At 38.0% G+C, this 72,089-nt stretch overlaps 3 protein-coding genes and 1 long non-coding RNA gene across 4 annotated transcripts; 3 read left to right on the plus strand and 1 right to left on the minus strand.

Moving 5' to 3' along the window:
* The first annotated feature begins 21,846 nt into the window (after positions 1–21,846).
* On the plus strand, positions 21,847–23,565 carry LOC133801418 (transcription initiation factor TFIID subunit 8). The gene has a single exon (XM_062239623.1). It carries the CDS (start codon positions 22,116–22,118, stop codon positions 22,965–22,967), a length of 852 nt encoding a protein of 283 aa, XP_062095607.1. The 5' UTR covers positions 21,847–22,115; the 3' UTR covers positions 22,968–23,565.
* An 821-nt stretch (positions 23,566–24,386) lies between these two features.
* On the minus strand, positions 24,387–28,957 carry LOC133802114 (vesicle-associated membrane protein 721-like). The gene is made up of 5 exons (XM_062240362.1): positions 28,570–28,957; positions 26,900–27,041; positions 26,699–26,819; positions 25,275–25,337; positions 24,387–24,829 (listed from the first exon to the last, which is right to left on the minus strand). Exons 1-5 carry the CDS (start codon positions 28,757–28,759, stop codon positions 24,680–24,682), a joined length of 666 nt encoding a protein of 221 aa, XP_062096346.1. The 5' UTR covers positions 28,760–28,957; the 3' UTR covers positions 24,387–24,679.
* Positions 28,958–30,990: 2,033 nt separating this feature from the next.
* Positions 30,991–33,732, plus strand: LOC133799714 (probable plastid-lipid-associated protein 9, chloroplastic). Its single transcript, XM_062237717.1, has 5 exons — positions 30,991–31,029; positions 31,243–31,459; positions 32,411–32,463; positions 33,379–33,495; positions 33,661–33,732. Exons 1-5 carry the CDS (start codon positions 30,991–30,993, stop codon positions 33,730–33,732), a joined length of 498 nt encoding a protein of 165 aa, XP_062093701.1.
* A 277-nt stretch (positions 33,733–34,009) lies between these two features.
* On the plus strand, positions 34,010–34,760 carry LOC133800945 (uncharacterized). The gene is made up of 3 exons (XR_009876663.1): positions 34,010–34,169; positions 34,338–34,422; positions 34,679–34,760. It is a non-coding gene; the product is annotated as an uncharacterized LOC133800945 (long non-coding RNA).
* The last annotated feature ends 37,329 nt before the right edge of the window (positions 34,761–72,089 follow it).

Below are 72,089 nucleotides of genomic sequence, written 5' to 3' on the forward strand. Positions count from 1 at the left end.
ATACACATAGTCATGCATCACAGATATTCAAATAATCATATAACATGTGTTTCATCATTAAATCACATATAATCCAATTATGCCCTCCCGGCACACTAATCAAGGCCCTTAAGCCTTATTAGTAAATTTGGGTCGTTACAACTATCCCCTCCTAATGAGAATTTTGTCCTCGAAATTTACCTGAACAACTTGGGATACTGATCCCGCATCCCTATCTCAAGCTCCCAGGTCGCCTCTTCGACCCTACTATTCCTCCACAATACTTTAACAAGAGGAATCGTCTTATTCCGTAGCACCTTGTCCTTCCGATCCAAGATCTGAACCGGTTGCTCTTCATAGGCTAAATCTGTCTTCAATTCCAAGTCTTCATACCTTAACACATGAGTCGCCTCTGAGATGTACTTCCAGAGCATAGAAATGTGGAATACGTCATGGACTCCTGACAGCAATGGTGGGAAGGCTAACTTGTAAGCCACCTGACCGATCCTCTCCAGGATCTCAAAAGGCCCGATGAACCTAGGGCTTAACTTGCCCTTCTTTCCAAATCTCCTCACCCCTCGCAAAGGTGAAACTCGAAGAAACATGTGGTCCCTAACCTGGAACTCCACGTCTCTACGCTGGGATCAACGTAGCTTTTCTGTCTGCTCTGTGAGGCGAGCATCCTAGCTTGGATCTTCTCTATTGCTTCACTTGTCCTCTGAACCATATCTGGCCCCAAATACTTTCTCTCACCCATCTCATCCCAATGAATGGGTGATTTATACTTCCTCCCGTATAACATATCGTTGATTGGTAACTATTGTTACACAAAAATTCAATCAACATGAGATACTTACTCCATGATCCCTCAAAGTCAATCACACACGCTCTAAGCATATCTTCCAACACCCGAATCATCCTCTCAGACTGTCCATCAGTCTGAGGATGAAAGGTTGTGCTGAACTTCAGCTGAGTTCCCATAGCCTTCTGCAAACCACCCCAAAACTTGGAGGTAAAGATAGGATCCCGGTCTGACACTATAGACTTAGGAACCCCATGGAAACGTACGATCTCCCTCACATACAACTTAGCATACTGATCCACAGTATCTGTCGACTTCACTGGAAGAAAATGGGCTGACTTGGTGTATCTGTCCACTATCACCCATATCGAGTCATGAAGTCCTACAGTTAAATTACTAAAAGTTCTTCGACCTGATCGAGGAGGAGAGTACTTGGATTATTAATTTGAGGACCATTTGCGTGAGCATGGAATTCAATCCCAACTCATAGCATAGCAAAATGGTGTTTTAGAAAGAAAGAACAAAACGTTACTAGATATGGTTAGATCAATGATGAGTTATTCATCATTACCCCTGTCGTTCTGGGGCTATGTGATTCAATGTGCAATGTACACATTGACTATTGTTCCATCTAATTCAATCCAAAAGACACCATTAAAATTATGGACTGGTAGTAAAATTAGTTTGCACTATTTTCATATTTATGGTTGTTCAGCACATGTACAAAAGGGAAAGACTGGGAAGTTGGACTCACAAACTGAATTGTGCATGTTTATAGGGTATTACAATGAGACTAGAGGTGGTATATTCTATAGTCTAAAAGAGAAAGAAAAAAAACATTTGTATCGACAAATGCTACTTTTCTTAAACATGGCTATATTAACAACCACAAGCCTCGCAGTAAAGTTGTACTGGAGGAAATAGTCTTAGATCAAATAAATAAATCATTGAATATTCACGATGAACAACGACAAGAAGAAGCCACAAGTTTTAGTCAGAATAATAGATAACCTTGTTGTAGTTGGAAGGTTGTAAGACAATTAATTTGCAATGAACACGAAGTTCAAATGCTTGTGTCAGACACATACAAAGATGATCTAGTGACATACAAAGATGCAATGAGAGATTGTGACAAAGAAAAATGGCAAGACGCTATGAATCTAGAAATTGAATAAATGTATTCCAATTACATCTAGATTCTTGAAGATCTACATGAAAATGTTAAACCTATAGGTTGCAAATGGATATTCAAGAAGAAAAGAGGAGTGCATGGACAAGTGGAGACTTTAAAAGCAAGGCTTGTAGCCAAACGCTATACCTATAGAGAAGGGATTGATTATGAGGAAACTTTTTCTCTCCTACCCATGCTAAAATCAATTTGCATACTCTTGTCCATAGTTGCATGCATTATGAGATATGACAAATGGACGTAAAGGCAGTAATTTTGAATGGCTACCTTGATGAGACCATTTACATGTCCCAACTAGAAGGGTTCGAAGTCAAAGGTCAACAGCAAAAGGTTTGCAAGCTTCTTAGGTCCATTTATGGACTCAAACAATCTTCAAGATCTTGGAACCTAAAATTTGATGAAATAATAAAAAGGTATTGTAACGCCCTGGATGGCCAAGACTGTTACACTGTGTACTTTAAATAGTGCCAGACCTGCTAATCAAGTCCCTTGGTTATAAACGTGTAACTAAGGTTAATGACAAGGGTTAGGATTAAATTTTTTAATCAAAAGGAAATGTTGAGTTTTCATTTAAAAGTTTAGTATATACACAGGATCCCAAAGTAACATAACAGGTGTTTAAAAGGTTATATACAACTCAAAATACAAGCCAAGTCAGCCTAGGCGGCAAAATAAGGTATAGAACCCTAGTTCCTTCAAGATAAACCCGGTCATGGTGGTCGAGCAATCGCATATGTACACGCCACCACCAATCTCTCCAACTCAGGCCTGGTCAAGATTTTCCTTCCCCTTACCTGCACCACACAGCACCCGTGAGCCAAGGCTCAGCAAGAAACTATAAACAAGTGCATGAACCGTGTTATACCCTAAAATTGGCAGATGAATATGTGGAAAAATAGCCAAGTATAACATCTGGTTAACAATGATGTGAGCAGCTCGAGACTTAATCCAGTTCGTACACAATGTACAGGTTGCTATCAGACCACCTCTTAGGATAAAAATCCAGTTTGAGACTTATAGTAGCCAAATCCACATTTGGGCGTTCTGAGCTTAATACGAACTAAGGTTCAGATATTCTTTAAACACCAGCTCGGGTGAGATATTCAGCTCGCAAGAACCTGGTCATAATGCATACTGAAGGATCCCAAGAGATTTGAAGGCTCCTTATACGCTCATTAATGCCCAGGTTGTACTGCACATCTATCATTTATTATCCGAGATAGCAGGAGTATATTCTATTTGTTATCAAATCATATCCCAATGTAAATGGGAATAATCTGTATTAAATGTATACCTTATTTATTCACGCAGTTACCAAAACCTGTCCAAGAAATTCCCCTATAAATATCAGGGATAATGGACAGGGAAGGGAACTGTCTTTCTGTAGTACTAAAACTCTGCAGAAATTGTGAGAAAAAAGCAATAATACTGTCTCGTGGACTAGGTCGATTTTAACCACTGAACCACGTAAAAGTTGTGTGTGTACAAAAGGGTTCTTGTTATTTCATTACGGTTTACAATTTAGCACTAATATCCCTATTAGATTTCTTAATCTACTATTGGTGAAAAATTGCGTCAATAGTTTGGTGCTTTCGTTGAGAGGAAATTAGTGCTTCACAAGTTTCAGTCGACATTCATCACGGTGCTCACTCGATTGATGCATGATAATGAGATGTAGCAGCTTGGTGGACAGGAGGCCCATCATACTATTGTTCCCATTGAAAGGGGCCCATATGTTCAACAATGCCCTAGGAAGCAACCAGTGGGTTAGGACAACGCTGGGAGTTCAGTGTCACTCCCATCAAATCCTAATCCAGGATATTTGACTGTCGTCGAGATGGAAAACTCCCAATTAAGGATCCATCTCGCTAGGGAAAATAGACAAATCGAGGAGCACTTGGCTCAAATACCCCTTCTGACAACCGACATTAATGTTTGAAAGAGGCAAAGTGGCTCTCATAAGTCTCGCAGGAATAACCGGCCTAAACCTAGTCATTCTGTCAAGAATGCCACTCCTAGATCTGTACATTCAGAGTGAAACCACCGAAGCCAACTGGTCATCACTGGAGTCATCATCAGCATTTTAGTTAGTCGGTCAGAACTGCGACCCCCAGCTTCGTGCCTTCTTCACAGATTCCAAGGAGTGCCCACAACAACCCACCAGGGTGGGCTGGGACAAGTTCACAGAGGAAAAATGCTCCAGAATATCCTCCTATGCCACGATCAAAACCCCAGGCACAGAGAACTCGAGATATTGGGGTAGAGCCGAGGCGGGCTAATTTAATTCGTCCTGATGGAACAAGGATAGCCTTGCCAATAAGGCATCCTCCATCACCAGTTAGACATCATACACCACCTCACCCACAACTAGATGCTCCAGCTCGTAGGAAGAATAGGAGAAATCCCCCCCCCCCCAGTCAGTAGATACTTACACCCCACGGGCATGTGATGAGAATTCAGGTCCTCGATCTCAGCTGTGGGTCGTAAGTTTTGCAAATGGAAGTTACTGGACGAGGAGTCAGCATGGAGGCATGTCTGAGAGCGACTTGAGAAATCACCTGAGCTCAACGTAAAGTCCTCGGTACAATCCACAGCCTGACCTACACGATCATTTGAACTCACAAAGAAGGTATCCAACTCGTAATGAGGATGTGAATTATACTCGACATGAGGGAGGTCCGTCTGTCGTCCGCAACAATGGGAATGTCCCACCTAACCAATCTCAAATTTGGAGGGACAACAACCCATCAAACGCGTACAATAGGATGGGAGCTATTGTACAGCCCCCAGCTAACCTGGAGACCAAAGACCTAACCCTTGAGAGATTGGCCTTGATGGAGGAACAGATGGAAAGGCTCTTATCTAGAAAGGGGATTGATGATTGCGACTTAGATGAGGAGCTCGAACCTTTCGCTCTAAACATTGCAGTAGCTACGTATCCTATTGGCTTTAGGATGCTGAACATGCTGACATTTGATGGAAACACAGATCCATCCGATCACCTCAGGATTTTCAATACCATGATGATGGCCCACAATGTCGGGCTCGATTTAAGATGTATCTTGTTCCCTGCAACTATGGTCAGACCTACCAGGCAGTGGTTTAAGCAATACAAGAAGCATTCAATAAGCTTGTGGAAGAAGTTGTCTTCCGAGTTTAAGAGAGCATTTCAAGCATCACAGGTAGCTCTTGTAGAGTCTGATTCATTGACCAATGTAAAACAGTAACCTAGTGAATCACTGAAAGCATATATGAGTATATTCGCCAATGTTGCAGCACGGGCTAGGGACGTTGATGATAGCTCCAAGCTCATGGCGATGAGGACAGGAATCCTGGTGGGAAGAGACCTATGGCAAGAACTCCAACAAAAAGGAGTTAAAAGTGTTGATGAGTTCTTGGCCTGAGCTCAGGAGTGGATAAACCTAGAAGAGGTGCGCTTTGCTGTCGTAGGAACTAGCCAAGCCCTTATCCAACCCGCTGGAGTGGTGACAGATGCTGCAGTTACAGCTCAACCTGTTACCCAGAATAACCCAAGGGAGAAACAACAAGAGGAGGGGGAATGGTGAGAGCGACCAGAACGACACGAAGAAGAACAAGGGAACATATCTTCCTGGAAAATTATAATCACCTCCTGTGGAAGAAGCCAGAGCCTTTAAGGCATTAGAGGGCGAAGAGAGATCCCACAAAGTTTTGCTGATTTCACAATGACATCAGTCATAACACTGATGATTGCCAACAACTGAAGGATGAGATTGAGCCTCTCATTAGGGCTGGACCGTTAGCCTAGTACGCCTGAAATTGGGTTGTTCCCAATCAACCTACGGGGCAGAATTCTCATCCAACTCCAGAAGCCCCGGGTTAGCCTAGAGCTCAGATGAATCAGGTTGACCCTCCCCCGATAGTAGGAGGAGATATAACTACTATTGCCGAAGGACCTCATTTGGCAGGCATGAGCAACGGGGGCCTAAACAGGTATATAAATGAAGTGAAAACCCATAATGGTATGAAATTTGTCCCGAAGCAACGGCTATCAAAACAACAGCAGTTGGAAAAACAACCAATCATTTTTATGGAAGAGGACGCTAGCAACGTTCAATTCCCACATAATGACCCACAGGTTGTAACCGTGCAGCTCGCTAACCGAGGGGTACGGAGGATACTGATGGATAATGGAAGTTCCGTAAATGTGCTTTTCAGGTCGACCTTAGAAAAGATGGGATTGTCAGCAACCGATTTGAAAGCGACCTCGATGACTCTATATGGATTTTCAGGAGAGGGGACGGTGGCCATAGGGATGAACGAACTAGTGGTTACTCTGGGAGAAGAGGCAGAATTGTATCTGAAATACTTGATTTCATGGTAATCGATTGTTCGATCGTGTATAACATGATTTGGGGACGACCTACGCTGATGGATTTTGAGGCCATCACCTCAATCCGACACTTGGCAATGAAGTTCCCTCCACCTCGTGGATATGCACAATAAAAGGAGACCATCTTGCTGCTAGATAATGCTACAGCATTGCTATGAAGGGAAAATCACAACCCAGCCAGCAAGCGATGGTCATAAGTGAAGGAGGTGAAGAGTCTTGGGTAATTGAAGTTGCCCGTGGGACAGAAGAACCTCGAGATGAAGATGACAAGGTCGCCCAACAGGACAACATTGATTTGCAAGTAGGCGAGATAGATCTGAGCTTAAATAAATAGAAGAGCTCGAAGAGATAAACATCGACCCAGAAGTACCTTCAAGAGTTGTCAAAGTTGGAAAAAATCTTGAAGTCGAAAGGAAGAAGGAGTCAGTCGAGTTCCTAAGGAAGAATTTGGATGTCTTCACCTGGTTGCATGAGGATATGGTGGGAATCAGTCTGAGTATAATACTGCATACTTTGAACTTGGACAAGAATGTGCTGGAAAAGTCCTAAAAACGAAGGCTTTTAGGGACAGTATGATCTGAAGCATTAGAAGAAGAAGTAGCTCGCCTACTTAAATGTGGATTCATCAGGGAGGCAAAATACCCGATCTGGGTTTCTAACCCCGTGTTAGTCCCGAAGCCAAATGGGAAGTGGAGAACTTGTATCGATTTCTCTGACCTCAACAAGGCTTGTCCCAAGGATTGTTTCCCACTACCAAGAATTGATCAGTTGGTAGATGCCACGGCCGGTCACGAGATTATGTCTTTCATGGACATGTATTCTGGATATAACTAGATCACGATGAACCCTGCAGACTAATAGCATACAAGTTTCATGATTGAGCATAACGTATATTGCTACAAAGTTATGCCATTCGGGCTGAAAAACGTCGGAGCTACATACCAACAATTAGTCAACAAAATGTTCGCTAATCAGATTGGGAGAAACATGGAGGTGCATGTCGATGATATGCTCGTCAAATCAAAGACTGCCAGTAACCATGTATCCGACCTGGAAGAATGTTTTGGCATATTGAGAAATTACGACATGAAGTTGAATCCTTAAAAGTGAACTTCGGAGTTGCATCGGGAAAGTTTCTGGGGTTTATAGTCAACAAAAGGGGGATAGAGGCGAATCCAGAAAAATCAGGTCATTGCTAGAAATGCCTTCGCCCTAGCCGCTTAAGGAAGTACAAAGCCTAACTGGAAATGTGGTGGCTTTAAACTGCTTCGTTTCAAAATCCACTGACAAGTATCTACCACTTTACAACTTTCTCAGAGGAAACAAGAAGTTTGAAAGGATCGAATAATGCAAAAAAGCATTTAGCGACCTAAAACGCATCTAGCTAGACCCCCCATACTATCAAAACCGACGTCCGGAGAATGCCTGTTTCTATATCTGGCCGTGACAGAAAACGCAGTCAGTGTTGTGTTAGTTCAAGAAGAAAATCGGGTGCAGAAACCCCTAAATTATCTAATTAAGAGACTTCTCAGAGGTGAATCACGGTACCCATTGATAGAAAATCTTGTGTTCTATCACATTTTGGCTTCAAGGAAGGTTAGGCCATACTTCCAGTTCCATTCTATTCACGTCTTAACCGACCAACCTTTAAGCAGGTTTTGCAAAAACCTGAAAACATCGAAACGTCTATTGAAATGGGCCATTGAACTCAGCCAGATAGAGATATTATACATGCCATGGACAACAATCAAGAGCCAAGCCCTTGCTGATTTTGTTGCCGAGTGCACAGGTTTTCAGGACGAGCTTTTAAGGGATCCGGTGTAGGAATTATGGAAAATCTTCGTTGATGGATCATCTAACGAAAATGGATCAAGAGTTGGGATAATCTTAATCTCACTTGAAGGACATCAATTTTATACAGCTCTCATGTTCGGGTTTAAAGCATCCAACAATGAAGCGGAATATGAGGCCCTACTGGCAGGGCTAAGGGTGGCGAAAGAGCTAAAGGAAAAAGCCATCCAATGTTATAGTGATTCTCAGCTCGTGGTCAATCAGATATTGGGGGAATACCAAGCTTGAGGCATCAAGATGGCAGCCTACTTGGCTAACGTAAAGGGCGAGTTGTCTAAGTTCGAGTTTAGCTCCGTCAAGCAAGTACCCCGCGAGCAGAATTCCAACATTGATGTTCTGGCTCAACCTGCTATCACCAAAGAGGCAGATACATTGAATGTAATTCCAGTGGAGTTCTTGGAAAGTCTGTTGAGTATAACAGCAGAGATGGTTGAGGTCGGAATGATTGACATAAAATCCACCAGGATGACCCCCATAGTGGAGTACCTCACAACCAGAAAGCTACCTGGTGATCGAAAGGGTGTAAGAAAGTTGTTGTACCAAGCTCTGCGGTATGTTATGGTTGAAGGGGTTATATATCGACAAGGGCATTCACTGCCTCTCCTACGATGTGTTCTGCCTGAGGAAGCACAGACTATTTTGCAAGAAATACACGAGGCCTCTATGGAGACCACGCTGGGGGGAAAACCTAGCTCTAAAGGTATTGAGACAGGGCTATTTTTGGCCCACTCTGACGAAGGACTTGATCTTGTATGTGTAGAAGTGTGACAAATTCCAACGCTTCACCATAATTTCCCAAGCTGCTCTCATTGAGCTAACCATGATCTCATCCCCTTGGCCATTTATAGCACGGGGAGTTGACTTAATTATTTCTCTACCAACAGGAAAAGGAGGAGTTCGGTATGTGGTTGTCGCCATCGATTATTTCATGAAGTGGGTAGAGGTTGAACCTTTGGCAACAGTCACCTCGAAGAGAGTTCTGGACTTTGTTGTGAAAAATATCATATGCCGATTTGGACTCCCAAAAAAGATCGTGTCAGACAACAGAACTCAGTTCGATAGTGATCTCTTCACAGAATTTTGTGAAAAATATGGCATAACTAAGAGTTTATCGTCGGTAGCATACCCACATGCCATTGGTCAAGTCAATGTCGTAAACTAAACCTTGAAGGCAAGCTTGAAGAAAAGACTGGATAAGGCCAAGGGATTATGGCCCGAGCAGCTCCCATAACTACTCTGGGCCTACCGAACCTCACATCGAACCTCCACGGGACATACCCCTTTTTCCCTGACCTTTGGAAGCGAGGCTATGCTCCCAATTGAGGTGATGGTGAAGACTCATAGACAAAAGACCTTTGATCAGGATCATAACCATGAGCTACTTAGTGCATCCCTCGATCTAATCAAAGAAAAATGAGAGGCATCACAATTACTGCTCACCCATTATCAATAGAAGATCACTCGTTATTTCAATTCAAAGGTTAAGGGACGCAGATTTGGATTAGGCGATTTGGTTCTCCGAAGGGTGTTTTTAGCAAATAAAGATCCCAAGGACGGTGTGTTAGGGCCGAACTGGGAAGGACCATATCAGATTATGGAGATCCTGCATGAAGGAACTTTCAAGCTAGCCCGGTTGAGTGTAGAAATAGTTCCACGGACCTAGAATGCCCTACACTTAAAAAATTATTATCAATAGTTTTGTTGTCTTTAATGTTTTCAGAATTACTATTTATGTAAGACTTATTTGTAAAAGCCATTTCAATTTAATAACAGTTAGATTATTAAGTAACCAATTTTATCGTTTTGTTATCACGAGCTCACTTTGTAAATGCAACCAAGAACATTTATACATTCTGGTTGCTTGGGGGGCACATAACCAAAGAGAGCTTTGAAGAAAGTTCAACTTATTCGGATAAAGATTAAAACTTAGAGTTTGGAAAAATTGATTATTCAACGGCTTTTTAAAGCTCAAATTTTCAAAATTTCAAACGCAAACTAAGTTTAAGAAATCTCTAACAATAAAATTCTGGATATAACCAGGTCCGAGGCCTGATTCCTAACAGGTACAATGTTATTAAGCTTATTAAAAAATCCTGGATGCAACCAGGTCCACGGCCTAACTCTTAATAGGTATGATGCGATTAAGCGAGCAAAATCTTAGATACAACTAAGATATCGATAAATTCTATCTCGATCTAAAGTCAACCCCTAAGATTTCAAATGTACAAGAATCTAAGGATTCAGAAGCATGAGAAAACAATAGACTAAGGGAAATACAAATAGATCACAAGTTAGATGTATATTCAAAAATATATTGTCATCTCAAGGAGAAAAAACATCGACCTGAGCCCAAAGGCAATTGTTTTGGTCCCAAGGGACTTAATTACAGAAGCTTAAAAAATAAAAGTGAAAATAATAAGTCACTAAGGTCTGTCAGCTTGCTCTAGGGAAGTCACCTCCTTGCCATCTCCCTCAATAGCTTTAGAGGCTTCGGCAGTCTCTGAGGGTTCCTGTGAGAACCGAATCTTGAACCTGGCAAGATATGGTTCCCACAGCTCGACCTGCATAAAGCAGAAGCTCCCATCCTGGTTGAAAGCCCAGCAACAGTAAAGCATCTCTTCCATTTGAGTCAATAACTCTACAACTTCCTCCTTGGCCTTGGCCTCAACCTCGTTCAACTTCTTCTTGGGTTCTTCATTTTCGGTCTGGAGCTGGTCCATGCGACGGCTCACCTCCACGACCTGATTCTGGGAGGCAGATAGGGCAGCTTTTGCAGACCGCTCGCTCTCCTGGGAGGAAACCAAGGCGGATTTGGCGGTCTGTTTACCCTCTTGAGCGGCGCTCAGGATAGCTCGGAGCTCCTCGTCCCTGTCTTTAACCCGAGCAATTCCTCGAAATTGAGACAGGACAGACTGTGAAAGAATGAGGAAAGTCAAGAATAGTTTATAAAAAATAACTAAGGAAAATGGAAAAAGAAAAAGAGTGAGAATGACTCATGGTGAGGTTCATCCCAGTAGCAGATTCGAGGACGTCCAAATGAGAATGCTCCTCTATATGCCATAAGTCTCTGGCATTGGCTCTGTAGGCAAGGCCAACCAAATGGCTTGCCAATTCGTACACAGTACCCCGAAACGCTTCGGGGATCTTGTCCAAGTTGAGTTGTTTGACCGGGATCTGTACGTTGGGAGCCTCGTGTAATGATCCAACTACTCTAGACTTTTGGACCATTAACGAATCTATACATACAAATCCTTAGTAAAACTTACATTTGCGAAAATACCATAACTTTATTAAAAACTTGTAAAAAACCAATGTTAAAACTTACATAACTTAAGGCAGGATATGGGATCCCATTGTTTTAAAAACAAAACATAACATAATTTAAAATAAAAAGGATTACATAACAAGTGCGGAAAAATTACACATAAACCATAAATAAAAAAAAGACTACATCCTCGAAATCGAACTCTCGACTCCTTGAATCCATTCATCACCGATACAAATTCTCCCAAGCACCCACGAATCTTACCGCCACTATAGCTATTTTCCTGCACATATAAACAAAAAGGAATGAGCCTAATGCCCAGCAAGGAAAATCTAACACATAGTTCATATACATAAATTTCATAAGAAACATAAAAACTTAACATAACACTTTATCATACACATACTATAATGGCCATTATTACTTGGGGTCCCATAGACTAAACAAGTCATATGCCCATGAGATTAGTGGGGTCCTACTAGCTAAGTAGGTCATATGCCCATAATCTATTTGGGGTCTTGTTAGTCATATGGGTCATATGCCCAAGCCTACAAACATACATATTCATAACATATTTTATAACATATTTCATAACATAAGATAACATAAGCATAAAACATATAGTTTCTATCCTATTTTCCTTACCAAAGTTACCAGGATAAGAGGACAGCGTTGGGACTTTTGGAACACTCCTAAAACCATGTATAACAGGGTGAGTAGATTGAAGAAAAAGTAATGAAAAGAATGGAAGGAATGGAATGACTAAACCTTTGAGAAACATACTTACCAAAAACTTATGAGCAAGTTCTTAGATTTCCTAACCAAAATAAGAATGAGGTTAGAAGACTGAGTAGAAGACTATGGAAAATAACATAAAACCAATGAACTAGAGTGTGGAAATACCTTGAAGACTTGTAGACCAATCTAAACCTCGAACTGAAATACTATAGAACCTTACTTCCCAAAGTGTTTGATAAGCTTATGATGATCAAGCTTATGATTCCCCAACCCAGGTGTTTACACTCTCACACTCACTTAGCACTTGCAGCCTCTGAACTTAGAGCAAAAGGTGAATAATGGCTGGGTACTAGGTCCTATTTATAGAGTTTAGGAATGAAAGGATCTTAATTTTACTTGAATAAAAATAATAGCTTTTTTAGGTGAAAATAATTTGAATAATCGTTCAGCAGAGGCTGAAGACTCGTTCAAATGATGCTAGACTTATCAAGAGGTTGAATGGCTGAAAGGAAAAAGAATTCAAAAACTTTTGAAATATAATGAAGGAGGCGATATATCGCCTAGGCCAGTATGCCCGAGGCTGTCGTGCATCGTCTCGTGTTTTCCGTATCTACGTGCTGCGATATATCGGCACACGCTGATTAATTAAACATGAAATTACACATTTTTAGCTAAGTTTGAATGGAGTAAACATCCTTGACTAAGCCCTCAACGTATTCAAAGCTGCTGACTGACCTTATAGCATTCAAACTTTTACCCTTATTAAATTAAATCCTCAAAATACTTAATCCTTAATCATCCATACATAACATGTGCTTAAAATCCTATTGGTCCTTATCTAACCTTATAGTATAATAAATATTATCCTTAATATCAGTCATATAATCAAACCTTAGGTTAAAATTAATATTCTTAAACTATAGGTTAAACTTAGAAAATCTATAAGTACTACTATGAGTGTCCAAATAATTCCCGGTCTGAACCAAAAATCCACAGTTACAAAGATAATACTATAAATACTATAATACTACTATCTAACTAGCTAAGTAAAGTTCTTTGACTCTACACCTCGCCTTGGATCACTTGAGGATTTTAGGGAGATACGTGTCAAGGAGGAGGAGGAGTAGGAGGATGAGGAGCTTGGTGAGTCGTGACTATTATTACCGAAGCTGAGGGGAGTTTGTTTTGTGGTTGCTCCCGGATGGAGCTGGCATCTTTGTCTTTTTCGGAGACTCGGTGGTACCCCTAGTCTTCGGAGACTCGGTGGTACCCCTAGTCTTCGGAGCTGGTTTCTTTGTCACTCTGGCCCTCTTCACCTCAGGACCAGCTCTGGTCCCACTGACCTTAAAAGCACCCCTCAAACTTGGGGCCTCTGGAAGCTCCATCTCTTCACCTGAAAAAGAGCAAGCAGAGGGTTCAGATTTAAGAAATAATTATTGAAAGTAATATAAACACAAGAACAAGAGCAAGAACCCTACCCTCCGAGCTAGGGGGTAGGCCACGCGCTTTGATTTCTTAAAATTCCCTGATACTTCGGGATTCGTGTGTCAAACTTGTGAAGTCCACTACTTTTGTTTTGAAAGTGGTTTAATGCAAATCCGCTTAAGGAATCGTAACTTTTAAGCTACCCAAGACCAAACATAAAACCCCTTCGGCTTCTACACCCCAAACAGGTATTCAAATCGACTTACCAGTAGAATTTTCTTTGTAAAACCCAGAAAATTTGCCCAGTTTAATGAACACCTTATTTCTAAATAAGCCTAGCATCGTTCATTTAGCCCAAACCAAACCTTATTTCCTATTTATACTTAGACGTAGCCTAAACGACATTGAGAAAAGGACATTTCTCACGGTAAAAAAAAAAAACTCAGTGGAAAGCAAAGAATTGAAAGTTTCAAACCAAGTGAGAAATACTTATAGTTTATATGATCGATTTAAAGAAAGTGTCATCGTCCACGGGGAATTCCTTGAAAGCTTCTGAAACACTGAAAGGCGATGAAGGTTTTTGGGAGAGTTTGAGAGAAAAAGGGAAACTTTGTTTTTGAAAGGAAACTTTTTGAATGCAAAGGTGGTAAGGGTTCAGGTCTGATCACCCTATTTATACGTAAACTACGGGAATTAATTCGGGCCATCCGATTGGGTTAACTCGAGATCCAAAGGCCAAGATTAAATGAACCATACGACAGCAAAAAGTTGACAAGACGGTTGTCACAGTCCTCGAAACCCGAACGGATGCCAATTATAGGCAGCACGTATCCAGCACTCGAGTAATGGGCAGACACAATTTTTCATGGCAAAAGCCTAAAAGCTCCTACTATGCATGTGAAAAAGTGACAACATCAAGCATGACCAGGAGCTTGGGGGGCAAATGTTGTACCCTAAATTGGCAGATGAATATGTGGAAAAATATCTGAGTAGAACATCTGGTTAAGAATGATGTGAGTAGATCGAGACTCATTCCAGTTTGTACACGACGTACAAGTTACTATCAGACGGCCTCTTAGGATAACAATCCAGTTCGAGACTTATAGTGGCCAAATCCACATTTGGGCGCTCTGAGCTTAATACGAACTAAGGTTCAGATAGTCTTTAAACACCAGCTCGGGTGAGATATTCAGGTCACGGGAACCTGTTCATAATGCATACTAAAGGATCCCAAGAGACTTGAAGGCTCCTTATACGCTCATTAATGCCCAAGTTGTACTGCACATCTATTATTTATTATCCGAGATAGCAGTAGTATATTATATTCTATTATTAAATCATATCCCAATGTAAATGGGAATAATATGTATTAAATTTATACCTTATTTATTCACGCGGTTACCCAAACCTGTCCAAGAAATTCCCCTATAAATATCAGGGATAATGGACAGGGAAGGGAACTGCCTTTCTGTAGTACTAAAACTCTGCAGAAATTGTGAGAAAAAAACAATAATACTGTCTCGTGGACTAGGTCGATTTTAACCACTGAACCACATAAAAGTTGTGTGTGTACAAAAGGGTTCTTGTTATTTCGTTACGATTTACAATTTAGCACTAATATCCTATTTTATTTCTTAATCAATTGTTGGCAAAAAACTGCATCAACAAACAGTAAATACAAATTCCATATGCATATCTAGCATGCCCAGCAGTAATAACCTACTCATGCATGCACAAAATTACAAATAAATGGTTATATGATCATCCTAGGGCCTGCTGCTCTAATTAGATGACCATAGACACAAACTAGGGCCCTATGCCCTAGCTAAGTGACCATAGAGTCACCCGGGGCCCTTTGCCCTAGCTCTAAGTAACTAGCCATAGAGCTAGCCAAGCGCTTTATTTTTCCAAAGGACCATAGGGTCGGCCAATGTAATAGTAAGTCCGTGATTAGGCCTAAGCCTCTCGACCAGCGCACAACGTGCTATTGTCGCCCTTGACTAATAAGTCAATGCCTTAACTAGATATTCAGACAACCAGATAAACAGATAATGAGATACAGATAAGCATATTTCATATAATACAAGTATGCATACATATTACTCATATATCTCAACCAATTAAATACAAACAAAGTAATAATCAAGTTCCTTAACGGTTTTGAGCCCTAATCACACAGATAATCACGTTTAACATGTACTGGGTGCAGTTTTCTTACCTCAGGTCTGAGTGCAACGTATAATAAGAACAACCCTCGAGAACGATCCTAGTTGCGAGCCCCTAGCGGTAACCTAGTCATAACCATAATAAATAATCCCATCCATAATGAGGGAATAAAGGCTTCTGTACCAAGTCCTAGCCTATGGGACGTCAAATTCTACTAAATCGGGTGGTAGAATCGATCCCAAGTCCCTAAGTTTGAGTTCCCGCACTCAAGACCTTCATGGGGTTCAAAAGACCTTCAAGCGTCATGGCCCTCCCCTAGGAAAAGAGCCTAAGGGCTCTCCTCTAGAACACACGCGTCACGGCTCTCCCTGCAAGCATCGCGGGCTTTATGGAGGTTCAACATCTCCTTCTCCCTTTCGTTCATGAGAGTTGTGGCGCCCCAAGAACAGGGCGACTCAACATGAAACCCAATTTTTTTCCCTCATTTTCTTCAAGCCAAAACTCACCAAAAACCCAACCAAACATAGCCAAATCCCAAAACAAATTTGCCAATCAACTCAGCACTTCATAAGCCTCGAAACCATCCCCAAAAACAAACTTAAAACTCCTCATAAAGCCAAATTCATATTTTAGTTTCCAAAATTCTAAAACTCAACTAAAACCAGAGAAAAAATAAAGAATTGAGGTTATAAATCGATACCTCTACTACAAAAACAACGCTAAGCCTTTCCCTAAGCAATCCCGAGCCTAAGCTAGCTTTGATTCCCCTTAGATCGCAAGAAATTTCAAAGAATCAGGAGAGAGAGAGAGAGAGAGAGAGAGTTTGGTGTTTGCATTTTTCTATGTTTTTCTGTTTGTGTGTAGTTTACTTAGAGTTCAAGTAACTCTAAGTGAATCCTGAAGCTCAGGGTACCAAAAACGTCCCCGAGGGTAAAATGGTCAAAATTCCCAAAATTCTCTCCTAATCTTATAACTCTAAATATATCCTCAAATATTTATTCCCATTACCGAAATATCGTTTACAAGGAACAAAGTGGTTTAAGGATAAAATACAATGATGGGTAAAAAGGTATTTTAGTCCCATTTCATTGTAGACCGTCTATAGAGGATTGAGTGACAATTATGGTTGTAACAATGGATAATTAATAACATATCTATATTTATTATGGAGCGTTCTATGAATTCAAGAGTGCAATTCTAAGTCTTATGAGAAATTAATAAGTGAGTAAATTCATTTCTTAAATTTATGATAACTTATTGGAGCTTGATTTCATAGTGTTATATTATTTTATAATATAATGTAATATTATATTATATTATAATATAATGTAATATAATGTTTTAGATTAAATAAATGTGACAAAGAGTGTCATATATTGTAACATATAATAGAGAGTTACAATATTTAGATATATGAGATATATCCAAATATGTAACATATTTGGTATTACAAATTTGTAACTTCCAAATATCACCCATTATTGTGTAGATTTGTTGTTACACAATATTGAGATGAATTTCTTAAAGCCATATGAGAAATGGTTGATAGAGATGTGATTTTAACTCCGATATTGTGTATGGAAGTTACAAAATCAAGTGGGAATAAATTTGGAACGTTTTGAAAAAATTGAAAAATTGGTTGCTGTAAAATGTCTAGGGCCGCGGCCCAAGTGGCTGACAGCATCTTCCAATTTTTGGTTTTATCCAATTTTGAACGTTTCCAACAGCCAAATAACTCCCAAATTCTCTATTTTAATTCCATAAACATCCAATTAATCATTGGTAACAGCCATGGGGGTTGGTGGAATTTGAAATTCAAATGGTGTCTCAAAACTCTATAAATAGGAGCCTAATGCTCACTTGTAAGACACAATATTTCTATCCATTATATCACTTGGCTATAAACACCTTGAGGCTTGATAATTCCATAAAGCATTTCCAATATCTGAGAGAGACCCCTTAGTGCTTGAGTTATGGAGAAATAAGCTTTTGGACAAAGGTTTTAAACCTTGTTCAAGTTGGTGATCCCCAACACTCTTCACTTAGGTTGTGTAAGTGATAGTTTCCTTTTGTTTTGTTCTTACATTTTTTCTCTATTGCTTTTCTTCTTATTTCTTATTCTATTTACTTGTATTTTTTTTAGAGTTGTAATCTTCTTTTCTTTTGTTTCAAACACATTTACTATACTTGTAATCTTTTGCATAGAGTTGTACTGTTACTATTCTCTTCATCTTCTCCTTCTTTTCTTTGTTTATTTGTATTTTCAGTTATAGAGTTGTAACTATATTTAATCAATCATTATTTATTTGTAATATTTTGCATAGAGTTGTAATATTCTTACCTATTTCCATTGAGGCAAAACTATTTTTCCTAACACATAGGCCCATGGTCCCCACTGTACCTTGGATAAAATCATCTAGATAGTCTTAATTAATTGATTTAATTATCAATTAGAATTAGTAAAGTTGACCAGGTCAATTTTGGATAGTTTCACAGAGTTGTGCAATTTAGAGAAATTAATAGATTTTAGGGAAGATTTATTAATGAATACAAATTGGTGTAAATTAATAAATAAGTTTAAATCAAGGTTCAAATTATAAATAATTAATTTGATAAATGATTTAAATAATTATTTAATTAATTAAATCAATATGAAATAATACAGGCCTTGATTTTAAGTCCAACGGGCTTATAATTAAAAAGGAAATTTCGCGGGCCTATGGCCCATAGGAATTTCGACCTAGGGCTAATAATTGGCTATTATTTTATTGATTTTTTAATTAAATAAGTAACTTAATTGAGCCTATAAAATGAATGTTAAGTGAGAGTTGAAAATAGATGATCAAAAGATCTAGTTTTGATGCTTTAGGTTCTTAGAATCTCTCTACAGCATAAGTCTTTTTCTAAGCTTCAATATTCTCTTCTCTTCTTCTTATTGTATCTATCTCATGTATTGAAAACTATCCACTCTAGTCTAGGTGATTCTAAGGATACTTTGGAAGGTTGTGAAGAAAATTGAAGATCAGTTCAGTTTCTTGGTGATACCCTGCGACAAAAAGGATACAAGGGTTAGAGAAACTGAAGGAATAACTCAATCATTCCGCTGCACAATAATGTAAGTGTTCTTATCATTATCTCTGTATGAATTCAATTTTAGAAGCATGTTCTAGGTTTTCTTATATTAATATGTTTAATATACGATTTACATGAAAATAAACAAGATCCTGAATAATTTTTCCCAACATATCACATATATGCACATATATTCCAAATATACATGTAACAGGCCAAATTACGAAAATTGCCCTTCTAATAAAAAACAGGCCCACATGCATATTTAATACACCTAAACATGAATTTCTAGTCATATTATAATATAACTCACGTAATCATATAATGATACACATATATATCACATAAACACATATTTCATAATTAAATCACATATATTCAAATAATTCTCCATAATTTTCCATCCTGACCCCTTAATCAAGGCCCTAAGCCTTATTAGGTAATTTTGGACGTTAAAGGTATGGTTTTGAACAAAACGATGATGAACCTTGTGTCTATAAACAAATCAAAGATGACAAAGTGGTCTTCTTAGTTCTTTACGTTGATGATAGTAAGAGTTGATTGATTTATCAACACTGTATATAAAGATGACGAGGTGGCTCTATCAACACTATTCAATGTAGGAGTTGAAACCGGGATAAATCAGTGAAATGGCATATTTGGAAGAAATTTTTTCTTCAAGGCAAATATGTAATTGAGATTAATTAATTATAATTTTCAAAATTTATAAATAATAAAAATAATTAATTTTGAATTAATTAGTTTTTCTTTATTTAAAAATGTGAAAAATAAATATACTAATTCAGATTGGATTTGAATTGGTTTTTAAATTTATTCAGATAATTAAAATATTTATATGATAAGGTTGGTTGTGAGTTTTTAGATATTTTATTAATTTTTTAATAAATAAAATAGTCAAGACACGTGCCCTAAAAAGGACATGTGTCACACGCAAGTCACGCACTGTGGCTGGCGTGTAATAGAGTTCCAAGAATCAGTCTGAGATATTTTATTTATTTAATTATTTTAATAATTAAAATTCTTTAGTTTTTTAATTTTAAATTTAATTTAATTATTAAAAAGAAAAGAGTTTTAAAAAGAGACTTAGTGATTAAGTTTTAAAAGTTTGTCATAGATACAGAGAGAGATATATCGTATCTTTTCTCATTCTCTTGTTCTTTGCTACTGTCACCGGCCAAATGAGGTCCCCCATAGATAGTGTCCAAGGTTTTTGCTAGGGGCGCTAGTTGCAATGGAGGTGATCTTTGACGCATTTGACCTTGATTGTTACCTCCTGTCATAATTGGTTGTCTATTAGGTCCATCGCCAACGTATTATTTTAGATGACTTCATCTATGAGAAATTCGATCTCGTCTTTTAGTTGATTGCACTCATTTGTGTCATTTCCATAGTAGTTATGGAATATGCTGAACTTATCCATATCCCTTTTACTTAGCTCATTAAGAATTAGAGTTGGTCGTCTAAAAGGAGTAATGGCATGGGTGGCCATATATACATATGCTCGTGATTTTATCATGGATGTGTAATTGGTAAACCGTGGCTTATATTTGTTTGGTTATGCTCGTTTGTTGTCATTGTTCTTTTTTTCCTCTGCCTTAGCCGTTTTTGTTTTCATTTCTACTGTTATTATTTGTATTTTGCGACCCATTTCCTCCTTTATGTTGCCATCTTTATATCATGTAGTGGAAGTACTTGCTTGCTCGATTATTCCTCCCTGGTCAGCCTTTTGAATAGCCTCTTCAAGTTTTAGATATTTTTCAGTTCAGTCTAAAAATTGTTGCATGGAGTATACGAGCTTTTAGTGTATATTGTCTCGTAGTGGACTTCAAACCTTGATGCCATCCATAATGGGCATCTTTTTTCTGGTCATCGCCAAATATTTTTTCTCAAGTAGACTATCTCATAAACCTTTGGATGTAATCTTTCAAAAGTTCATCTTCTGTTTGCTTAATGTCAACCAAGTGATTAGGCTCAGTAGGATGTATTCAAGCAGCATAGATTTGGGCATATAAGGTCTTGACAAACATATCCCAAGAAGAATTTGAAATAGCACTCTTGAGCAGAATCAGAGAGTGTAGCTGGGAAGATTCTACAACAAGCATCCTTTGGATTTTTTTGTATTTCCATTTGTACTTCAAATTTATTGACATGAACAACCAGATCCTCTGTACTAGTATACGAGCAAGAGGTTGCTCGAGACAGAATCTAGATACTTGTTGATGGAAAAGTTCGCTTATTGTTTACTAGTTCGCTTATTGTCTCGTTTTGGCGTCTAAAAGACTTAGAACATATTTTCAAGTTCACCTGATACATGTCCTAACTTATCAGCCCTTAATGCAAGTGCTCCAAAAACCAGAGTTATCAAGACGACTGTTGAAATGAGCTATGGAGCTCGTTCAATTTGAAATTTTATATTATTCACGAGCTGCAATCAAGGGACAAGCGTTAGCGGATTTTGTAGCAAAATGCAATGGGTTTCTAGATGAAGTGGAGACAGTAACAATCCGAGAACTTTGGAAACTATTCGTCGAAAGGTTTAGTTCCTCGAACAACGAGGCTGAATACGAAGTACTCTTAGCAAGCTACAAGTTGCAAGCCAAAGTAATTCAATGCTTTAGCGACTCCCAGCTCGTAGTAAACCATATCCTATGAGAATACCAAGCACAAGGTTTAAAAAATGAAATTTTAATTTAATTTCCTTATAGTTTATTTTAAAATCAGTTTTGATTTTTTTATATATAATTATCTTTTTTATTAATTAATATTTTATTTATAAATTAATTTTAAAAAATATTTATTATTGGATCGATCATGAAATGACATGTGTTGGTTTAGTCATCATCTAATGGAACTTAACAAACGAAGACTAATGTGATTAATGTTTTACTAACTTTTGCTACTTTCCTCGCTGCTTTTTTTTTTTCCAGTATATGTTACTTACAAACCTTATGTTGTTTTGCCACAAATATCCCTTAATTAAAAAATATGATTTTTTATTTTTACCCAAACACCTCTGCAATGACTTTTTTAAATCATAGAATATGATGCAGAAACAAATGACAAATCCCTTGAAACAAAAATAAAAAGAAAAAAAATTATTAACAATTTAAAAATTCACAAATATATATAAAAAAATACAAAACATAAACCCCCATTTAAGAGTAACTTGATATGTTTACTTGTCTAGGGTTTAAGTAGAAGAAGGGAAAACCCAAACTCCAATCCCAATCCCACCATGAAACCAAAACCAAAACCCAAATCCAAACCCTCAAAAGAATCTCAAACACCAGCGATTGAATCAGAATCAACACCACCTGACTTCTCATTCGCCATCGCCAAAATTGCAGTGGCGCAGATATGCAACGCAGCGGGCTTCAAATCCACTCGGCTCTCCGCCCTTGATACCCTAACTCACGTCGCCACCAAGTACATCGAAGCCATAGCCAAGTCCTCCGCCTCCTTCGCCGCCGCCTCAAACCGCTCCCAATCCAACATTTTCGACATCACCAACGCCCTCCATGACCTGGAATCCCTCCGTGGCTTCTCAGGCGCCTCCAATGTCTACCGAACCGATTGCTGCCTCTTGATCTCGGCCCTTCTTGCCGAGCTTTCACACTTCGTCGATTCCAACGTTGAAACCCCGTTCGCAAAGCCCATACCGCGTCTGCGATTCTTCGATACCAATAGGAAAGAGAACCCGAATACTAATCCGAATCAGTCTCCGAATCCACTCCGAGCTCCGCATGTTCCGAATTGGCTGCCGCAGCTTCCCGATTTGGCCAAATGCGACGCCGTTTCGAGCAGTCATCAGAGGAATGGGGAGGAACTGTGGGAGAATTGTACGGATGGGAGCGGAATGGATGGGGTTTTGATCGAAAATGGGGATTTGGGAGTGACGAAATCGGAGTTGAAATTGGGAATGAAAAGAGAAAGAGTGAGGTTTAAGATTGAAGACAACAGGAAGAAACATGAGGTTTTGAAAGGAGGGAAAAGGGTGTGTTGGGATACTAATACAAATACAAGTAGTTTCAATAAAGATTATACTAGTATTGTAGGAAATCAACTCAATGATGATGATATTAGATAGTCTTCGAAATTCGGTCTAAAGAAAAAAAACAACAATATGAATATATGCATATAATGGTAATGAGTTTCTGGGCTTTGTGACCGCTCTTTTTTCTTCTTCATAATTTTGACCAATCTTAGTTGTTACATTCTATAATTATTGTCATCTAAACTGATAGAATATTATTTGGGTGGGAGTCTTACTTAAAAGACTGGACTAGTCCAAAAATTGGTGAGGAGGAATACAATAGCTGATTCTGCCGCGGCTAGAACCAGGGACGGCATAGGGAGAAAGAATCGTGTGCGAGGCTACCGTTTTGAAGCATGATTGTCGATGTTTGAAATATACCATAAATGTTTTATTTAGTTTAAGTAACTGTATGGTGTTTTTAATAGTAAACAAGTGGCGCTGTGAATTGGTCCCTACCATTATAGCTGCTCATAACAATATATTGTGAAAGCTATATGAAGCTCCTCCTCGTAATAGTGGAGATAGGTGTAAATTGTTTCAAATCTGAAAATTAACTCGTACTCCGGTTTGTTTGGTAAACTTTAATTTCAAAAAATTTATGACACTGTATATGATAATTCAAATGTATAAAAACTATGTTACAGCTTAACTAACTCGACTAATGAACTGTTATTATAGCTAATCCAACAAACCCATTTAGATTTCAAGCTATCGCCCAACTCAAATTTCAAATCCTATATTTTTACATTGACCCAAAAAGAAATCCAAATGATTCTATTTTTCAATATTTGGATTTAATTAATTTAAAATTATTTTTCTAGAAAACTTTTAATTTAAATGTATTGTAATTTTTTAAAATTTACAACCATTATAAATAACTACAAAAAAAGAAAATATTAAAAAAAAGTCTAATCAAATTTGTGGAAAATATTTTCTCTTTTTTTTAGCTTCTAAAAATTTTACTAAAATTCAAAAAAAAAATTTACTAAAAATTCAAAGTCCAAACAAAACTTTAAAAGTAAAATCACAAACCCAAAGGTTATTTGGACCTTGGATTTTGAGATAAAAAAAATCAAAAGATTTTATTTTTCATGTTTGTATTAAATCAATAAATTAAGATTTTTTTCTCAAGAAAAATTAAAACATAATGTAACTTAAATTTTTGAAATTTAGAACAATTATAAATATATACTAAAAAATATCTTTTATAAGGTCCATACAAGCCCAAAAAGACTCCATGTAAGTAATCTGGTAACTGAGACAACTATCGATAAATCAAAACCATCGATAAAACTTTAATCATAATCAAGGAGTGTTTAAACGTCATTACAACGGAGGAAATAGAAAACTTTGTATAATGCGTTTAAAGACTCGGTTCCATAATCTACTAAGTTAAGGACAAATATGAAAAACATAAACTCGAAATTATACAAGACACAAGCTGATCAATGGCAAAAGTTTCAGAAAAAATTCACCCTAAGAGGCCCAACACGTTCATTTTTCATATACGTAAAAAGGAACAAACAAATTGAGCACTATGGCAAGGCAATCTGACAATTTTCATACATTTTAACCTTCTCTTGGAAAGCATTCTAATGACAACTTATATATAGATTCACACTGTTTCAAGTGTCAGCCAAATACCTGGATATATATTCTTTTTAACTACATACAAAGAGAATGTATACTTTTTGTCTCTTATACAATAATTGGAAGAGTAAAGAAGCACGAGATATCAAAAGCCTTCTGAAGAAGAAAGATGCTCACTTTCCACAGTTGAAACCATGGCATACAGAGAGGACTATGATGAGGATCAAAGCAATCAGAATTCCCAAAACAATCAGTTTGATTTTCATGTTCTGCAACCACATTCTCCGTCGGATTTTAGTCCCTGCAGTCCGGAAATCTTGTGCCTGTAACCAAATTATTATTTCATTAAGAAACACGTTCTAATTCTTGCATAAACACACACATAATAATAACAATAAAAATAAAACAAGAGAAAATAAAATCACACACATCAAATATTGGTCCCAGCAGACCTTGGCAAATTCTAATAACATAAAATTCTGTCTAAACGATAATGAATGAACTATAATATTTTTAAGTGCAAACAGGAGCTTCTTCATGAAACTACTCTAGCAAATGAACATACAACTTTGCAATCAAATAAAGTAGCAATGAGAAAAGCCGGTATACACCTTCCAAGTCAGTTGTGATGGAGATAGAGAGGTTGGAAAAAGGCAATTACACAAAATTTAGATAATTGTAAACCTTTATGTCCAACTTCATTTTCCAAAAATAAAAGATTTCAGACAAAGTAAAGCATACATTAATACAAAATATACAAGTTAAGACCTGTTGATGAAGGTTCTCAGTCTTATCAACAAGAAGTTCTATCTTTTCTCCTCTATCCAGCACCTGCATCAATTCGAAATATAAAAGAAGAGGTGTCAGGACTATGACGATAAACCTTTACGGAAACAAAGAAGCACACCTTTAGCAAAAACACAACACTTTGGTACTCCTATAAAAATGGCCTCTTCATGACATAGAAATAAACAATTTCTTAGCCGGTGGGAAGTATATATATAAATAAATCAAAGTCTTAAAAGCATAGAAGAATTGTTATAAACAAATTGGAGGAATGCTATTGACTAAATTTATTGAGAATTCTATCAGTTCTGCTTCAAGAAGTAATCAAACTGAGGATTAAAAAAAGAATATGCTTTGAACCATAATAAAATCTGATTCATATTACTTAATTACACTCCAGCATTAAAGCTTTAGTGGATCATTCAAGCCCTGCCAACTTCAGTTGATTTATAAACACTACCTCACTAGTTGGCCAGGGAGATCAAGACTATGGGATCACCTTTGCTATCAGGACTAGCCCTTTTTCCTTTTACTCTAATCCTCAAAACTCAAAAGCACACTTCGTCAAAAACAACTTTTGATGTTTCTTTTGTTTTATATTTCCTATGCCCATATGTACACAGCCAATACACAATATAGCCCACAAAACTACCAAGTAGTTTCATTCTTACGAACTTTTCTTTCAGCAATAAACTTTCACTGTGATTAGGGATCATTCAATAAACTTTCACTTAAAACAATCTAGTAGTAGTAGTAGTAGGATCCCTAGGCAAAATGCCCTATTTTTTTTTTAAGTCATTTCGTACTCTGAACTAATTTTGATAATTCTTCGCAAAAAATGACCTATGACACTCCAGACTGGTCAAAAAATTCAGATAGACGGTCAAAAAATTTAAACAGCCAGTCGAATTTTTAGACAAAGACTATTTTGCAAAATTTTATCAAAACTAGGCCCGAGTGCAAAATGACTAAAAAAAAAAAAGTCATTTTGTCGATTATCCCATAATAATATACCGATTAACTAAGTTTTAACATCTTATAAAGTAGTATACTTTTAAATAAGTGTATGTTAAGTAGGCTGCACAAACCACAATGGTAGAAAAAATCAACCATCATGTTTTCAAAAATTGTTGTACTGCTAAAATCTTACAAGAATCCGCTATATAGAGAAACTAATAATATTTCAGGTAGTCTAGCATATTTCATGCAAATATGCCTTGCTCTTGGACTATTCAATATTTAGCATAATGTTTTGAAACTTTCAAGTCAAGTTTGAAATTCTCATAATTAAAGGAAACACCCTTTTAACGATCAAGTAAACACAAATGCGTTAAAGTAGGCAACTGGATTGAATATATATCATGGAGCATCTACCCATTTAATCTAAAGGACAATTGCATGCCTACCTTCTCAATATTCTCCATCATAACACCTTTAACTTCCGAAACCTGGGCCTTGACCTTTGCAAGCTTGTTTATCTCATCGGGATGATCCACGCAGTACTGCATGTGTTCTTTCAACTTTGGTCTACAATGAATAGCTCAAGTATGTCATTTACTTTAATGAAAAAATTAGGTTTTTAAATAATATAAACAAGGATATAATACCCAAATTCCTTGTTAAGGCTGCTTGCAGGTGCTGTGGCTGCCTTGCCACCACCATATTTTGACACAAAATCATCCTTGATCCGTTCAAGAAAAGCAAGAGGTACTTGTCTTCCAACAGATTCATCAGCAACCACACAATAAGCTGCAAGATGAACAAGCTTTGATTAGAACATTAACATTATTTAAGTAATATAAAAATTCCATTCAAATTAATTGTGTACTTAAACTAAGAACAATCACTATTAAGTCAATTTTCAAAAATTTCCAGGTCCTTTCAACAATTTAGATGCTCACTAATATAGAAGTTTATAATCCATTCTTGAATATATCCAAGTGCACATAATTTAGGACAATATATTTTCAATTATAATGTTATTACCAATTAAAGATATATTTCAACTAGAGAAATGATATAAGGTCAAAATGAATCTTGCTAGAAATAGGTATGGATTTGTGAAGAAATAAAACGACAAGAACTATAATAATAAGATTGTTAACACTGTGAATCTTAACTAACCAACAGAAAATTGTAAAACATATCATGTACAATGAAGAACATATGTTGTAGAATACCAACAAATTTACTCTGCTTAAATTGATCATTTTCTGCTATAATCCGCCTACTTTGAAAAGCAACACTGATTAGGTCGTTATCGTCTCGATACATTTTCTATCTTCAACATTCAATTTCCTTTTCTATGTATGTGCGTCTATAAAATGTAGGATTATTACCATCCATTCTAATACCGACATTTAAGAAGATCAAAACATATATACTATATTGTTACGAGGTTAGCTCTTGATAACCCAAAGAGAAACTAAACTACACCACATTTCACTTCCATCAAGTAATGTCCATGCCATCTAAATAACTTCAACACCCATGGTGATAATTTAGCCAATATTACAAATTCAAGAACATTCATTAATTAGTAAATCAGAGGCCCAATCTTGACTATCAATAGGTTTCAAAACACTCATCAGTAATCACTGTGTTAGCGCCATCAACTAGAGCGCAGAAATGCAAGAATTATTAATTGTAGCTGAAATGAACTCATCTTTGCATGACATCCTATCTCTACTTGTACCTATTACATCTTACTTGTAGTTGAGAAGGCACAAAATGCCTAATCACTTTGATAGATAATATTCCTACCAATACACTTCTCATTTCCATCTTAGGAGAATTATGCTCCTAAAATCATTATGTACATATTGGTTGGTCATTATCATCATTTCTGCAATTGATTTTTTAAAAAAAAATTCAAATGACAAATCTTTTTAAATAACAAAAAAGAAAGTTCTTTAAAGGTTCCGATCTCATTTCCACGGTATCCCATAATGAATCAGACAAAGTAATAAACATTTCAAAACTCAACAGCCCAAAAATATCTACATCCCCCATAGACCTGCCATTTCCTCGCATCAAAGGCGAGAGAAAACAGTAAGCCAGACCAGATCGCAAGACCCAACAGTAAGATAATCAATAAAACGAATCTTAACAATACAGAATCACCCGATTCAAACACATATATTCCAATAACGGTACTAACAACTAGGCGCATCGAAAGAAGTATGGGTACGATCTTTCCATTCTACCAAGAATTTTCTAAGGAACCAAACAAGAAGAAAAAATAGGCAATGAAAGAGAAGGGAAAACGAGAACAGACTGTAGCCATTGTCAACGAGGTAATTGAAGGTGTGGCCATCGCAGTTGTAAGTGAACTTATTGTTCGCAGCAGGAAGCTTCTGGAGGCATTGGAAAGCTATGGAGTTGAAATTGCCACTGAATTCCGTATACTCGGAGAGAATAACAGTCCCCCTCGACACAAATGCGTAGATCAGGGACTTCTGGCCCATCTTCGTCTTCTTCTTGCTCTCTCTCAACTGTGTTCTTAGGGTTTCGAATAGAAAGAGAGAGAAAAACAGAGAGAAGGATTTGAGTTTTTCTTTCCTTTTATCGCCTTTTTATGAAAGCCCTTGATGGAAATAGTGCTTCAATACTCTCTCTCTCTCTCTCTCGCTTTAGAGAGAGAAAGTGAAACAAAAAAAATAAGAAAGAGAAAAAGAGAAAGTTATTAAGCGATGATTTAATGAGGTTTAAAAGAGGGAGGGAGGGGGAGTCCAAACGAAGAAAAGTAGGTTCTTCTTTTTCTTTTTAACTAAAAATAGGAAATTGCTGAGGGTATTGTGTCCAACGCTGCAATAAATAGGTGGTATAATGTTATTAGTGAAATTTTTTAACATTTTTATTCATTTGAATTTAATAAATATTATGGTTTATCGCTAACTAAATCATAAAGTGACACCTATGTAGTATTAAACACCTTAAAATATTAAATAGCAACACCCTTAAAAATAATATGGCGAGACACATTCTTAAATAAATAAACGTCAACTTTAAGGTACACCCTCAAAGAGAGGTGGTGTGGCCATTTTGTTTTCAATACCAAGAAGATTTTCGATACAATTTTTTTATGATCATATATATTATATTTTTTATAGAATATTTCATAAATTTTCAGAAAATTCTGAATAATTTACCATGTCAAAAACAATGGTCAAAATCTTGTTACACTCTGTTGTTTTATACGAGTGTATAAATTATTATTTGAATATGGTTTTCGATATTGTAAATTATTCAGAATTTCATATAAATTTGCAGAATGTTCTAAATAACTGCAATATATATAATTATAAAAAAAAATTATATGAAGGGCGTGGAAGCCCAAAAAAATAACATAAAAATCTTACATTTTAATTTAATTAATGTTTTTAGATAATTCAATTTTTTTTAAATAATTCAATTGTTTTTCTTTTTGGACACTGTATTTTGTCTTATTACCTATTTGGATCCTGTATTTTGACAAATTATTTTTTAGACCCTATGTTTTATGAAATTATTCAAATAAACCCACCTCTTAACTCAATTCTGATGAAGAAAAAATTTGAATATGACTACACAGTTATTAAATAGAATGATTGTATTTTATTTTAAATTGTTAGTTTGGTGAATTATTTAATTTTAGTTTAAAAAAATTTGACCAAAACCAGGTTTATGGGTCTATTTGAACTATTTTATAAAACTAAGGGTCTAAAAAGTAATTTGTCAAAACATGTGGTTCAAACAGATAATAAGACAAAATACAATAACAAAAATGTATAAACTCTTTTTTATTTTTATTTTTTGCTAAAATGAATGTAATTGTTGATTTTGTAACATTGGCCAAAAAGAATAAAAACAACTTATAAGCTTTTTTCTTATAAAAATATTGTGAGCTATTCCTACTGTTTTTTCTTTTTCTTTTTTCTAAAATTATAATTTTATGAATAAAATAAAATTGAAAAAAAAAAATGTAACACGCATAAGTTTCTTACTATTCAACAATGGTTACACATATTATCTAAATGTTGGTAATCGGTTTACCATATGCGCAGCACACTACAATAATTATGCCCATATATTACATTAAAATATCACATATTTTAAAAAGTGCTATTGTCGGCTAATAGAAAAAGACACGAACATTTTACTTAAATGAAATGAAAACAGGCGATAAATGAAATACACAGGCACCAAATGAAAGACAAGAGTCATCTCAAAAAAAAAAATGAAAGACAAGAGCAATCTCTAAGGTTGAATCCCTAATAACTCTTCACGCCTCCTTTGTTTCTCTCTCACACTCAGTAACTCTCTCTCGCTCATTCAATCTTTCTTTCTTTCTCTCTGTGTTGTTGTAGGTGTGTAACAAGGTGATGGGGGCCTGCGGCTTGGGTCGTGTGACAGGGAGGCTCGACTCATGGGTCTACGGCATGGCTCGCTCGTGGGTGCGACGGTGCTTGCGGCGGTGGGTCTACGGCGTGGCTCAACTCGTGGGTCTACCACGGTCTTGTACCAGCTATCTGTTGTCTCTACAATCTGTTCCTGTTGTTCGTCGTCTTCCTCCGTCTCATCTACCACAACTTCCCTCCCCATGTTTCCCGTCACCGACCGAAGAAGCTCCGCCGCCGACTCCGACGGAGATTGACTTGCAGAGCAATGGTCCATCAGGCTGTACAGGGAGGAGCTCCAACTGCTTACGCCAAATGAAATGGAGAGGCTATCCACTAAAGAATCCCTTCTTCTTGCTGTGAGTCTCAAGTTTTAAGAATTTGTGTATTGTAGTTGATAAGACCTAGTATTTGAGCTTTGAATTTGGGATTATTTATTTATTCAGTTTAAGGATTCTGGGGGTTTTGAGGCTTTATGCTGATTTGATTTGTATGCTTTGATAACTTCATCAGCACATAGCTGCAAATATCTTTCTTTTTAAAGGGCATTTATTATGTTTGTTTGAGTGCAGATAGAAACAAAGTTTACTCTGTCAACAAAATTGACTGTTGAAGGACCACTTCGAATGAGAGAGGAATACGCAGGAGGGGTTTTTGAGACACCAAAGGTTATTGAAGAAACGGTGCCAGAACAGCTTAAAGGTGCACTTGGTCAGGCAGCAAACACAATACAGCGACTTCCTGTACCTGTTAGGGATGCTTTCACTGGTGGTCTGAGAGTTCCTTTGAGTAAGAAAAATTTATGCTTTATTGACCATTTTTAAACCTTAAAAATTTGAGTTAGTACCTACCTATAATCACTGTTTTAATATGTTGTCAAAAAGTGTTTGGTTAGATATTGCTTGTTCTTTGTCTTGGAAACAACTGTTGTATGGGACAGAACCCTGTCCTTTCAGCCTATTAACTTTTGCATTACCATTCTTGCTTGCATAAGAAAAAAGTAATCAGCCTTTGGCGAGTTAGTATCCTGCACTTGACATTTGCAGTTTCCTGGGGTTTTATTATCTTCCAGATTTCCTTTATATAGCTCTTTTATAACACCCAAACGTCTTGACATTTGCAGTTCCCTGGAGTTTTATCTTCAGTTGCTTTTACATAGTTCTTTATAACACAAATGACCTGAGCTATTAGAGTAGCTAAGATAACTATTAGTAACTGAAATTTTGAAATTTGCCAAAGGATCATTAAGTGTTGACTGCTGAGGATACTTTTTATACTCACCTTTGATTACACTTGATCATTATAATATTCCCTAGAAAGATGCAAAAGATCATTAAAATGTGGTACCTGTTAGGCCGATTTTTATAGCTACTAACTGTTTTGGTTAGTTAGTTGTTCATTGTAACTAATTATTGATATTTTGCAGATTAGTTACTTTATTAGTTTTGGTCTATTCTGTATATATTCTCTTTTGTATCATTACTTCATTAATGAGAATTGATTCTATTCATTCAGTCACTAAGTTTCCTTACAGTACCTACCACCAATGAGGAAAAAAAACATTAAAAATGTGGTAATTAGAAATATGAGGTGCCATATGATTATATTTTAAGAGAGATTTTTAAGTATCAATTTTCAATGAGAATTGAATCATGCTTTCGTTTACTTTTCCCTGCTGACTCACTAGGTTATTACTATAAAATGTGAAAATATCCTAAGCATTTCATCTTATGCACGCAGGTGGAACTTTCCAGAGATTATTCATGATCTCATATCTTGATGATGAGATACTTGTACGTGTACTTTTACCAAAAACTCTTTCCATCAAAGCATAACTTGATGATGAGATATTTTTGCAAGCTCAAATAGGATTCTGTTAGTTATGTTGCTCTAAATATTTTGTTATATGCATATACCAGCTTTGTATTGTGTTATAAAATATCAACTGTATTGAATAAGGCTTCTTGAGTTTAATATTATTAATGAACCAATTTTTAGCCATAGCTTTGTCTTTCTATATATAAGAGAGGACTAAATCTTTACAAGAAAAACAAATTATTCAACATTGCTTGGTTCTTTAATACACTTCACAACAACTTTGATAGTCATGATTTTCCATATAAATGAATTTCTAAGCTTTGCCTTGTGAATGAGCTAGATGACAGCTTGCTTCTTGGACTATGTTAATTGATTCCATGTATTATTTATTATCCCAAATCATATTTAATTTCTCTTTTAAAATAAATTATTTTTCATGTATTAAATCTGATTTTATTTTTGATACAGTAATCATCTACACATCATATTTTCAATTATTTGGTCGTCCTTTTGGTGTATTGGTTATTCCAGTAAGTTTTATTGATTATAGGCTGACTTGTCTTGATGTTCGTTCTATTAGCTTTGTGCATTGAAATAGTGAGTATTTTGGCGGTCCTCGTTGTATTGTTGTTGGTCTAATACTCATAATACTAACTAATTTGAGTTGTTGGGCTTAGTGTATCAATTAGCATGATGTTTAATATTGTGTTTAAAAAATATGTTTTCTTTAATCTTTTTATGGCAAGGGGGATTAAGAAGTTTCAAGAAATCTTTTTGTTGTTGGTTTAATATATATGCTCATGCTTGCTGATTTTTGTTGAATTTGATGATTGTGGTTATTTTTTATTTAAGATATATATTGGTTTCTTTAACTTTTATTGTGCTCGAAGTGTGAGTTTCCAAGGTTAGACTATGTTCTGTTTGTCAAGGGGTCAGGACCACATGTAATTGATTATGGTTATGTAGATGGCAAGCCTCCGAAGGAGGTAGTTGTTCGAGGTGCTCAGGTTAGTTTCCTTTCCATCAGTTTATCAACATTATTAAGTAAAATAAGGATTTCTATGGAAACATCTGATTGAAATATTTGTATAAGGAGTTTTACTTCTCAAGTTTCTGAATTTATATTATGATTGTTAGAACTACTAGCTGTTTTTTTCTTGAGAAATGAGTAGTTGAAATGTGATGTTAAAGATATGGCTTTGGTGACACTGAATATGGCATGGACCTCTTCAAACTTGATATGATTAGTTTGCCATTTACATCCATTCTTGAATGCATTAATTTCAAAGTTACTACCTTTATTCTCTATCTCTCTCTCTTTTTAATTATAATAACATAATAACAATTATTATTACTATTACTACCACTTTGCAGTCATTTATATTAGCATGCTTAAGTAATGTAATGACAATCGAAACATCATCTCGTGTGCTTTATATTAGCAGTCACACATAGGTAGAAATTCAATTATCCTGTGTTTTTTTTTTTGTATGAAGATAATTTAATGTTTGGTTGACGAATTTTGCTCTATTGGTAAAAGCAGATCCTTATCATTCTGAAAGAAATGGGCTATATATTGGCAAAGGAAAAGCAATGTTGTCAAGGTCTAGAATCTTCCGTGTGCAGCAAGGGGTTGTTGTGGATATGTGTGAAAGAGTATTCAAACTCCCTTCATTTTATGGTAAATATTTTATTATAAAGACATGATGGATTGGATAAATGCGTCCGTCATTTGGCTTTGGACTGGATAGAGCTCTTGTAAACTAATCAAAGCTAGCCTGTGATGGTGGTCATTTTTTTCATTGCTCTGTTTCACCATATTATTTACTTATTTTATTTTCTTTACTAGTCTTCCTTGGCAGGGATTAAAAGCAGGTACGAAAAAACAGAAATACGACAAGATCAGTGAAAAGAAGATGCTTACTCCCATTGAGGTATGATCTTAAGCTCTTGCAAGTAGTGTAGGGTGAAGTTAGCATTTATAACTCTCATATGAGAATATGGTATTATTAGCTCATTACAGATGGTTGGTGGTGAATTTTTCAGCTCACTTCCATTGATACCATGTACTGTTATTTTTTAAAGTAAAGGCATGGGAGATACTGATATGCCTACTACTTTGACAGGTTCTTTGTTTATTCTATATACTCTCTCTTATCCATGTTTATTCTATTTTTCCCCCTTTCGTAGCAACCAAGTGGGAAACCAGTTCTAAATCACAGGCCATCTGCAAAGAGAATAGAGAGACCTTCCGGTTTGTTCTTTTTTTTTTCTTAGAAACATCCACCCTCGCTGCCCTAGTGGATATTGTTTGTACATGTTTAGAAACTCTATTATGTGGTCAGGGGATTTTTGAGCCTTTTTCTCCTTATTTAATGTTGAAGTTAAACTAATTGCTCATTGTTTTATGGTACTTTTAAGTTCCCCTTTTTCTCTATTTCTCCTTTTCTATTTTTCTGCTGAAAGTGATATGTTTGATAACATAAAAAAATCAGATTTCTTCAGGTATTTCTGTGCTGAAACAATCATTTGTTGTTGTTGCTGTAACTCTAGTGAAACATTATACTATATTTATATATATATATATATACACACAATTCATACTTTCATGTATATTAATCTCTCTCGAAATGGTTTGAGTTTGAAATTCAAAGTTGTGGCTATGTGTGTTTTATTATGCATTCAAATTTGGAGCATTTGAGTATGAGCTATCTAATAAAGAGGCATTTAAGTCAAAGTAACATAAATACTATCTATTGGATTCACTAAACTAACATACATTCTATTTCAATTTACAATGCAGCTAGAGAATATTATATTTTGTCATCTCTTTCTTTATAACTGTTTTAATATCAGCTAAAGAAAAAAAAAACAATTAAAGACAGAAATTTCTTTGATTCCTCTTAGCTCTCCTTAAATCCCTAAATCCTAATATACCCAAACCAGCTCCCTAAACCACTGCTGCCTCTTTGCCTCTCTCTCCTCATGCTTAGTCTCGAATCTATCGCTCCTTCACTCACTCTCTTTCACACTTAGGCTCCCGACTCTCTCTGCTTAACAGAAGCCGCTGGAGCACACCACACCGGTGGAGCACTCTCTCCATTCCGTTGAGTCGTTGGAGCATGTTGGTACGAGTCATAGCGGTGCGAGTCATGGTGCTCTGTCTTCCTCACACAAGTCACATCAGTATCTCCTCTGCTGGAAGGAAGAACCCAGGCAAGAACATCTCTGTGAGGTATTTTTTATGGAGATTTCAATTTAGTATCACATAATCAATGTATCATTACTATATCAATATATATTTATAAAGTGTTGCTAGATTTGGCCAAAATCAATGTATTTGATCTAAGTTTCTAATTAAGAATTTGGTATGTTTGGTTTAGTTGATGCAATTTAGTTCCTTTGGACTGTGTTGAGTATTTATGAGACAGGGAAGATTACATATAGCTATTTAAACTTTATGGCAACTATATTATAGGTTGTTTGGGGGAGTGTGAGTTTGTTTGTGTTTCAAGATTGTAAATATCTAGGTAGAGGAGTATTTTTCACATTGTATGGTAGAGGAGTATTAATCATTTAATTTCCTATGTGGTTGAGCAAGCCGATGTCACAATGGAAACAAGAGTGTACGCCCTGATTTTCCCACGGGCTGATTAGCGAGCTGAGATACGGCCTAATCATGACTACCACGTGGACATCCCCAAGACCGGAGCTGCCATCATAAGGTCCTGCCTCCTTAGCTTGAGGTAACCTAAGGGTTCGCCAAGATTGCTTAAGGATTGGGCCTGGGCTCTAAGGACCACAGGTCGAGGGAAGCATCCAGCTCGTTGTACGAGCTGGAGTTGGAGGCTGTGACCTTTTATAAAGTCAATCACGCAAGATAAACGTGCATATATCAGACATCACGTGTCTGATATACCCTTGACTTCTCGGACACGCAGCAAGAACGTGCGTATTCAGACACCCACGACTGGGTTGGGCCGTGCGGCCCATTATCCCCTTACCTATTGATTTGACCACACTAATGTATTAGGTTTAGGAATTAATCATGAATGTCACAGAGTTGACATGATAGGTAAGAAGGTCACGGGATGACCTTCTTACCAACTCCCAGGTGCCTTCTCCTATAAATATGGAGACCTTGGGAGTTAAGGGGGGTTGGATTCTATATTGTAAGAAATATCCTGTAATCAAATACCCAGTATATAGCAATAATATTGACTAGTGGAGTAGAAGGATTTTAACCTTTGAACCACTTAAAAAACGTATTTTGAGTCACCATTTCATTTCTAAGATCATTCATCTATTTCAGTTCAACCTAAGCACTAATCCCTTTCTCTTCTTTTCTTAATTACCCGTTGGCGAAGAACCGCATCAACAAAGAGCATAATGAATCAACTTTTTTTATGTACTTTGTTAGTTTACTATTAACTTTAAGTTGAAGCATTAATTATTTAAATTTTGTTGTAGCTAAGCAAATGGACTCACAACAAAGACAAGTGCACAAAGGATGATGAATTGAAGGATGGAGCAAGTTTCATGCATAATTTACTTTTGTGTATCTTGTAATTTTCTGTTTTTCGTTTTTTGAAGTAAAAAATGTTCAAGATTATAAAATTTTATTATGTTAAGCTTTTAAACTTAAAGTTAGAACTAAGATCTCATGAAGTATACACATTCATGATTTGAATTAGTTATTGTTTAATTTAATATTTATGGTTTATCAATCTATTGAGAATTACATTTTATGATTAATTTTGATTTTTTTTTATCAAAATACAATAATAAAAATATTTTAATTAAAAAAACAACCTTGTAAGTATACTTATCAAAATAAAATTTAAAATATATTATCCACACTAAAGTAACAAAATTTTATTACTAGACTTTTAATATGTTATGATTTAGAAACATATTATAAGCGTAACAAATCGTTATGATTTATATAATATAACAAACTAAAAATGTTATCAAAATAATCAAATATAACCGTTGAAAAGTGTTGTGCAAAAAGTATAAGATTAAACATCAAATTTATAATCAAATACTCTAACTAAATGTTATTATTTGAATATTATAGCAACTAAAAATGTGTTATTGAATAGTTTAAGATAACATCGAACATAACATTCAAATACTGTTATAGAAAAGATAGGACTTTTAATAACAGGGGCTATGTTAGCATTTTCAGAAGCGTTATCAATACTCCCGGTTAGCCGTTTTTAAGTGTTATGAATACTGTTTTTTCTTGTAGTGGCAGAAAGCATGGGATGGTGGGCCCATAGATTTCAAAAAAATTTATTTAAATCATCTGGATCCATCAATATGCAAAACACTAATCAAAGAGAAAGAAAAAGATAAATATTTACCACATGTGGAACTATCAAGAATCCTAGCTATCTTTTAGTACCTCCAACAAACATTCAATGCAAAACAACATTGTGAATACTAAGACCAACATCTTCCAAGATGTATCTCTACACCTCAAGACGTATGTGGACATGTAGAGTAATGGTAGGAAAATTTCTAATTCACAAAATGTATTTAACTCATGAGATCTTGGAATATTAGATCTGAGACAATTTTCAAGGATAGGAAAAATATTACGATATATTTTTCTCTCTGTGAAAAGCTTAGAATTTTCTCTCTAGAATATTATTTTCATCCTGATAACTTATCTTATCAGATTAATTAAATAATAAATATCATTTCAAGTTCAAACCAATTTGAATTATTAGAAATATTTTTTTCACATTATTTAAATAAATAAAAACTAATTAATTATATTAATTATTCATATGCCATTTTATTTAAAAAAATTATTTTCAAAAATACCTTTAAAATACTAATTTCAAATTTTAATATATTAATTAAATAATTTGTCTCATTTACATATTTGACCTTGAAGAACAAATTTCTTCCAAATATATCATTTTTCCTGATTTTTCCCAATTTCAACTCTGACATTGAATAGTGTTGATAAAGCCATCTCGAAGACCTAATGACCTATAATTTCAAGCTTCAATAAATTTATATTATTAATTAAAACTCTTTAATATAATAACCTTAATGTATTAATCTCAATATTATTACACTAAAAATATGAGACTTCACTTTTGTAATTATAGACATTTATTTATTTAGTACTTTTAAGTATAAAAAGTGTCCACCGATTTAATCACTACATATAATTCAATCTTCTATTAATGGTTCATAATTAAAGTAGGAATTAATTACCGTTTAACATCTTTAGTTATATCTTGTTTCCTTAAGTACCATTAACTTTACTAGTGAATGTTAATTCATTAACTCATTTATGAATTTGAGCTCAATAACCTTTCAGTTCCAAAAGCTAACCCTTCAGATAACCATTATTCAATTTCTCTCGGAAAGGTATCTGTATATTATGTCTCCAGCCATTTACATCAATGAGTTCCCAAAACAAAAGTTTTCAGCTTGATCATTTTGACAAATCATAATTAGTGAATTAAATAACTCATATGTCATAAACAAGAGTTCATAATAACTTCATGTACGCCCTGATTTTCCACGGGCTATTAGCGAGCTGAGATATGGCCTAATTATATCAGCCACGTGGATACCACATGACCGGAGCTGCTGTCGTCAGGTCCTACCTCTTTAGCTCGAGGTAGCCAAAGGTTCGCCAAGATTATTTAAGGGCCGAGACAGGAAGATAAAGACCGCAGGTCAGGAAGGCATCCAGCTCGGGGCACGAGATGGAGGTGGAAGCCGTGACCCCTTATAAAGTCAACCACGCAATGTAAACATGCATATATGAGACATCATGTGTCTGATATATCCCTGAATTCTCGGACACGTAGCATGAACGTGCGTATTCAAGCACCCACGACTGGGTTGGGCTGTGCGGCCCATTATCCCCCTTGCCTGTTGATTAGACCACACTTCATTTGTCAGGTTTTAGGAATTAATCATGAGTGTCACAGAAGTGACATGATGGGTAAGAGGGTCACGGGATGACCCCCCTTACCAACTCCCAGGTGCCCTCTCCTATAAATATGGAGACCCTGGGAGTTGCAAAGGGTTGGATTCTATTGTGTAAGGAAATACCCTATAAAGAATACCAGACATATAGCAATAATAATGGCTGGTGGAGTAGAAGGATTTTAACCTTTGAACCACCTAAAAACGTAGTTGTGTCATCAGTCCATTTTAAAGATCATTTATCTATTTTGGTTCATTATTAAGCACTGATCTCTTTCTCTTATTTTCTTAATTACCTGTTGGCGAAGAACTGCGTCAACAGTTTGGTGCTTTCATTGAGAGCTAGTCAGATTGGTGCTATCGCAAACATCCAACTATGGTGACCACTCGATCAAGACACGGTAACGAGGTGGAACAACATGATGGGCCGGAGGCTCATCATGCCGCCATTTCCGGTGAGTGAGACCTTGAAGTTCAACAGCGGCCGGGCAAGCAGCCAACAGGCGAGGATGACACTGGAAGTTCGGCACCCCGGCCACCTAATCCAAACCCAGATTTTTACACATAGGTAGAGATGGAGAATGCTCAGCTAAGGAGTCAACTAGCGAAAGCTAATCAGCAGATTAAGGAGGTGTTGGCCCGACTACCCCCTCTTACAACCGACGCTAATGTCAGAAAGAGGCAAGGCGAGACTCGTAAGTCCCGCCGGGGTAATCGGTCCAGGCCTAGCCGCTCGGTCAGACCTCCGACGTCCAACTCTACTCCCTCATCGCACCGCCGAGAAGCAAACTTCGAAGAAATACCTAGAGCCGAACAACAGTATAGCCGCTCGGTCCGAACTTCAACTCCCAGCTCACAGCCAGCCTCGAGCGCGCCCAGGAGGGCTCGAGGGAATTCTAGAAGGAGATCCGGGGAGGGCTCACAGCACCAACCCGACCCGGCCAGCCGTCCTGCGCCTCGTCCAAATCACCAGGCGCAAGGCCCGCAAGTTGGCAGGGTCGAAAGGCCCCCACCAAACCTGATCCGCCCTGACGGAACCAGGATTGCATCCCCGGTCAGGCATCCTCCTTCACCGATAAGATATCCGTCTCCTCCTCGGCCTATCCGAGATATTCCAGCTTATGGAAGCAACAGGAGAAACCCGCCATCCGCAGGACCTTCCCATCGTAGCAGGGCGCCCAGAGGAAGCCCGGATCCTCACCCCCAAAGGCGGACTCTGAGCTTCTCTAACGGGAGCTGCTGGACCGGAAGTCGCCGGAGTGACCTTTCTAGTGGAGACTTGCGCCAACGCTTAAGCTTGGCACAAAGTCCTCGAGCCACCCCGAGGGGTGACCTACGAGATCGCCTTAACTCTCACAGGGAGGACCCGGTAGGAGGTGGCAGCCATGCTCGCTCAGGGGGGGACCTGTCCGAGGTACGTAACGGCGGGAATGTCCCAAATAACCTATCTCAAGATAGGAGGAGCAATAACCCACCAAACGTATACAATGGATCCGGAGCTGTTGAACAGCCCCGGAGTAACCAAGGAAATCAAAACAAAACCCTTGAGCGCCTGGCTCAGATGGAGGAGCTAATGAGGAAGCTCCTATCGGAGAAAGAGAAAGACGAATATGATTCGGGGGAAGAGCTTGAGCTCTTCGCCCCCAACATAGCAGCAACGGCATACCCGCCCGATTTCTTTATGCCGCACCTATCCAAATTCAACGGAGACGGAAATCCGTCGGATCATCTAGGGATGTTCAATACCCTGATGATGGCCCACAACATTGGCCCCGAGTTGAGGTGTCTGATATTTCCCTCCACATTGACTGGGCCAGCCAGACAGTGGTTCAAACAAAGCAATCAATCAGCTCCTGGAAAACTTTCTCTGCTGACTTCAAAAGGGCATTCTGAGCCTCCCAGGCTGCCCGCGTCAAGGCCGACTCCCTGGCTAACGTGAGGCAACAACTCAACGAGCCTCTGAAGGCTTACCTGAGCAGGTTCGCGAACGTCGCCGCTCGGGCCAGGGACGCAGATGACAGTTCCAAGCTCATGGCTTTGAGAACTGGAATCCTCGTCGGAGGGGGACTCTAGAATGAAATACAAAGGAAGGGAGTCAGCTCAGTAAACGAATTCCTAAATAGGGCCCAAGGGTGGATCAACTTGGAGGTGGCCCAAGCCTCAGCTGCAGGAACCAGCCAGGTCCTTGAGCAGCCTGCTGGAGTGGGAACGGAGGTCGTGACTGCGACCTAGAACATTACACAGAATAACCAGTTCGGTGGAGGCAAGAGAAAGGGGAACGACGAGGGCAACCAGCATGGCCCAAAGAAAAATTTAAGCCAGTCTACGTGACTTATACAGATCTCACCCACTCTAGGGAGAACATCTTCCTAGCAAACTCTGCTCGCCTCCCCTGGAAGAAGCCGGAGCCGTTAAAGCACCAGAAGGGGAAGAGAGACACCTCCAAGTTTTGTCGTTTCCACAATGACGTTGGCCACAATACTGATGATTGTAGACATTTGAAAGATGAGATCGAAACTCTCATCAGAGCCGACCCCTTGGCTCAGTATGCGCGGAACAGGGTTCCAACAAGCCGACCTGCTCCGGAAGTCCCGGCCAGTCAGCCCGGGTCTCGGGTAGATCAAGACGTCCCTCCTCCAGTGATAGGAGGAGAGACATCCATAATCTCGGGAGGTCCACATTTGGCTGGCACGAGCAGGGGTGCCCAAAAGAGGTACGTAAACGAACTCAAGGTGCATAATGGAGTAGAGTTCGTCCTCGAGCAGCATCTGCCAAAGCAACAGCGATTGGAGAGGCAACCAATCATTTTTATGGAAGAAGATGTTCGCCATGTTCAGTTCCCTCATAACGACCCTCTGGTCGTAGTAGTGCAGCTCGCTAATCGGAGGGTTAGGAGAGTGCTGATCGATAATGGGACTCGGTAAACCTTCTATTCCGGTCCACGCTGGAGAAGATGGGTTTGACTGTCGCCGAGCTGAAGGCGACCTCCATGATGCTGTATGGTTTTTCGGGAGAAGGATCAGCGGCTATAGGGACGATCGAGCTGGTGATCACCTTAGGAGAGGGACCTCGGACAGTCTCAAAACTCCTTGAGTTCGTGGTCATCGACTGCCCCGTGGCATACAATGCCATTTTGGGCCGACCTACACTTATAGCTTTTGAGACCATCACCTCCGTTTGCCACCTTGCGCTGAAATTCCCTTCTTCCACGGGGATATGCACGGTCCGTGGCGATCATCTTGCTGCCAGGGAATGCTACAGCATTTCCATGAAGGGAAAATCGAAACCCGGGCAGCTAACGATGGCCATCCAAGGTGGAGGAGAGGAATCTCAGGAACCTTTGACTAATCCTGAGATTGAAAAACCTCAGAGCGCCGAGGGGGAAAGTATCGTCCTAAGTGAGGATATTGACCCCCGAATAGGCGAGGACAAGTCCGAGCTCCAAGCTATTGAAGAGCTCGAGGAAGTAAACATCGATCCACAAAATCCTTCACGGATGGTCAAGCTCGGGAAAAACCTCTGTGGCAAGAGGAAAGCGGAGCTGATCAAATTTCTGCAGGATAACCTGGATGTGTTTGCATGGTCACATTCAGTCCAAATGTCATCATGCACACCCTTCATTTGGATAAGAGCATTCCTGCAAAGTCCTAGAAGTAGAGGCGCCTGGGAACAACTCGGGTTGAGGCCTTAGAAGAAGAAGTAGCTCGGCTCAAGAAATGCGGCTTTATCCGTGAAGCCAAGTTTCCGATTTGGGTCGCCAACCCCGTGCTGGTCCCGAAGCCCAATGGGAAATGGAGGACCTGCATCGGTTTCTCTGACCTGAATAAAGCCTGCCCCAAAGATTGCTTTCCCTTGCCAAGGATTGACCAATTGGTGGATGCCACGACGGGGCACGAGCTCATGTCCTTTATGGATGCGTACTCAGGCTATAATCAAATTGCCATGAATCTGGCGGACCAAGAGCACACCAGCTTCATGACCCCGACTAACGTCTATTGTTACAAGGTCATGCCATTCGGGCTGAAGAACGCCGGTGCTACATACCAGAGATTAGTGAATAGAATGTTCGCCAACCAGATCGGGAAGAACATGGAAGTGTATGTTGATGACATGCTGGTCAAGTCAAAGACTGCCGATAACCATGCTTCCGACCTGAAAGAATGCTTCAAGATACTAAGAGAATACGGCATGAGGCTTAACCCTCAGAAGTGCACTTTCGGGGTCGCGTCTAGAAAATTCCTGGGTTTCATTGTCAACACTAGAGGAATCGAGGCTAACCCCGATAAGATCAGGTCATTGCTCGAGCTTCCCTCACCTAGGTTGCGTAAAGACATCCAAGGCCTGACAGGAAGGGTGGCACCCCTAAATCGGTTTATTTCAAAATCCACCGGCAAGTGCCTGCCATTCTACAACCTGCTCCGAGGAAATAAGAAGTTCGAATGGACCAAGGAGTGTGAGGGTGCTTTCCTCGACCTGAAGGCACATCTAGCCAAGCCGCCCGTATTGTCCAAACCAAAGGCAGGAGAGCCCCTTTTCCTCTACCTAGCTGTCACAGAGGATGCAGCTAGTGCCATATTGGTCTGAGAAGAAGACCGGGTTCAGAAACCGGTCTACTACATCAGCAAGAGACTTCTCGGGGCTAAATCTCGATACCCGTTGATGGAAAAATTGGCGTTCTGTCTTATCACGGCCTCCCAAAAGCTCAGGCCGTATTTCCAGTCCCACTCAATACACGTCATGACCGATCAGCCTTTAAGGCAGGTTTTGCAAAAACCTGAAGCATCAGGACGCCTGTTAAAGTGGGCTATCGAACTCAGTCAGTTCGAAATTTTGTACACCCCCTGAACTGCCATAAAGAGTCAGGCTCTGGTCGATTTTGTGGCAGAGTGCGCAGGATTCAGGGAGGATCCTGTGGAAGGGTCACCCCAGGTCACCTCAACCCAGGCGTCATGGAAGATCTTCATGGATGGCTCATCCAATGAGAATGGCTCCGGGGCTGGAATCATTTTGATATCCCCTGAAGGGCATAGATTCCACTCGGCGTTGAGATTCGGATTCAAGGCCTCCAACAACGAGGCTGAATACGAAGCTTTGCTTGCCGGACTAAGGGTAGCCCAGGAGCTGAAGGCCAGTTTCGTTCAGTGCTTCAGCGATTCCGAGCTCGTGGTAAACCAGGTGCTAAGTGAATATCAAGCACGAGGAGCCAGGATGGCTGCTTACCTAGCCAAGGTAAAAGCCGAGCTGTCCGCATTTGAACGAGGCTCAATCGAGCAGATACCTCGAGAGCAAAACGCTAACGCAGATGCCCTCGCCAAGCTCGCTACCTCCGGGGAGATGGAGACGCTGGGGTTAGTACCGGTGGAATTCCTGGAAAAACCAAGTATAAAAGAGGTTGGGGCGGAGGTCGAGATAATTGACGCCAGACCGACTTGGATGACTCCCATCCTCGAGTACCTCACCGAAGGAAAGTTACCCGAGGGACGTAATGACGCACGGCGGGTACTGTACCAGGCCCCAAGGTATACGGTGATAGATGGGATGTTGTACCGACGTGGGCATTCCCTAACCCTCTTGCGATGTGTTCTGCCAGGCGAGGCGAAGGCAATCTTGCAGGAAGTGCGTGAGGGTTTTTGCGGGGATCACACTGGGGGGCAAAGCTTGGCCCTAAAAGTCTTAAGGCAAGGGTATTACTGGCCCACTCTATCAAAGGACTCGATCTCGTATGTCAAGAAATGCGACAAGTGCCAGCGATTCGCCACAGTTGCCCGAGCTCCCCCAGTCGAGCTGAAGATGATCTCCTCCCCATGGCCATTTGCAGTTTGGGGAATCGACTTGGTTGGCGCCCTCCCTACTGGAAAGGGCGGCATCTGCTACATCGTGGTGGCTATCGACTACTTCACAAAGTGGGCTGAGGCAGAGCCTTTGGCAACGATCACCTCCAAGAAAGTCCTCGACTTCGTAGTCAAGAGCATTATCTGCCAGTTCAGGCTGCCGAAGAAAATTGTATCCGATAATGGGACTCAGTTCGACAGCGACCTCTTCACTGAATTTTGTGAAAGGTACGGCATCATGAAAAGTTTCTCCTCCGTGGCCTATCCTCAGGCGAACGGCCAGGTCGAGGCTATCAATAAGACACTAAAGGCGAGCCTTAAGAAGAGGTTGGATGAAGCCAAAGGGGTCTGGCCAGAACAGCTCCCTCAGGTACTGTGGGCATACCGGACCTCGCATCGAACCTCTATGGGGCATACTCCTTTCTCCCTGGCTTTTGGGAGCAAGGCGGTCCTTCCTGTTGAGTTAAAGGTATATTCTCATAGAGTCCAGGCATATGACCAGGATCGTAATCATGAACTACTTTGCTCATCCCTCGACCTGATTGATGAAAGGCGAAAAGAGTCACAGCTCCAGCTCGCGCATTACTAGCAAAAAATTATGCGTTATTTCAACTCAAGGGTCCGAAAACGCGCTTTTAGCATTGGCGACCTGGTCCTCAGGAGAATCTTCTTTGCCGATAAGGATCCCAAAGATGGAGTACTGGGATCGAACTGGGAAGGGCCTTATCAAATAGCCGAAGTCATAAAGGAAGGAACCTACAAGTTAGCCCGGCTTAATGGAGAAGCGGTCCCACGAGCTTAGAACGCCATCCACTTGAAGAAGTATTATCAATGACACCCTTGTAAGGCTTACTCAGAAAGGCCATTTCTTATGTATTAAGAAATGAGAATTAAATCTTCTTTCATTATTGTGTATATTTGCAAATGTAATCTCAAGTAACCACAAAAGACCCTTTCCTAATTACTTGGGGGGCATATGGTACCTGGCTAATATAACCAGGTCGCCTTAAAGACTTGGAAGTTGATTCAAATCGATTGGTCGATGTTTTTCTTAAAAAACACGACATATTGATGAAGGATTAACACAAACTAAGTCCTATCCTGGATATAACCAGGTCCTAAAACTTAGAAGTATATTCAAATTAATTAATCAGTGTTTTTCTTAAAAAGCACAAGACATTAGTCAAAGAATTAACGCGAACCAAGTTTTCAAAATAACGTCATGGACATAACCAGGTCCTAAAACTTAGAAGTTGATTCAAATTGATTAATCAGTGTTTTTCTTAAAAAGCACAAGACATTAGTCAAAGAATTAACGCGAACTAAGTTTTCAAAATAACGTCATGGACATAACCAGGTCCTAAAACTTAGAAGTTGATTCAAATTGATTAATCAGTGTTTTTCTTAAAAAGCACAAGACATTAGTCAAAGAATTAACGCAAACTAAGTTTTCAAAATAACGTCCTCGACATAACCAGGTCCTAAAACTTAGAAGTTGATTCAAATTGATTAATCAGTGTTTTTCTTAAAAAGCACAAGACATTAGTCAAAGAATTAACGCGAACTAAGTTTTCAAAATAACGTCCTGGACATAACCAGGTCCTAAAACTTAGAAGTTGATTCAAATTGATTAATCAGTGTTTTTCTTAAAAAGCACAAGATATTAGTCAAAGAATTAACGCGAACTAAGTTTTTAAAACGAGGTCCGGGATTCAACTAGGATTTGTCTTAAAAATTGGATCGAGATTGGTTAATATGTTTTTCCCAGAAAAATATAAGAGCATCAATCATGGCACCACGAAAAAGAAAAGCAAACTAAGGTGCATAGAATAAAAAATTGACTAAAACCAAATGTCTCGAGGTGAAAAAACCTCATACAAAGTTACGAAAAAAAAATATACATATATATATGTAAAAAGAAAAAATGAAAGGCCCTAGGCTCCACCGGGCTGCTCCGTGGAGGTCGCCGTCTTGCCCTCCTGCTCGGCCACTGTGGAGGCCTCCCTAGTCTCAGAAGGCGCCTCTTGCTGGAGGCGAGCTTTGAACCCTTCCCGGAAGTCCTCCCAGTCCGCTCCTAAAAAGGAGAAGTCGCCGTCCGAGTTGAAGACCCAACAATGGTAGAGCATGTCCTCCATGGCGGAGCTGGAAGCTGCCTTCTCTGCTGCCAAGGCGGCCTTGGCCTCCTCAGCTCCAGTCTTCGCAGAGTCCAACTCGGCCACCGTGGCAGCAAGGGCGGCCTTGGTAGCCTTGGCCTCTTGAAGCTTAGGACGGGCTGCGTCCAGCTCAGCCCGCGCGGCCGTCAAGGCATCCTTGGCCTCTTTTTCCTGCTGTTGGGCCGCCTGCAGGGCGGCCAAGGTTGTTTGATGGGCGGCCAAAACCGGCTGGTGCTCGCCCCTCATGTCCTCGAGCCGAGCCTTAGACCTGGATATGCTCCAGAGAAGAGCTAGAGCGCCCTACAAAAGAAAGAGGCAACTGCCTTAGAAAAAAAAAAAAGACAAGACAAAGCATGGTAACCAAAGTATAAAAGAGCAAAGCTAGCTTACCGTTAGAGCCATTCCCAGTGAAGACTCCATCACGCTCTCTGGGCTCCTTGTCTCGATTGCCCGCAGGTCCCTTTCAGTGGCCCCGTAGAAGTGGTCGATGGTGCAGGTCGCCGTCTCGTACTCCGTCCCCCGAAAGACATCAGGAATTTTCTCCAGGGCCTGGGGGTCCACCGGAATACGCACCTCGGTGGCGGCAGCTGCCAAAGTCTCGGGCTCCATCTCCATATCCCGAACGAAGGTGGGAGCTCGTGGAGGGGGCAGGGGCATCTTCTCCATTGCTGTAGGAGGTGGAGGCACCTTTGCTAGGGCAGCTGGGGTCTGGTCTTTCCCCTTTGCAGGGGACTTGGTTGGTGTCCCAGCGGCCTTCTTTGCCACCCGGAGCTTCTTCACCATGGGCCCGGAGGTCCCGGCGGAGGACTTCCCTCCGGTGAACCTAGCTCGCAAATCCTTGTTCCCGGGCTGAGACATCTCTTCTGGCAAAACAAAGGCAACATTAGTATTCAAGTTAGCATTTATGCAAGAACATAAAGAGAAAATAGAATTCAAAAACATATATCATGAGGGATCCTACCCCCCGAGCTAGGAGAGGAATCCATGGTCACGACCATCGGCCCCGGAGCTTCTGCGGGGGAATCTAAGACAATGACTTCGTGGGCTGGCATGGGTTCTGGGTCTGAGACTGGCTCAGGACTAGACTCTTCTACGTACTGCCTAAGACCCGGAGCTATGATACCCTCCCAGAGCGAGGGCCATGACCGAAGATTAGTCCCATACTCCTCAAAGAGGGCTGACCTAAAGGCTAAGGTGTTGTCTACGACTACAGTACCCCTAGGGCGGCTACTTTCGTAATCCAGCACAAGCTGGTCGACACACTGGAGTAGGGTTACGTCGAGGTCGGGGTTGTTTCGATGGCGTTGGACGGGCTGGTTGGGATTAAACCTAGCTAATCGAGGATCAGCGGTGGCCCTATCTAAGCCCCTGAACATGTAAGGATTACCTTGCCCAGAGGGACCTGCGGCTGCTCTGGACCGGATCCTCTCCTCGTCCGTTCTTTGGGCGACCTCCAGTGCCCGCTTCCTCCTCCTCCTTACGAGGGGCACCTCGTCCTCCCCGTCCTCATCCTATCCTTCCCCCGCGGCCTCCTCCTCGGGGATGGGCCTCATCTCGTGAGCTGGGGGAAGCCCCCGGGGTCTCCTCAGGGCCAAAGTCTGACCCGGAGAGATCAGTTGGCACGCCAACATCGTCTCGTCTGTCACGAGCTGGCGATAGTCCTTTTCACTGGGGGGCAAACCCGCCAGTGTCTCGTGCTGACTCCCGAGGATCACAGACTTGTCTGTCCTCGCGAAAATGGCTGCAGAATTGTTCTAAGTCAGAAACTGATAAAGGGGAGCTAAACAATACTTAACTTACGAGCTAAGAGTAAAAGGTACTTACAAGGACAGTTGAAGTAGTGCAGTTCGCAGTTGCGAAACCCCTTGGACATAATGAACTGGTCTTTGAACTAGCTCATACATGTTTAGTGACACGTTTTTAAATTAATGACTTGATTAGCAAGTCCTGCACCTTTATAAGTACACAGTGTAGCGATCCTGGCTATCCAGGGCGTTACATATTTGATATATTTTTTAGCGACAATTATTAACTGTCGTTGTAGAAAGTTTACACAAGAAATTATGAATGAATATAGTGGTTGAAAATAGAGAAATGAAAAAAATTCTCATATTCTACATGGGATGTCGGTCTCCAAAAAACTGTTCTTATGTATTGCAAGGGACGATGCTTGCACTTAAATTGTCATCTCATGTACTGTAGGAGGACGACGCTTGAGCAGGAACTGTCGTCTCATTTATTGTAGTGGATGACGCTTGCATAGAAACTGTCGTCTCATGTACCACACGAGACAATGTTTGTATAGGATATATCGTCTCATGTACGACAAGAAATGATGCTTTTATTTAAACCGTCGTTTCATGCTTTACATGGCATGACATTACATGAGACGATGGTATTAGAACCGACGTACGAGAGTCCATACGACGGTTTAAAACCATCGTCTCATGTCAATTTTGTAGTAATGCCAAGTCAAAGCTTGTATACATCAAGTGTAGAGTTTAATGGGTAAGACAAGTTATTGATAAGGGAATAGTTTGCAACATTAACGACTCAAAAGTCCCATCTAGCATAAGTTAATGTTTGTTGCTACCAGAAATGAGGGTTAAGTCATAGACTTTTAATGAAATTTAGTTGAAGAGCAACAAGCATCGCTACAGGTAGCAAAGATGTTATAAGAATTTCACCTATGTGATGCCGCCTCTCAAGAGAGTAGGACTTTTTTTTTTCCAAATGGTTCATGAATGGATAAGCACAAGGCCATGAAAAGTGTTGAGCGCACAAAGTGGGAAATACATGAGTAATCAGGTTTTTATCACTAGGGATGTTGGGTTCAATCTTTTAAGAATGTCTTAGAATTTTGATAGAAGCTTTGTTGTGTTTTCACTAAGATAAAGTTCAAACCCAAAAGGTACTTTATTGTATGCACTAATATCATTTGGGCTAGAGGAAGAGGATGTATTTAACCAAGTTTGGGATTATTATGATTGTCTAAATACATAGTGAAATTGGTCAGTCACGAAAATGTGCAAAAACCATAATGGTTTCACTAAAGTCAACACATGTGAGTTGAATTTTGGTATATGCATCTATAAATTATCTTTTTCAGTCTAAAGTGTTTGTTTAGACTATATAAGAGTACCCAAAAAGTTTGGAGGCATTTGGAGATGTTTTGGGGTGCCAAGTCAATGGGACCTGTGTTGCGTCGCCGGTCCCTATAACACTATATAGGCGATGCATCGCCTAGGTGCAAGCGATGCATTGCCTGAGCGGCCCATACATTTCTGTATAGTTACACATTTTTGGCTCAAAATTCAAATTAAAATGCTCTAATCTGATTGGTGAGTCTAATGAGGGTTCCTATACTATTTAAAGGGATCATTTGAGTTTATTGGTGAATTGATCACTCAACTCTCTCTCTAGCTTTAAAAATCACTAGTTTTCTCCAAGATCTTCATCAAGAAAGCTTGACTTATTTGAAGATTCAAGGCTTGTAAATCCTAATCTCATTTCATTGTAGTAGCTTTAAATAATCTCAAAGGGGAGGCTAGGAATAGAGATTTTTGGACAACAAATCTCAATTTGTGTCAAGCCTTTGTAACATCCATTGGTTTACATAAAATCATAGACTTATGATTTTATGTAACTAAGATTTTACAAATCGAAGGTCCACTTTACTACTTGATCTTATTTGTGTTGTTTCCCTTGTATTATTCCTCCATTGAAGAATAGATTATCTTTGGTTTATTCTTTTGAATTGTAATATTCAAAGTTTTGTATATAACCTTATCCCCAACAGTTATATCCATCAATTCAACATGGAGACGACTAAGGTAGGTAGCCTATTAAGGGGTAACCTAAGATGGCATCACGACCGAAGTACGCCCTGGGAGAAAATTGTGGGACAACATGCTCAAGAGGGAAGTTGTAGACTTAGAAGACTTCTACGAAAGAGCACAAAAATACATCCAAGTTGAAGAAGGGCATGAAAATGTCAAAGAATGAAGGAGTGAACCTCCGATGAAACCCCTTCCTCGTGATGGCTCGATCGATGCTAGGAAGAAGATAGCATACGAAGGGTAGAAAGACGATCAATAGAGGAAGAAAAAGCGCGGGGGTGAACCCAAACATATGTCATATACCTCCTATACCAAATTGACAAATTCAAGGGAGTGCTTCTTCCTCACAAAGGAGAATCATATCCCATTCAAGAGACCCCTACCAATAAGGAATGATCGGTCCAAAAGGGATCCAAACAAGTATTGTCAATACCACAAGGACATAGAACATACCATTGCGGAGTACACTCACCTAAAAGTGGAAATCAAAGAGCTTATATGCAGGGGAACCTGGGCATGTATGTCAGGAGAGAAAATCCAAGGCTAGAAGAACAACCAGCTTCGCCCTGAGCTTCAGAATGAGCCCCGAAGGTCCAAGGAGAGGTTAGAATGATATTTGGAGGAGAGTTAAGGAAAGGAAGAGATCATTATGTGAGGGAAGCAAGGAAAAGCCCACCTCCTTGCATGATGAGCCTGGAACAAAGATCCTAAAAAACTTTAAAGGGAAGAACGATTCCATAACCTTCATAGCAGAGGACAAGTGAGGAGTGAATTTCCCTCACAACAACCCTCTACTACTTACTGTTAGGATTTGTTAAATACATAGTGAAATTAGTTATGCACAAAGAGATGCAAAATCATAACGTTTTTACTAAAGTAAAAATGAGTGGGTTGACATTTGTTGTAGACAGTTTAAAATTATCTTTTTGGGTCCAAAGTGTTACTTTGGAGTATATAAGAGTACCCAAAAATTTTGGTGGCATTTGGAGGTGTTTTGGGCTGATGTACGGGGTAAAAATTTAGTGCAATAGGTGTTGCGTCGCCTGTTGAGAGGCGTTGCATCGCCTATCTTTGAACAACCCAAACAGGCGATGCATCGCCTGCATGAGGGTGATGCATCACACGGGTAGTCCGTATAGATTTGTACAATTATGTGTTTTGGCTCCAAAATGTAGTTTAAAATGCTCTAATCTCATTAGTGAACACTAATGACGGTTCCTACTCTATTTAAAAGGTTCATTTGAAACTTTGGTGAACTGATCACTCTTCTCTCTCTCTCTCTCTAAAACTCTTTCTCTCTGTCTAACTCACATATGTTTTCTTGCTTAAGAATAAGGATGAATCCTTTAGAATGTTTAAAATAAATAAAACCAAAGTTGAAAATCAATTGGAAAAGAAAATTAAAGTAATACGAAGTGGTAAGGGTTGTGAATAATTTTCCAATGAATTCAATTTATTTTGTGCATGGTATAATACATGAGTGTACAATCCCTTATACATCCCAACAAAATGGTATAACGCAAAGATATAACACTTGTTGAAATGATAAATCTGATGCTATTGCATGCAAAGTTGAGTTTTGCATTATGGGGAGAAGCCTTGCTATCCGCTTGTCATATTCTAAATCAGATTCATTTAAAGAAGAATCAAATTTCACCATATGAGATATGGAAAGGAAAGAGACCCAACCTAGGGTATCTCAAAGTGTGGGGGTACCTTGCTTATTATAAGAGCACTAAACCTAAAAGGACCAAGTTGGGTCCTAGAGCGATAAGGTGTATATTTGTCGACTATGCCTAAAATAGTAAAGCCTATAGACTAGACTATTAGACTTCGAGTCTAATGTCATAATTGAATAAAGAAAAGTTGATTTCTTTGATAATCTATTGTATAGTGACAACAAACCTCAAGAACTGATCTCATTGGAAGAAACTCAAGCAGAGTTACCTACTAGGTTTGTAGAGCATCCATTATTTCCTAGAAGAAGCCAAAGGCTTAAAGAGGTAGGATCACAAGATAAAATCTCACAAGTTGATATTCTTTATTTAGTAAAGAGTAATCACAAAAGAGACACTTTGATGTATCCAATGGTACTTCAAGTGGAGGATGATCCTAAAACTATCCAAGAAGTTATGTTTTCAAGAGACTCCACATTTTGGAAGAAGACAATAAATGATCAGATGGATTCAATTATTTCTAACCACAATTGGGAAATTGTTGATCTACCACAAGGGTCAAAACCAATAGGTTGTAGATGGGTATATCAAAGAAAATATCACACAGGTGGGACCATCCAAGCCTTTAAAGCAAGGTTGGTAGTCAAATGGTTTAGACAAAAGGAAGGCATAGACTATTTTGATACCTATGCATCAATGGCAAGGATAACTTCAATTAGAATGTTGTTTGCCTTATCATCAATACACAACTTATATGCTTATCAAATGGATGTCAAAATGACATTCTTAAATGGTAATCTTGATGAGGAGGTTTACATAGAACAACTGGAGTGATTTGTTCTAAAGGGAAATGAACATAAAGATTGTAGGCTTGTGAAATCATTATATTGTTTAAAACAAGCACCGAGGCAATGGCATGAGAAGTTTGGTGAAGCCATTGTCTTGCATGGGTTTAGACACAATGGCATGAACAAGTGCTTATACTCTAAGCCTTATGTTGACTATGCCATTCTAGCACATCTATATGTTGATGATATGTTAATATTAAGTAATGACATAAAATTCATAATAGAAACAAAGAGGTTTCTATCTTCTACTTTCAAGATGAAAGACCTTGAAGAGGTTCATACCATATTAGTAGAAGAGATGTGGATGGATATGCCTTAGGTCAAGCTCACTACATTGAGAAGATGCTTGACAAATTTAGTCATCTTATTATCAAAGAGGCAAACACGCCCTTTGATTCAAGTCAAATGCTTGAAAAGAATGAAGGAAGAGCGGTGGCTCAGCCAGAGTACGCAAGTGCAATAGGAAGTCTAATGTATGTCACACATTGTACTAGATCAGATATTGCAATTGCAGTCAGTAAAATAAGTTAGTTTACTAACAATCCAAGTTTCAAACATTGGAAAGTCATAGAAATAGTTTTTGGATACCTCAAAAGGACCAAAGAACAAGACCTCTAATATTCAAAGTTTCCTAAGATACTTGAAAGATATTCTGACGCAAGTTGGATATCCGATGTAGAAGATAATCTCTCTACAACCGGTAGGGTGTTCACCCTTGGTGGGGGTCTAGTTTCTTGGGGATCTAAGAAATAAATATGTATATGTCACCAAACCATGGAGTCAAAATTCGTAGCTCTAGTGGCAACTGACACAGAGGCCAAGTGACTTAGAGATCTCATGATGGAGATACGTAAAACTACGATTGATGTATTTGATGATCTCGATACATAGTGATAATCAAGCCACTTTTATTAGAGCCTACAATAAGATAATAATGAGAAGTCTAGACATATAAGTCTAAGACATGACTACATGAGAATTGATTGATAAGGGAGTCATGTCAATTTTGTGTGAGAACTTAGCGAATCCATTTTCCAAACCTCTAGGGAGAGATTTGGTTAGGTTTACAAATAGAGGGATGGGACTAAAACTTCTTGACAAATAGATTCCCCAATGATGGCAACCCAACTCCGAGCTTGTATACATCAAGTGTAGAGTTCAATGGGTAAGAATAAGTTGTTGATAAGGGAATAATGACAACATTAACAAATTAGAGTCCTATGTAGAAGATGTTAATGTTGGTTACTACCGGACCCGAGGCTTAAGCCATAGGACTCTAATGAAATCCAATTGATGAGCAACAAGCATCTCTAAAGGTAGCAAAGATGCTCTAAGAATTTCACCTGTATGAACCTAGAGGTTGAACTCCCTCTTAAGAGAATAGGAGTTTCCTCTCCAGATGCTTCATGAATGAATAAGCACAAGGTCATAATAGTGCTAAGCGTGCAAAGTGGGAAATACATGAGTAATCAGGTAGAAGTGTGTATGATACTACCGGTTTTATCACTAGTAATGCCCGGTTCAATCTTTTAAGAATAGTAGCATTTTGATAAAGATTTGTAGTATTTCACCTAGATAAAGTTCAGACCGAAAAGTATTTCATCAATAAATAAACACCCATCAAGCCCTAGCTAATTAAGAACCTCAAATAAATATTCTAGCCTCTGGGACCTCGAATTCTACTAAACCAGGTAGTAGAATTTTTCCCGAGCCTTTAAATTTGGGTTCCCGAGCTTAAAACCCTGTTTTGGCCATAATTCCTTATTTGAGCCACAACCTAGCCCATTAGGGCCACGACACGCTACAAGTCAGAGAGCCTTGGGATCTCTTCTAGGGTACATGGGCCATGGTGCGCCTGAGCCTACGTCGCAGCACTTGGATGGTTTCAGAGGCTCCCAAGCCTCCTGGGTTCATATGGGCCACAACGCCTGAAGAACAGGGTCACGACTCGGGCTTGCGAACCCAATTTTTCCCTTGCGTTTTCACGAGCTAGCTCCACAAAATCCACCCAATTCAATACTTAACCCAGAATTATGCCCATAATCCATATCAAAGAAATATTAGCAGTATAAACACCCTAGAAAGCTAGCCAAATACCCCTAAGTCTAAAACTTAGTTAAACCTCAAATCTCAGCAGGAATTTACCAAACAAACATAGATAATCCTTACCACAATGACGAATTCAATTCTTCAGCTACTGTTAACTACTTCTAGAATTCACTTTCCTTCAATTCTCAAGTCTCCTCCCTTGATTTCCAGCAGAAAATCCCTTGTCCCAAAGAGAGGGAATAAGTGTATAGAGAGAGAGAGAGATAAGGATGAGGGTGTGCTTTCTTTCTGGTTAGTTCTAGAATTTTAAGCCTAGTCTAAGTCTACCCCTTAGCCTCAAAATGACCAAATTACCCCTATGCTAACCTTAGCCACTTAAATGCCTCTAAGGGCAATCCCGTCATTTGCCTCATCCCGCTAATTCCTCAAGTGTTCCTATAATTCCCAATCCCGACATACCCAAATAATCGCTAAGACACTACCCGTCACTCGGTAATCCCAAACACGTGCTACATTCCCAAATACCCCCAGGCTCACCTCGAGTCGGGTATTCAACCCCATTGTGACTATTCCGCTATTCCGTTCCCTAGAACCGTCTCATATCACACATCACAAACATATCTCCATAATACTGTGGTCTCAGTCATAACACACACATAATCACATTTAGGCCCTTAACTGGCCAAAATTATAAATATGCCCCTATTAACAAACATGGGCTCACATGCATATTTAATTCACCTAAACATGCATTTCTAATCATATAATCATTTAATCCATGTAATAACATAATTAAATCAATTATTGCACTCCTGGCATGCTAATCAAGGCACTACGCCTTATTAGCAGATTTGGGACGTTACACTTGACTTATTTGAAGACAAAGGCTTGTTAATCTCAAGACTCATTCCACCATTGTAGTAGCTTCAAGCAATCTCTTATGAGAGGCTAGAAATAACATTTTTTGGACAACAATTCTATTGTGTCAAGCCTTCATGATCATCTCCATTGATTTATTACATTAAATCATAACTTTATTATTTTATGTAACTAGGGTTTCTCTCAAGAAATGTCCTCTTTTTCCCTTGATCTAATTTGTGTTTATTCTTCCATTATTTAAGAGATTATCTAGAGTTATATTCCTTTCAATTATCATATTATAAATTGTGTTGATAAGCCAAAATCCCAACACTTACAGTTAGCTGGCTAATATGAGAGTTCATCAGGTCTTAGTGGACAACGATAGTTTTGCAGACATTCTCTATCGCCCCGCCTTGGAGAAAATGGGCATCGATATTAGAAACTTAAAACATTGTACCACTTCACTGTATGGGTTCACTAGAGACTCTATACAACAACTAGGTACAATCGAGTTAGTCCTTACCATGGGCGAGAAACTGAGGTAAACCATGGTTATGTCAAACTTTGTTGTAGTTGATTGTGCCTCCACTTTCAATGCAGTATTAGAAAGGCCGTCCTTGAGAGAATTGAAACCGGTGACCTCAATTTATCACTTGGCCGTAAAATTCCCAACCCTGGGAGGGGTGACGAGAGTAAAGGGAGAAAAGAAGGAGGTAATGGAATGTTACAACACTTCCCTTCACACAGCTACCAAACCAAGGGAAACCATGGCAATGGTAATACATGGAGGAAGGGTCAATGGGCCAAACTCACCAGAGTTGGACCCCTAAGTCACAGAGGAGGCAAGAGCAAAACCTGTAGAAGAGTTGGAGGAAGTTGTTGTAGAAGAAGATTCGTTGTGGAAACTAAAAGTTAGGAGAGGTCTACGAGGAGATCTCAAGGAAAAATTGGTGAAGCTTTTGAGAAGTAACATGGGCGTGTTTTCTTGGAGCCATGAAGACATGGTGGGGATAGACCCATCGGTCATAAGCCATAGCCTAAACATTGATCCAAAGGCAAGGTCTATAAGGCAGAAAAGGCGAGCGCTCGACTTGGAAAGGTATGCAACTGTTCAAGTCAGGTTTTTTTTTTGTTATTAGGATTGAAGGAGGAAGTGGACAAGCTAAGAGCGAATGAGTTCATCAGAGAGGCATTCTACCTAATTTGGGTATCAAGCCCTATGCTGGTATCAAAGCTGAATGGAAAGTGGAGGACCTGTGTAGACTTTACTAACCTTAATAAGGTGTGTCCTAAAGATAGATTTCCACACCCAAGGGTTCATTAGTTGGCTCACTCGACTGCTGGTCATGAGCTCCTTAGGTTAATGGATGCATATTTAGGGTACAACCAAATACCCATGAACCCAGCTGACAAAGAGCACACATCCTTCATAATAGACAAAGGACTCTACTGTTACAATGTAATTACCTTTGGGTTGAAAAATGCAAGGGTAGCCTATCAAAGGTTGGTGAATATGATGTTTGTTAATAAAATAGGAATGAATATGGAGGTAAATATGTAGATGATATGCTGGAGAAAACCAAGAGGGCAGAGGAACTTGCTCATCATCTCAGCGAGATGTTTGAGACACTTCGAGAATACAGGATGAAGTTGAACCTACTCAAGTGCACCTTTGGGGATTCTTTCAGAAAATTTCTTAGCTTCATGATCAATTCTAGAAGGATCTAATCAAACCTCGACAAAATCAAGGCCCTAGTGGAAATGACTCCTCCCAAGAACACGAGAGAAGTGTAATGCTTGACTAGAAGAGTGGCAGCTCTGAATAGATTCATCTCGAGGTCCACTGACAAGTGCCTCCCCTTCCTTAACATCCTAAAAGTTAACAAAAAGTTCACTTGGGATGAAGAATGCGAGGAGGCCTTCACCAAGTTGAGGGAACACCTTGGACAACCACCACTATTGGCCAAGCTAGAGAAAGGAAAAAAGCTATACCTCTATCTGGCCGTGTTTGAGCATGCCATAAGGGTTAAGATTGGTTAAAATACAAAGTCCAAGTGGTAATACACAAGAAGGTGTAAAACCCTAAACGGTTTCACATAGTGAAGATGTAAAATTTGACTTTTGTTGTAGGCATATAAAAATTGTATTTTTAGGTCCAAAGTGATACATTGAGGTATCTAAGGATGACTAAAAAGTTTGGGAGCATTTGGTGGTGTTTAAGGTCACTTTTGAGAAGTTGTACCTGCTCATGTGGCATTACATTGCCTCCTTGTAGGTGATGCATCATCTAAAAGCTTAAGACTTAGGCGAGACACAACAGGTGATGCATTGCTTGCTAGTAGGCGACGTATTGCTTGATAAGCGATGCATTGCATGTTGTGTCCGTACATAAATGTATTTTAAGCTCCAAATGATGTGTTCAAAAGCTTTAATTCTATTGGTTTGACGTAATGATGATGCCAACACTATAAAAGGGTTCTCTTAGAGTTTTGATAGACTTGATCACTCTTTCACATCTCTCTATAACCTCTCTCTCTCTCTCTCTAGCTTTTAAGATTATAAGTTTTCTCTAAGAAATTCATAAAGAAAGTGTTTGTCGTTGTGACTTTCAAGGCTTGTTCAATCCCAATTCCCTTTCCTACTAGAGAAAGCCTCAAGTATCCATAAAGGGCTAGGAAATAGAGAATTAGTACAATGATATGTACCATGTATAAACCTTGGTTTTGATTTTCTCCATCAGATGATTCAAGTGGCATTCTAACTAGGGGTTTAAAGCTTGCAAGAAGAACAAAGTGTTTGTTCTACAACCAGGGTTTTCATCTCTCTATCTCAATCTTTTATTAGACTCTATCAAGTATTATTGTGTTTAGATTCTTATTATTATGGTGGGGTAATCTCGTCTCTTCTAACAATCAAATTCTCTATTCTCTAAATTACATAATTATGGAAGAATCGTCTTCAATTTTAGTTTTGAAATTTATGACAAAGACTTAATTAGATTGGATAAATTTGGTGGAACTAATTTTGTGCGATGACAAGACAAGATTAGGTTTTTTCTCTCTACTCTCAAGGTGTACTACATCTTGGACAAAGATCTAAAGGCCATAGAACCCGCTAAGGAGGATGATACTCAAGAAGTCGTCAAGGAAATGAAGAAACGTGAAGAAGATGAACTAATTTATAGGGATCACATCCTCACTGCCCCCTCGGACCAGTTTTATGATCTCTACACCAACCCCAAGATCGCTAAGGAGATTTGGGGGGAATGGAATACAAATCGGAAGAAGAAGGTACAAAGAAATTTCTTATTACTCAATATGTAGAATTTAAGTCTTTTTTATGTGAAACCTTTTCCCTAAAATTCATGAATTACCAATTATTGTGAATAAGCTATCTACCCTATATTGTATTGTCGGAACAATTCCTTGTTGGTGCTATTATAGAAAAGTTGCCTCCATCTTGGAGGGGCTATAGAAAGAAAATCCTTCATAAGAATGTAGAGATTTTCTTGGAGGAAATTCTCAAACATTTAAGGATTGAGGAGGGGTCTCGTTTTAGAGATAAGAACGTGGAAGAGTCTAATGGAGAGACTTCTAAGGCCACTGTGGTGGCTAAACCTCCCAAATACCACAAAGGAAAAGGCATTGGTAAGCCTAAAGGTAACGATTACAAACCCTTGGGACCTAAGAAGAATGAAAGTCAATTCAAGAGTTCCAATGGACTTTGCTTTGTGTGTGACAAGAATGGCCATTTTCCAAGGGATTGTAGGTTCAAGAGGAGCCACAATAATGAGCCTAAGGTGAATTCAATCAAAAAATAATTAGTGGCAACACTAAGTGAGATTAATGCCATACATGGAAAGATAAAAGGTTGGTGGTATGATTTGTGCCACCATCCATGTTACTCATGATATGTCTTTATTCAAAACCTTTGAGACTTCAAAGGAAGGGCATGAAATCCAAATGAGCAATGAGAAAAGGTCAAGGTTAAAGGCAAGGAACAATTGATATATTCTTTACTTCAGGCAAGAAGGTTCTACTCACTAATGTTTTTTTGTATGTGCCCGATACGAGTAGAAATCTTGTAAGTGGCAATTTGCTTGGAAAACTAGGAATAAACGAGGTGATTGATTCCATCAAGTTTACTTTGTCTAAGGGGAATGTTTTTGTGGGGAAGGGATATTCTTGTGATGGTATGTTCAAAATTTGCACCTTTATTGACGACATGAACAATAAAACTTCTAGTTCTTCTTGTTACATGCTTGACTCAAATTCTATTACTATATGGCATGTTAGACTTGCACATATAGGTTTTAGTACAATTAAAAGAACAAGTAAATATGGATTGATTAATTTTGATAACATCGAGCATGATAAGTATGAGCTATATGTAAAATCTAAAATGGTTAAGAAACTTTTTCCTAGTGTTGATAGAAATTATAACTTGTTAGATTTGATATATAGTGATTTATGTGGACTAAATGGTACGTTGACTAGAGGAGGAAGTAGATATTTTATTACTTTCATAAATGATTGCTCTGGCTCACATATATTTATTTTCTTAAGAACAAAGATGAAACATTTAATGTGTTTAAAACATATCAAGTGGAAGTTGAAAATCAATTGGAAAGGAAAATAAAAGTACTTAGAAGTGGTAGGGGTGGTGAATATTTTTCAAATAATTTCAACTTGTTTTAAGAAGAGCATGGAATAATACATGAATGTACTATACTCCACAGCAAAATGGTACGACAAAAATGAAAAATAGGACATTTCTTGAAATGATTAATGCTATGCTATTACATTGAAAATTAACTTTTAATTCGTGGGATGAAGCCTTGTTATCCACATGTCATCTTGAATCATATTCCCATGAAGAAAAACAATATATTTTCATATGAGTTATGGAAATGAAAGAAACCAAACATTGGTTATCTTAAAGTGTGGGGATGTCTTGCTTATTGCAAAAGCACGGACCCTAAAAGAACGAAGTTGACTCCAAGGGCTATAAGATGTGCATTTGTAGGCTATGCCTCAAATATCAAAGCTATAGATTGTTAGACTTGGAGTCTAATGTTGTAATGACTCAAAATAAGCCAATTAATTTAATACAAAACATTTATCGAAATTCATTTGAAAACAAACATGAATTAAATACCTTTTGACAAATCATGCAACTTGAGATCTCATTATTTAATATAAACTATCTTTTACATGCATATCGTAGGTAAAAATACAAGCTATTAAAACTCAAAAAATAACCATGACTTGAAGACTTTTAAAACCATGTATAAGTAGCAACACCTTTGACCCCCAGGTCAATTGATCACGACATGCACACATCTGACCGAGCATGCTCTAACTCATCGCCTCACCAACTACACTTATGTCTTTAACTACAACACAGAGTACCCGTGAGCTAACACCCATCAATAAAAGCTATATAGGACACAATCCCCAAAGCCCAACAATAAGAGATATAAAACATAAAGCATAAAACATAAAATATAAAACTAGAAATAAAATAATTCATATAATCACAACCTAAAACTTATACTACTCCTAACTTATACCCGTACATACATTATAAAGTTCAACAATAATTCATATTGTATTGTATCATTCTCGTAGCATAAATTTACATACCATAGCATAACATAACATACAATAATCATAGCATATCACAAAACAATCATAACACGTATTACCAGTGTCGTTCTGACCATCAACCAATGCTGATCTTGTTAGTTGTGCAACCGAACACAAATTTATGTAAGCATGCATTTTCATAATACAAGCATGCCACATAGACATACAACATATTCACACATAACACACTCACACACAACATGCATAACCAATAACATAATTCCTTATGTAACTCATTACACAATTTATATCATTGATCATAGAATAATTCATAATATAATCCATAGCATAGTTGATAACATAATATGTAACTTAATTCCTAACATAATTCATAATATAATTCATAGCATAGCTTATAACATAATTTATAATATAACATACAAAGTTTACCACACTTTAAGTACATCGAGCGTACATCCTGCGTGCAAGTGTTCACTCTTCTTACCTCAAGTCCAAGGAGCAACAATAATTCTGTTCCCTTCAAGTATCCTTATCGAGCCCTAGTCACAACAGAGAAATATTTACTTCAAAAAGAAACTATAACTCAACCCAATATCATGCAATTACTCTTAATATTTTTAAGACCTAAACCACTTTAAAGTATATTTAAGAAAGTCCTAAAAGTCCTCAGAATGTCCCCAAGAAATTAGGAAGGAAGTCCCCAACGAACCCCATGTAAAACGGCTTTAAAACCCCAAAATATGCCCCCTGACGTTGCCAAGCGCAGCAGCGCTATCATTCAGGCGATGGGCACTAATTAAACCCAGAATTTGGTGGCGTCGGGTGTAGTAGTGCTCCCAAATGGCGCTGGGGTGCTACTTCAAAACCTGCTTGCCAACTCAATTTCAAACAACCATAACTTTCTCAATTTTAATATGTTTTTGATGATTCATTTTTGGATTTTCTTGTCTTGAATCCCTCTACATCTTCATATAATTTTTTAGAGACAATGAAATACCAAAAATTCAGAGAAGCCTTTAACTTCATAACCCTAACTTATATCATGCAATAAAAATTCTTCTTCCCCAAGCTATGAACATATATCACAAAACCAGTCCTTATATCATCATTAATTCTTCCATAGAATGTTTATAACATTAAAAGATATTCACGAAATACCGTAACATGATATTTTAACAATTAATTCATAACATCTACCCTTAAACCCCATGACCAATCATAAACATGACCTAGATTGTAAAGAGTAATAAAATCTTACCTTCAAGTTGATTCCTAGTTCTCCAACCTTCTAGACCTCAACCTCAGAGAGAATCCTTACTTTGATTGATACAACAATTGACACTAATACAATAGAGTTAACCTAATTTTATTTTAGTCTGCAAATACTAATCCTAAAACCAAAAGACCAATTTTCCCATAATTCTAACCTTCTCATAATTAAGATCAAGTCCTTTTTGTAATTTCCCCGTAAACTAATAGTTTTGACTTATGAAAATTACAATCTCTTCCACTATATTCATAATTATAATTTAACCCCTAATTTCCAATATCTTTGGCACTTAAGGCCCTGATACATGAAGGAACCATGTTTTGCCGCTGTCATACATATACATATCATAATAATGAAACAAATCACATAAATTACCAAATTGTCCTCACATGCCAAATTACATAAATACCCATAAATGTAAAGGCTGATATTACAAATGTGATAATTGAATTAAGAGAGGTTGAGTTATTTGAGAATATGTCATATGATGACAACAAATCAAAAGAAACTCTTCAAATTACAGAGCCTTAAGAGGAAACTCCTAAAATGTTTGGTTAGCAACCTTTATTGCCTAGAAGAAGCCAAAGGCTTAAAGACTTGGGAACAAGTGAAAAATGCTCTTAAGTAGAGACATTATATCTAGTAGAAGGAAATAATGAAGAAGTTACATGGAAATATCCAATAGTGCTTCAAATAGAAAATGATCCCAAAACTTTCAAAGAAGTTATGTCCTCAAGAGGCTCAACCTTTATAAGCAGGAAATAAATGATGAAATGGATTCAATTATGTCTAACCACACTTGGGAATTGGTTGAACTTCCACAAGGATCTAAACCAATTGGGTGCAAATAGGCGTTTAGAAGAAAATACCATACTGGTGGCACCATACAAACCTTTAAGGCTAGAATAGTAGCCAAGGGATTTAAACAAAAAGAAGGAATATATTACTTTGACACATATGCACCGGTAGCAAGGACAAATTCTATTAGATTATTATTTTTCTCATCATCTATATATAACCTTTATGTTCATCAAATGGATGTCAAAATGACATTCCTAAATGGAGATCTCGAAGAGGAGGTCTATATAGAACAACCAGAGGGTTTTGTTCTTTAAGGAAATGAACATAAAGTGTGTAGATTTGTCAAATCATTGTATGGTTTGAAACAAGCTCTAGAACAATGACATTATAAGTTTGATAAATTCATTATTTTGGATGAATTTAGACACAACAACACTGACAAGTACTTATATGCAAAGACTTTAGATGACTATGTTATACTACTGTGTATTTATGTAGATGATATGTTGATTTTGAGCAATGACATGAAAGTAATAATAGAAACACATAGGTTTTTATCTTCTAACTTTAAGATGAAATACCTTGGAGAGGTCGATACCATTCTAGGTATCAAAGTTAGAAGAAATAGTGGGGGTTTTATTTTAAGTCAAGCCCATTATGTCGAGAAAGTGCTTAACAAATTTAGTCATCTCAAAATCAGAGAGGAAAATACACCATTCGATTCAAACATGAAGCTTGAAAAGAATGAAGGAATAGCAGTGATTCAATTGGAATATAAAAGTGCAATAGGGAGCCTAATGTATGCCGCTCATTGTACTAGAACGAACATTGCATATGCGATTAATAAACTTAGTAGGTTTACTAGCAATCCAAGTATCAAAGATTGGAATGCTATTGAGAGGATTCTAGGATATCTTACATATATCAAATAACATAGCCTTGTTGAGATTGGTTAAATATAATAGTTAATTTATTTACACAGTGAGGTGCAAAACGCTTAACGATTTTCACTTAAGTTGAAGTGAAAACATCAGATTGTGTAGTAGAAATCTATAATTGAGTTTTACAGGTCTAAAGTGATACAATGAGATATCTAAACATTCCCAAAAAATTTTGAGGCATTTGGAGACTTTTTGAGGTCATGCTCAGGGCGTTATTGCAGAGGCATCTGCGTTGCGTCGCCTAGATGTGCATGGAAGACAAAATCCCCAGCAAGTAATGCATCACAACCTAGCAGGCGATGCATCGCCTTGGAGGTCCGTATGGGACCTTATCGTTATGTGACTTAGCTCCAAATTATGTGTTTAAAAGTTTAATCCTATTGGTTAGACTGGATGATGATAACTACACTATATATTAAGGTTATTAGAGTTGTAAAGCCTTTATCACACTTTTCAACTCTCTCTCTTTCTAGCTCTCAAAGATCATAAGTTTTCTCCAAGAAACTCATCAAGCATTGCTTGACTTGTATGAGTTTCAAGGCTTGTTTTATCCCACTTGTCATTCCACATTGGTGAAGCTTCAAGTAACTAAGGGAAGACTTGAAAATGAGCTTTTGGACAACAATATACTTATTGTGTATAAGCCTTAGATGTTCCCCAAGTTTGAAGATTCAAGTTGCTGAAAATCAAAGGTTGTATCTCTCTAAACCCTAACTTTGTAATTGTATTATTCTATTGTGTTTGCATTGTTGTATTGACGATTTAATGTTTCTAAATTCATTTTGTAACCATTTAATCACTTAATTCTTTATTATCAAGATTTTCATTCATTCATTGAATAAGGTTCTTGATTAGCATCTAGGGTTTGTAATATTGAACTATTCCTATTATTCATTGTTGATTTAGAAAGTGTAAAGCCATAAATTCCCAACAATCAAAATCTCTATTTCTAATTACTTTCTTTTGTGTTTTGCATAATAAACAACGAGGGAAATTTTTTCATCTTCTACAACCTTCAAATCCTTGCTTCAAGATTTGGTTTGTGTTGAACACACATCCATGGGAGATCAAAGAAAACTCTATTTGGATTTGCGCTACATGAATGAGGATATGGATTCAAAGCCTTTATCAACAAAGGATGAGAAAATTTAATGGGATTACATACTTAAGGAGAATGGTATCATCAAATTCTTTAGTTCTAAATGTTTAGATATCAAGAATTTGAATGAAATGTGTCTGCTGCCATATTTTTGTGAGTTTGAGTTTATTGTTTATGTTAAGAGTACAATGGTGAATGTTAATGAATATTTCAAGGGTTATTGTTATACTTGTTTTGTTTGTAAAATTATTGATCATCATGTGAGATATGGTAATTGTAAAATTAACTATAGTGAGATTAGGGTTAAGGCAATTGATGATGAGATCATTTCTCTTCTAAATGAATTTAATTGGGTTACTTTAGTTGATGATGAGGTCTTTGTGACCCTAATTAAATCTAATGCAGTCAATGAGGAATGCATTGTAACCCTAATGGAGAACATTGCATTCAATGAGGAATGTATGATAATTCTAAAGGAAATTGACATAGTTTATGCATATAGTGATGTGACTAATGCAACCTTAAGAGAAGGTAAACATGTCAATGCAATTGATGTTGAGATCATTGCAACCTTAAATGAAGTTAATGCAACCCAATGGAAGGTGCAAGGATGGTGGTATGATATTTGTGCTACCATTCATGCAACCTACAATAAAACTCTTTTCTAAACCTTTGAAAGTGCAAAGGTGAGACTTGAAGTCCAAATGGGAAGTGAAAAGAGATCCAATGTACTTGGAAGGGGCCACATTGGTGTGTTCTTCACTAATGGAAAAAAGTGACCCTAACTAATGTTTTCTATGTTCCTGATATGACTAGAAACATTATAAGTGGAAGTCTATTGAGTAAACCGGTTATCAAAATGGAATTTGAATCAAGTAAACTTATTTGGACTAAATTAGACATTTTTTTGGAAAGTTTATTCATGTGATGAGATGATCAAACTATGTACTCTTGGTAATGACAATAATAATATGACATCTAATTTTTGTAATGTGATAATTCTAGTTCTATTACTTTGTGGCATAATAGATTTACTCATATAGGTTATAGCACAATTAAAAGAATTGTTAAATGTGGATTAATTAATTGCGGTGTGAATACGCATGATAAATATGAATTATGTGTTATATCTAAAATGGTTGAGAAACCTTTTCCAAGTGTGGATAGATGTTCAAATTTGTTAGATTTAATACATAGTGGTTTATGTGAATTAAATGACATGTTGACTAGAGGAGAAAATATATACTTCATGACTTTTATAGATGATTTCTCTAGGTATATCTATGTGTATTTTCTTAAGAGTAAGGATAAGACATCTAATGCATTTAAAATCTATAAAGCTGAAGTAGAAAATCAATTAGAAATGAAAATTAAGACTCTTAGAAGCGATAAATGTGGTGAATACTTTAAAAAGGATTTTAATGAGTTTTGTGAACAACATGTCATTACACATGAATGCATTGCACTATACACTCCACAACAAAATGGAATAGCTGAAAGAAGGAATAGAACATATCTTGAGAAGATTAACTCTATGCTTTTACATGCTATATTGTTTTATAATTTGTGGGATGAAGCTTGCTTGCTACATGTCATATATTGAATCAAATTCCTATGAAAAAGAACAATATATCTCCATATGAGTAATGGAGAGGAAAAAAGCCTAACATAGGATATCTTAAAGTGTTGGGGGTGCCTTGCTTATTGAAAGAGCACAAAGCCTAAAAGGACCAAGTTGGGTCCAAGGGCCGTTAAGTATGCATTTTTTGGGTATGCCTCAAATAGCAAGACCTATAGGCTATTAGACTTGGAGTCTAATGTGATAATTGAATCAAGAGAAGTGGAGTTTTTTTTTTAAATATATTATATTATGATAAAAACTCTCAAGAACCCACAGGTGTTGGAGAATCTTGTAAAAAGAAAGATCCAAAGGTTTATGAGCAACCAATATTGCCTCGGAGAAGCCAAAGGCTTGAAGAGTTGGGATCAAATGAGAAATGTTCTCAAGTAGAAATACTCTACCTAGTAGAGGGTAACCTTGAAGAAGTCACATGAAAATTTCCTATGATTCTTCAAGTTGAGGATGATCCCTAAACCTACCAAGAAGCAATGTCTTCGAGGGACTCCGCTTTTTGGAATGAGGCAATAGATGATGAGATGGATTCAATTATGTCAAACAACACATGGGAATCAGTAGACCTTCCACAAGGTTCAAAACCAATTGGGTGCAAGTGGGTATTTCAGATGAAACATTACACCGATGAAACCTTAAAAACCTTCAAGGTTAGATTAGTAGCCAAATGGTTTAAACAAAAGGAAGAAATCGATTACTTTGACACATATGCACCAGTTACTAGGACAGCCTCTATAAGAGTACTATTTTCCTTATCATCAATATTTTCCTAAATGGAGATCCCGCTGAGGAGATCTATATGGAACAACTAGAAGGTTTTGTTCTACGGGGAAATGAACATAAAGTGTGTAGGTTTTTATTTTTTTTTTAATTTTTAATTTTTTTTTATAAATCATTATATGGTTTAAAACAAGCACCGAAACAATGGCATGAGAAGTTTGATAAAGCCATAGTTTCAGAAGAGTTTTGTAACGCCCTGAATAGTCAGGACCGTTACACCGTGTATTAAAATAGTGCTTAACTCATTAAGCAAGTCATTTGGACTTAAAAAGTGTGTTTAAGGTTAAACGATAGTTTGGTATTAGAAGTTTTGGTCAAAATGTTGAAATTTTTATTAAAAGTTTTGAATAATTACAAAGGATCCCAAAAGTTTCTAAATAAAGTACAAGTTTATCAAAATTACAGACTTTGCCAACCTAAGTGGTAAAATTTAAACTTATGACTCATGCTCCTCAAAATATCTCAACCGTGGCGGCCGAGCAGGCTGAGTATGTACACGATGCCCTTACAGCTCTCCAACTCATGGTTGGTCCCGCTTTCCTTTGCCCATGCTTGCACCACAAAGAACCCGTGAGCCAAGGCCCCGTAAGAAAACCCCAACCAGATCATGCATATAATCAGATAAACATTTAACATGCATTGCATATGCTATTACCCCAACTGGTTCACATATATTTTCCAAACCATATACTTTCCAAAAAATATACGACTCATGCTAAGTGGATAGATGCCACATCTTTACAATGACCTCACCACTATGGCAGATATCGCATCCACATTATTGTCCTGCCACTATGGCATACATTACACATGTAATGCAGTTAGCAGCCTTCCGATCGAGCAATCAGTACAAACAAATATATCAGCATAAATTCAAACACAACAGACATTCAACTATAAACGGTTTCATGACACGGTCATTCCTGTGGCCTATAATTGGGGCACACGCCCTACACTTGGTGCAAGAGAAGGTTTTCTTACCTCAAGTACTCCGCGATAGAGTAAGGCGACAACAAGCACAATCCTTTCTTCCCGAGCCTTGTGGTACCCCTAGTCACAACATAATAATGGATAACCATCAAGAACAAAACCAATTAAGAGCTTCATGATTGGTTCCTAGCCTTTGGGACCTTGGATTCTACTAAACCGGGTAGTATAATCCTTCCCTAGCCCTTAGGTTTGAGTTCCCGTACTCAAAAATCCCTTTTGGCTAACTTTCCCAACTAGCGTCGCTGTAACGCCCTGCGTTTCGGGTACCTTTAAATGACTCGGGTCGAGATTTTTTTCCCCAAGTTAAGAATATTATTTTAAATAATATTATATTTGTTTGGAATTTATTTCCATGAGTTATTTCTAGCCAAATTATGAATTTTGTGATTAAAAGTCAAGAAAAGACTTTTGGTCTTGGACAGACACAAAAACCCTAATCGGGTAAAAATCTCGAAAAATAAAATGAAAAACTATGACAAATATATTTTGGACATAAAATACATTCATAGAAATTAAAGTTTGGTCAAAAATAATAAACGGAAGAGGAAATGGAGATTTGAGGGCGTTTTGTGTTAAAATGCTTAATTTGACTGAATTAGGGAATTTTATTCCATGAATGAACCTTAGGTTAAATTTTATTGTGTGATTAATTAAATTAAATGTGAGAGACATTTAATTTAATTATTATGTGTTAAGTTTTATTTTAAAAAAAAAAACTTTATTTGAGTGAAAAATGTTATAGAAAGTCATTTTGGATTTTTCTTCGTAGGAAATATTTATTAACCATTATATATATATATAAAATATTAACATAAATAAAAGAAATGGTGGTCGGCCATGTGAAGGAAATTAATTGGGTGGACCAAATTGTTTTAGTTTTAAATTCTCATTTAAATTAGGGTTAATGACATCAAGTGGTCAAAGTAAAAACACTAAAGTGTTTTTAGATATTTTAGAGTTGTCTAAGCACTTTGAGTTTGTGCTTATTGCAAGATAAAAATTTGGTAAGTCTTAAAACATTTTGATCTAAAATACCACTTTGAGTTTAGTGAGAATTATTTTTATTAAAGAATTTTTATTCTCTCTAAAAATAAAGGATTTAATTTATTATGAAGTTGATAAATTAAAAGAGGGTTTACAAACCCTATATTTTGATAAAATAATTAAGTAAATTATTTTTCTAGTAAGTAAACTTGATTAATTGACTTCGGAAAATTAACTAGTCAAGATAATAAATTATTAACGGTTTTCCTAATTAAGTTAAAATTAGGCTATTTTCTTAAAACAATTTTTAGAGATTAAAACCTTAAGAAAAATAAAAGGAAAATTAAGAGATTATTTTCTTGAAAAATAATTAAGGAATTTAATTAGTATTTTTTGGATATAATACCATCTAAAATATTTTATATATTTAACCGATTGTTGAAAGTATAGGTTAATGGTGGAACTTTTAAAGAATAAGATTTTTAGTTGATTGTGGGAAAATACTATTGTGGTACCCGAGCCTAAGTATCGAGACCATAGGATAGGTTTCCCCGAGACTTGGGGTTTAGTCTCAAACTTTTGTGTATGAATTTCTTGAATGGATTTAAAACCAAATTTTTGTATACTCGGATCTTTAAAGTTGAACTTACTAAGCGTTTTCGCTTACCTAGTTGTTTCCTGTTGTAGGTAAGAACAAGGGCAAGGCAGAGCAGTGATCGCTGGAGTCTACCTTGTGAATGTACATATGGATCGACCTTTTGTGTAGCCATTTTGTTTTTTTGGAAATGTTGTGTTATTTTCATAAACTAGGCTCACTCTACTCTTCATAAACTATGTGTGTATTAAATGTTAAGTATGACCATACGACTTTTAAAAAGTTTTTTTTTGCACGGGTTTTTGAGACATTTTGTTAAATGAAAACGTTTATATTTCCGCATTATCGAGCCTTGAAAATCTAGGTCGTTACAGTCGCGCGCACCCCTAAAGGGCCACAACACACCTCAAGGCAGAGAGTTCCCCAAGCCATCTCCCTGAACATGCCCCACGACGAAACCCACCAGGCACCGTAGCACCAAGGTGATTTAGAGAACCGCCCCTAGCCTCTAAGTTCATGTGGGTCGCAACGCTCCAAAAACAGCGTCGCGGTGCAACCCCGCGAACCCAGAAAACCTGCGATATTCAGAAATCGCATGCCTCCCAAAATCATCCTAAGGCATGAGTTTAATCAGACTTGACTACCAAAATGGTCCCAACAATACAGATACTCAATAAAA

Source organism: Humulus lupulus, chromosome 9 (assembly GCF_963169125.1).
Source record: "Humulus lupulus chromosome 9, drHumLupu1.1, whole genome shotgun sequence".
NCBI lineage: Eukaryota > Viridiplantae > Streptophyta > Magnoliopsida > Rosales > Cannabaceae > Humulus > Humulus lupulus.

Bases quoted from the DNA above. Each gene is read 5' to 3' on its own strand.
- LOC133801418 (XM_062239623.1), top strand. From the start codon at position 22,116: ATGAAACCAAAACCAAAACCCAAATCCAAACCCTCAAAAGAATCTCAA.
- LOC133802114 (XM_062240362.1), bottom strand. From the start codon at position 28,759: ATGGGCCAGAAGTCCCTGATCTACGCATTTGTGTCGAGGGGGACTGTT. The intron at 25,338-26,698 runs GTAGGCATGCAA...GAATTGATGCAG, and splicing joins TGATGGAGAATATTGAGAAG to GTGCTGGATAGAGGAGAAAA. The intron at 24,830-25,274 runs GTCTTAACTTGT...ATTTGGTTACAG, and splicing joins CTGAGAACCTTCATCAACAG to GCACAAGATTTCCGGACTGC.
- LOC133799714 (XM_062237717.1), top strand. From the start codon at position 30,991: ATGGAGAGGCTATCCACTAAAGAATCCCTTCTTCTTGCT. The intron at 31,030-31,242 runs GTGAGTCTCAAG...GTTTGAGTGCAG, and splicing joins AAGAATCCCTTCTTCTTGCT to ATAGAAACAAAGTTTACTCT. The intron at 33,496-33,660 runs GTTAGTTTCCTT...AGAAATGAGTAG, and splicing joins TAGTTGTTCGAGGTGCTCAG to TTGAAATGTGATGTTAAAGA.